We start from the raw sequence: 72,089 nt of genomic DNA on the forward strand, positions 1-72,089 counted from the left end.
TAGGATTATGTCTAGTGTTAGAGTTAGGGTTAGGGTTATTATTGGGGCCTAGGGTTATGGTTAGGGTTAGGGTAAGTGTTATGGTTTGAGCTATATTGAGGGCTAGAGTGAGGATTAGGGTTAGAGAAGGTTTAGGGTAAACTTTAGGGTTAGGGATATGTTTAGCATTAGGGTTAGGTTTAGAGTTATGGTAATGGATATAATTAGAGCCAGGGTTTGGTCAATGGTTACACTTAAAATTAGGGTTAGGGATAGGTTTAAATGTAGTGTTAGTGTGAGAGTTAGTTTTGTTCAAATTTCTTTGATACTTGGACGGAGTGATCTTGTACCTAGCCTTAATCTGCTCCCCAGGTTTGGACTTTCTCATTTCAATGTTCGCTATCAGGTAAATTCTGTATTTTAAGATTTCACTTCATATTGAGCTATATAGGTAAATAAAAACGCAGCTTGAAATAAAACCATGTTGGTGCTATCTGCTTGAAAATTTAAACACTGAATCAGTTATCTGTTGTAACTCTCTGATTTGTTCCTTGTGAAAGTAGTCCTAAGATAAAGATGGCAAAAACAACTTTATTCAAGAGCCCTTTAGCAGAAAACAGAGAAATACACATGAACTGAAATACTACCCAAATGTTTTGGTGTTATTTCTTGAATATTGCATAGAATTCATATGATAGCTTAGCTCACTATGCTTCCCAAGCTTGGGACTTCTAGGATAAATAATTTTTCAAACAGGTTAGGGTTTGTGTTAAGGTTAATGTTAGGGCTAGTGTTAGATCTAGTATTAGGGTTAGAGTTAGTTTTCTTCAGATTTCTTTGATACAGGGCAGGATTCACTTTTCTCCTATCCTTATTATAATTTGTATATTTTGGCCCCCTATATTCAATGGTTCACTGTAAAAAACAGTTTGTATTTTAAAGTTTTAGTTCATTTTGTCCTATTCAGGTAAATGGAATTGGAGCTGGAAATCAAACAGCATTGGTGCTAGCTGCTTGAAACTTCACACTCCATCAATTCACTGTGGGCAATCTCTGGTTTGTTCTTGTTACAGTAGGCCTAAGATGAAGCAGGTAAAAACAACATTATACAAGAGTTTTTTAGGAGATAACAGGTAAATATGCATGCACTGATATACTCCATGAAATATTTGGTCAGATTTCTTTAATACTGCACAGCATTCATCCCTTAGCTTTCCCCACTAGGCTGCCCAAGTTTGGAACATGTACAATCAAAGGTTCCATAAAACATTAAGGTTAGGAGAAGAGCTAGGGTTAGAACTAGTGTTAGGGTTAGAGTTAGTTTTATTAAAAATTCTGATACTTGGCAGGATTTATCTTTTAGCTGCATTTACTCTGTTCCACATGTTTAGGCCTTCTCTTTTCATAGGTTTGCTGTCAGGAACATTTTGTGTTTTAAGATTTCACTTCATTTTGACGTATACGGGAAAGTTAATGGAGCTGAAAATCAAACAGGCTTTGTGCTAGCTGCTTGAAACTTCACACACTCAATCAGTTCTCCGTGGGCACTCTGGTATGTTTTTTTGTGAAAACAGACCTAAGCTTTAGCATGCAAAAACAACTTTATCTAAGAGCCATTTAGGAGAAAACAGGAAAATATGCATGTACTGAAATACCTCCCATAATTATTTTGTCAGATTTGTTTGATGTTGCATAGAAATCATCACTTAGCTTATCCCACAAGGCTTCCCAAGTTCGGTTATTCTAGGATCACTGGTTCTCTAATCACGTTAGGGTTAGTGTTAAGTTAAGGGTTAGGCCTAGGGGTAGAGTTAGAGGTAATTTTAGTGTGAAAGTTAGTTTTGTTAAAATCTTTGATATTGGGCAGGAGTCATCTTTAATCTAACCTTAGTATTCTCCCAAGGTATTCTCTTCTCAATTCAATGGTTCACTATCATGAACCTTTTGTATTTTAAGGTTTCACTTCCTTTTGGCCCCTATGGGTAAATCAAAATGGAGGTGGAAATCAAACAGGCATCCGTTTTCCAAAAACTAAACCTAAACCTAACCATATACATAGCCCTAATCCTAGTCCTAAGCCTAACACCAACCCTAGACATATTTCTAGGCCTAATTCAGCCCTAAACCTAACCCTTAACCTAGCCCCAAGACTAATTCTAACTCTTACCCTAGCCCTATTTCTAGTTCTAACACTCTCCCTTACCATAAGCCAAACACTAGCTCTAACCTTAGCTCTAACCCTAACCATAGCACTAATTTTAATATTAACCATAATTTAAATCTACCCTTAAGCCTAAACTCACCCTATCATTAGCAATAACACTAACACTAATCATAAAACTACCCTTAACTTTAGCCATAGCCCTAAAACAAAACCGAGCCACAGAACTAACCTTAAACCTTAACCTAAACCAAATCCTAACCCTATATCTAGCCAAAGCCTATTCTTAATTTGAGTCTTATCCCTAACACTAAAATTAACTCTGACCCTGACTCTGACCCTAACACTCACCCTAGTTCAAAACATCACCCTAAAACTAAACCTAAACCTAATTTTAAAACTAGACTTAGCCATAAATGTAGCCCTAAAACTAGGCCTAATCATAACCCTAGTTCTTACATTAGCCATAATCTTAAAAAGTACCTTAATATAATCCAAAACCTAGCCCTAATCTAAGACCCAACCATATCTTTAACCCTAACTCTAACCCTAAACCCAGCCCTAACCCTTACTCTAAACCTAACCCTAAATTTAATCCTTGCAGTAACCCTAACCCTAGCAAAAACCTTAACCATAACCATAGCCCTAACCCTAGCTCTAACCCTATCCATTACCCTAACCCTAACCCTAACCCTAATGCTAACCCTCAGCCTGAACCTAGCATTATCCTTAAACCTAATCTATCCATTACCCTAAACCTAACCTGAACCGTAACCCTAAATATATCATTACTCTAACTCTAACCTTAAACCTAATGCTAACTCAAGTCCTAATCTTTAACCTTAACCTAAACCAAACCCTAATGCTGACCCTGACCGTAATAATATCCCTCCCTCTAAACCTGATCCTAACACTCATCCTAACCCTTATACTATTCCTAGCCATAAAACTATTCCCAAAACTATCCCTAACCATAACCCTATACCTGATATTAGCCCTAGCCCTAATGCTAGCCTAAATCTAACACAATCCCTAGCCCTAATCCTAGGCCTAACACTAGCTTTAATGCTAACCTTAAACAACCCTATCCCTAATCCTAATTTTGCCCTCACCCTAACACTAAACATAGCTGTAACATCATACCTTACCCTTACTCTAACCCTACCCCTAACACTAACTCTAAGACATCCCTAACTTTAAGCAAAACCCTAACCCTAATGGTAATCCAAGACTTATCCCTAATCCTTAGGCTAATCAAAAACCTAACCTTATTAATAGTGCTAACCTTAGCCCTCATTCTAGCTCTATCCCTATCCCAAACCCTACCCTAGCCCTTACCCTTGTTTTGACAATAACAGTAATCCTAGGAATAAACCTGACCCTAAGTCAAGACAAAAACCTATCACCAGTAACCTTATACCTAAACCTGGCCCTACCACTAGCCCTAGACCTAAACCTAATCCGAAATCTAGCCATAACTCTAGCACTAGACCTAAACAAAAACCTAGCACTAGCCCTAACAATAACCCTTAACCTAATGCAAAGACTAACCCTACACCTAGGCATAAACCTAGTCCTAATTCTGGTTTTAACCTAAACTCTAACTCTAACCTGAACACTGACTGTGCATTTAACACTAAGCTATCTCTAAAACTGATCCTAACCGAAAACCTAAACCAAACACTAGACCTAGCCATAACCCTTACCTTACAACTAGCCCTAATCCTAATCCTAGCTCTTACATTACCCATATAACACTAACCCTATGCCTTAACCTAACACAAAACCTAGAGAGAATCCTAGGCCTAAACCAATCCCTATGTGTAACCCTAACCCCCAGCCCTAATCTTAACCCTAACCCTAGCCTTAGTCCTAAACCTTACACAAAGCCTAACTCTTACCTTAAATATAAACTTAGATCTATCTCTAACTATAACCCTAACCCTAACCCTAAACTTAACCCTATCCCTAAAACTAGCTCTAAACCTACACATTACCCAAACTCTAAACCTAACCCTATTGATAACTCTTGCCATAACTCTAACCTTAGACCTAACCCTAAACCTAACACTCGCCATAACCCTAACCTTAGCTCAAACTGAATCCTGTAAAATAAACCTAAACATAACCATAGCGTTCACACTAATCCTAAAACTAAATCTAACCCTAACCCTAAAACTAAGCCTACATCTAACCATATCCATTACCCTAACCCTTATCCTAACCCTAATGATAACCCTAGGCCTAATAAGAACCCTAAACCTAAACCTACCATAGTCCTATCGCTAGACCTACTGCTGAATCTAACCCTTGACCTAGCATTAGCCCTAACTTTAGCTCAAAACTTAACCCTTAACCCACATGTAACAGTAGGCCAAACCCTAACTCTAATCTTAGCCCTTATCCTAACCATAACTATAGCCCAAACCCTAGATAAAACTCTATCCATTACCCTAACCATTACCCTAAACCTAATACTAAACCTAGCCATAACCCTAAACCTAACTGTATCCCTAGACCTGATTCTCACCTGAAGCCTCAACCAAGCCCTAACACTTACTCAATCCTTGACCCTTACCCTTAACCTAATCCTAGATCAAAACCTGAACCCTAACCTAAAACCTAATCCTAGCCCTAATCCTAAACTTAACTCTAGTTTTAACCCTAGATCTAACCCCACCCATTACCCTAACCCTAACCATAAACCTCATGATAACCATAGCCCTGACCCTAAACATACTCTAACCCTAACCAAATACCTAAATCTAGACCTAAGCATAAAACTAACCCTTACCATAGCCCTAACCCTAGCTCAAATCCTAACAGTTATACTAAACCTGACAGTAACCCTGGTCCTAAACCTAAACCTATCCCTAACCTGAATCCGACATCTAACCCTGTTCACTACCCTTACTCTAATGATAACCTTAGCCCTAACCCTAATATTCACTCTAATTCTAGATGTAACGGTAAAACTAACACAAGCCTTAGCACTAACCCTAGCTTAAACCCTAATTCATACCCTAAACATAACCCTACCCTAAACCCTAACACTAACCCTAACTCTAGCCCTAATCCTTAACATAACCCTAGACTTAGTTAATGCTAACTCTATCCATTACACTAACGATAGCCATAAATCTAATGCTAACCCTAGTCCTAACTCTAAACCTGTTCATTAACCTAAACATAAGCTGAAACCTAAAACTAACTTGAAGCTTAAACCTAACCCTATTTATTACCCTAACCCTAACTCTAAACCTAACGCTAATTTGAGCCCTAACCCTTAACCTCGACCTAACCCAAACCCAAAACCTTACGCTGACCATTATAATATCTCTAGCTCTAAACATGAACCTTACCCGAAACCTAACGCTGACACTAGACCTAGCCATAAATCGTACCCTAAAACTATCCCTAACCATAGCCCTAGACCTCATATTAGCCCTAGCCCTAATTATTGCCATAAACCTAACACAATCCCACATCTTACCCTAAACCTAGCCTCATCCTAACCCGAACCCTAGCTCTGCCCTATCCTTAATTTTATCCCTTGCCCTAGTTCTGAACCTTGCTATTACCCCATCCTTTCCCCTAAATCTAACCCTAACTCTAAACCTAGACTTAATCATTACACTAATCCTGGACCTGATCCTAGCCCTAATTTAGCCTTAACCCTAACCATAGCTCTAATCCTAAATCTAACTGTTGCCCTAGTCCTATTCCTAGATCTTACCCTACTCCTTACCATAACCCTAACACTTTCCCTAACCTTAGCCCTAATACTAGACCTAGCCCTAATCCTACATCAAACCATAAATCTAAATCTAACCCTAACCCTATGCCTAAACCTCACACTACCACTAGCCCTAACACTAATGTTAATCCTAAAACTAGCCCTAAACTAGGCCTAGCCCCCCCAAAAGAGCCAAAGCCCTAAACCTAACCCTTAACCTAAAAAAAACCTAACTAATTTTATCCCTAATTCCAGTCTTACCCTAACCCTAAAACTAACCTTGACACTGACTCTAACCTTAACATTAACCCTAGCTATAACATCACCCTAAAAGTATACCTAACCCTAAAACTAGACCTAGCCCTAACCCTAAAAGTAGCCCTAATCATAACTCTAGTTCTTAAATTAGCCATAGCCCTAATCCTAGCTCAAACTTAACACAAAACCTAGCTCTAAACCTAGCCCTACACCTCGTTTTAACCCTAACCCTAACCATAGCCCTAACCATGACCCTAAACCTAACACTAACCCTGAAACTTGCCCCAAACCTAGACTTAAAACCTATCCTTAAATTCTAACCATAATTCTAGCCCTAACCCTAGCTCTAACCTTATCCATTACCCTAACCTTAATTCTTACCCTAATGCTAACCCTAGCATAACCCTAACCCTATCTCTAACCCTAACTTTATACATTACTCTAAACCTAACCTGAACCCTAAACCTAAAAGAAAAGATTAGGGGGCTGGGGTTATGGCTTAGCAATAGAGCACTCACTGCACACATGGAAGATCCTGGATTCAATCCTCAACACCACATAAATAAATAAATAAATAAATAAATAAATAAATAAATAAATAAATAAATAAATAAAATGAAGTTAAAAAAGGAAACAAAAGATTAGTACACAGGTACACTGAAAGGGAAAACCCATGTGAAAACATGGGAGATTCTTACAGCACCTGTAAGCCAAGATGAGAGGCCTCAGGAGAAACCCACACTGCTTACCCCTTGGTCTTGTAATTCTGGCTTCCAGAACAGTGAGAAAATAAATTCTCCTTGTGTAGATCTCCCTGTCTCTAGTCCTTTATTATGACAGCCCAGACAATGAATGCACAATCTAACATCCTTTCTTCACAAGTGATGACTTTAGGTCCATAGATAGAAGTGACTTAGCTAAAGACTCTGAGAAAACTGAAAGTAGAAACACAAAGAACCAATATTTTCTAGCTCAAGGGTTGTTCCTCCACTACGTGAGCCCAAGGCCCTAAAGGTGGAGAAGATATCTCAGGAAGCATTGTCAGCACCAATTGAGCTCCTCAATTCCTAATCTTGATGGCAAAAATGGCCTTTGCCCACAGCCTCCACTGTCTCTTCTGTCTCACATGCTTGTTTTTTGAGAATCAGCCCTTGTTGGACATTTTTTCCTGGATGATATTCCAGAAGAACAGTAACCAGTTCATGGAATTGTACTATTTTTCAGGTAGCAACAATAAACATGCACTATGGAAGGTGGTGGACAATAGCCCATGAACTTCCAGAACTTTCAAAGGTACACAAAAAAAGTGTCACAATTTACCACCTATGGAGTGACAGAAATATGCTACATGAATCACCAATAAAATTCAACCACACAAAGTGAGGATTAACATTGTGCCTCTGTACATGAGGACACTCAGGTTCCAAACCATGCCATGATCACAGATCTTGTAACTGGCAAAGCTAGGACACAAACACCAAGTGTGCCTCTGACTCCAAGGCAAACTGGTAGCTCACTGGCTACATCTGTTCTGCAGACTGGTTTTCTTTAGTCTCATAATGAATTTAGTGATTTTTTTCTATTGTTTTTTTAAAAACTCCTAATTATTTGCTAACATTAAAAAGTAAGAAAAGTTCCCATAAAGAGCCAGGTTTCTGGAGTCTCCAAGAAAAAAAAAAAAAAAAAAAAATATATATATATATATATATATATATATATATATATATATATATAGAGAGAGAGAGAGAGAGAGAGAGAGAGAGAGAGACAGAGAGAGAGAGACAGAGAGAGAGACAGAGAGAGAGAAATGATATAGCAGTGTACCTTACAAGACAATCAACATCTAAGGTCTCAGTAAAAATAAAAAAGAGAACAGTTGTTACTAAATTCTAGGTAATTTTTTAGGATGTGAAAGGGGCTGGGCCAGAGTATCAGAAAATGGTAATCATCCTAGTCTGTTTTATGCTGATATAACAGAATACTTGAGAATGAGTAACTTATAAAGAAAAGAATTTATTTGACTTAGAGTTCTGGAGGCTAGGATGTTCAAGATTGAGGGGCCACTTCTTGCCAGGGCCTTCTTGCTGCCTCATCTCATGGCAGAAGGGCATAAGTGCACAAGATCATGAGTAGCCAGAGGGAAAGGGAAGAAACCAAACTCATTCTGTTATTAGGATCCCACTCCCTTGATTACTAACCCACTCCCCTTATAATGGCACTAATCCATCCATAAGGGCAGAGCCCTCAGAACCTAATCCCTTCACACAGGTCCTTGCTCTCAATACTGCTGTGTTGGGAATTAAATTTCCAACAGATGAATTTTGGGAATATATTCAAACATCAAACATAGCGTTTACTGTACAATCATCATGGGTCAAAAGAATATGTGGTAGAGCTGGGAGGCTTTCCTAGGTTAGATGATAAAACTCAAGGATGCTTAAAGCCGTAGGCAGCCCAGATACCTGTTCCTGGTGGATAGATAGTTCCTAAGAGAACAGATTGTGAGAATAGCATTCAAAGCTCACTCATTTCTTTGGATTCCCGGGAGCCATTTATTAAGTCACATTGAATAGGAATTGGCTGGGCAAGACTAATTTAAAGCTTGGTTTCTTTTCCACTCACTAATGAGAGAGGCAAAATATCATGGTTAAAAATAACAGAAATAGGACTTAGAGAACAGTCCATTCTTCTGAGTACTTGAAGAAGAAAGTATTCAGTTTGATACTAATGTGTCTTTAACATCTTTTTGACAACAGTACAAATGGAAAGCAGCCTGCAGGCACAGAGCCTTAGAAGGCAATAATATATGTATCGGTTACCTATTCCTGTGTAACAAATCACCCTCAAACTCTAAGTCCTAAAAATGTCATCTTCATTTTGTGACAGTTTCTAGGGTCAGAAACTTGAGAGTGACTTAGGTGGGTGTTTCTGATTCATGGTCTCTCATGAGGTTGCAGTCATCTGAAGGCTTGACTGGTACTTGTGCATCCACCTCTAAGGTGGCTCAAGGTGATGCTGGCAGTTGGCAGGAGCCCTCAATTCCTTACTTTCCAGGCCTCTACACATCATGCATGAGTATCTTCACAGCATGGTGGCTGACTTCCTTTAGAATTAGCAATGGGGAAAACCAGAGAGCAAGGAGGAAGTAGCATCTCTTATATTTAGCCTTGGAAGCCACTTTTATAGAACCCTATTAGGGGTCTGTGGAATAAATGGGATACATCTGAGCCCTATTCATTGTAGAAGGATCTTCACAAAGGCATAAGTATCAGGGATCACTAGGAGCATCTCAAGACTGGTACACTAGAAATTCATAAGTTTTATCTTCTGATTAAATATTTTGTCTGTCATCTCATTTATATTCCTATACACAAAAAAATGCTTATTAGTATTTTGTACTCTTTTGAGTGGCATGCTGTCTATGTTATTTTATAAACTCATTTTTCTTCACTCAATAATATGTTTTTGAGTTCTACGTTGGTATAGATCTGATTCCTTTATTAATTTCTTCATGTAAGCCATTTTTCTTTATCCTTTCCCTTATTAATTGTCACTTAGATTGTTTCCAACTTTTGCCCTTATAATAATGAAAATCATTGTACCTGCCCTAGGATAAATAATGAGAAGAGAAATTGCTGGGTTGTAGAATCTGTGTATCTAATTGCCAATTGCCCCTTAGTCTAGTCACATTTATTTCACTGCTATCAACAGAGTAGCAATGTTTCCATTTCTCTTCAATATAACCAAATCTCTCTGGTACCAGGCATTTTAAATTTTGCCAATCTAAAAGATTAAATAAATATTTTCATTATTTTTAATTGTGGTTAAAACCCACATCCAATTTCCCAACGTAGCCATTTTTAAAGTGACCCGTTCAGTAGTGTTAACTATATTCACATTGTTGTGGAATAGACCTCTAGAACTTCTTCCTCTTGCAAAACTGAAACCCACATTCAATCAACAGCTTTACATTTGCCTTCTCCTCCAGGCTCTGGCTGCTGCAATCCCTTCTCTTGTCGGAATTTGACTACTTAAGATACATGAAGAGGTCTATGTAGTACATATAGGTATTTTTGCATCTTGCTTTTTTCTCTCAGCATAGTGACCTCTGTGTACATCTAAATTGTGGTATGTGACATGACCTTCTCCTTTCTTAGGTTGCATAATGTGTCATTGTATGTATATACCACAATTTCTTATTTCTGTATAGGATAGGTGGAAATTAGTGTTGTTTCCATACCTTGACTACTGTGGAAAATGATGATATAAACACTGGTGTACAGGTTTCTTTCAATTATTCCAAACATATATCCAGAAATAGGATTGCTGGATAACATGGAAGTTCTGTTACTAATCCTTTGATGAACCTCTATGTTGTTTTCAGATGCATTCACCTTTCTACATTACTACCAAGAGGGAACAAAGGTTACAATTTCTTCACACTTGTCATTGTTGTGCTCACAGTACCACTCAACTATTTGGTTTTTTACATTTCTAAACACAAGTGGAGTTGGGCATTATACCCAATCCCTCTTGAACAATGGGAAATTATACTTCTGGGAAATTGAATCACTTGTCCCAGAGTACAAGACTAATCAGGGATAGAGCTAAGGTAGAAGTCAGGATCGTGGCCCACAAAGCTATATGCATCAATATGTCACCCTGCCCTCAAATTTGCAGTGATTCTTTAAGAAAAATAAACAGCAGAAAGGAAAGAGCTTCTCCATGCTTCTGAATTCCTGCCTTTTTCACTCCAGACGAGTGGAGAATCTGCCAAGCATTGTTGTTCTTGGACACACAGGCTAAGTTGCCTTTGCCTCCACCTAGAAGGAATCAGCTTCCAAGCTAATACCCTGGATGGTAAATGTGTGCCCAGAATATTAGCTCCATTGAATGGGGCTGGATGCCTTTCACCAGCTTTCTTTATGGGACAGATTGTTTTTGCAAAGATATTTGCTCTGGTAAATCTCCAAGCTCTTGAGGCCTCCTTGCCATGGAGAGGGTCAGATTTACAGGTAGCAGGGAGTGTGGGCAAGAAAGGTCTACCAAAGAACAGATGCCCTGTGAGACTTCTGAAGCTTCCTCAAAAAGCAATATTGTGATTCAAGCAGAATCTGCTTGAATCAAATGTATGAAATATGACATGTCAAGAGCTTTGTAATGTTTTGAACAACTAATAATAAAAAAAAATTAAAAAAGCAAGATTGTGACGCTATTTTGTTTTATTTTTGAAACTGGATGTGCCACATGGGGTGTTGAACTTTTCTTTCCTCTTGGTTGTGGGTGTTGATGTTTTTTTGTTTTTTTTTTTTTTTTTTTTTTTTTTTTTGTTAAAGTGTATATTCCAAATCAGCTCACCTCTGCATATTTCCATGTGTGTTGCTGGGGTTTTGGGATATTTTCTTAGTTTTGTTATCCCTGGTCTTCCTGCCAGAAATGTCATGCACCTAACAGCACATTTATGTATGCATTTATTCTGAATCCACTAGCAGATAGTTTCTGTAGTGCCCAAGGTGAACACTCCCCATTCAGAGGCCATCTGTGTGGCACTTCTACTGGGATGGTCTCAGTGCTGTGGTTCTGTGATGGAGAATGCATTATGTCTGACATGTGGCATGGTTGCCAGCTGCTAACATGTGCTGTCTCTTCATTGTTCTCTCTTTCTATCCACCCATCCAGCCAGCCAGTCAGACTGCCTCATCACTGGAAGTTTCATACTGTTCTAAAATCTCAAGAATTAGCATAGGCTGTCTGGTAGAGAAGAATGCAGAAAGCTTGAAGAAACATTAGGCTTCTTAACTCTTCTGAACCTCAGTGTTCTTACTGCACAATGGCATGATAATGTCACACTGGCACCCGATATTCAGGTAGTCAAGCATATTCATAGGTAAAGCATTTAGCACAATGCCTGGTACCTGGAAAATATTCAATAAATGGATCTTGTTGTTTTTTGGTCCACACCCTGTGCTAGGGATGCAGAAAGATTAAAAGAGATGAAATCTTGTCTCTAAGAATTCAAGGTCAACTGAAAACCACAATGAACTCTCTAGTATATGGGGGTTTTGTAGAGAAGAGCACAGAGTGGGCACTTAAACCTGACGAGGGTATCAGCGGAGTACTCCCACAGAAAGTCACATTCAAAATGAGACTGAAAAATGACTGCCTTTGCTACTAAGGCAATCCCAACAAAACCAAATCAGAGCCTTGCTTCACATCACTGATGTCCATGACTCCCTTAGTCCCTGACTTAGTCATTCATTCATTCACTCAGTCAACTAAGTATTCATAAACACCTTCTGGTGACATGACATAACTTGAGCATTAAAATGAGGCTTGTCAATCTCTTTGCAGTCCATGAGTTCCCACCTTGGTCCCAGCTGGCTCCAGGTATGACTGTGAGAGTGTCCAAGGGAAACCAAAAGTATAGAAGGGAAGATGAGCATAGAGGTTCTTTGTCTAGCCTGTGACATTGGCCAACCCAATTCATGGCTCTGCCCCTCATCCATCCAGTTAACACAGGGAGGTGACCTTTGTTCTCATTGGAAAAGTGAGTATGCTGAGGCCCAGAGACAGTGTGTATTTCCATGGTGCCTTACACTTTGTTTGTCCCGGAGACCTGGAGGAAGGCAGTATTTGCCACAGCAGAACCCACCATAAGTGCTCTCTCTCTCTCTCTCTCTCTCTCTCTCTCTCTCTCTCTCTCTCTCCAGCTTGGGTGTGTGCAGCTAAGCTGCTTCTGGAAGTCTGTGACTCCCCAGTATTTCTCCCAGGTTTACGTTTAGAGCAACTAGAACTTGCCTGTGAATGGCTACTCCATGACCCAGGTTCCCTTGGTTTGAGAGGTATTTTCACTGCAAAACTCCATTGTTTCTGAATTCCTTCCTCTCTGTTTCACCAAGGTGGTGTGGGGCTGTGGAAAGGAATCCAATGCCTTAAGCTACTTCTCTGTAAGCCCTCACCAGCCTCTGGGAAAGTGGCCTCCTTGCCCTCTGTCACTGACTCAGCAGGCTACAGTTGCAGGGCCTACAACTGCTGAACTCCTGGACAATGGTTGTCCACTCAGTCCACTCCAGATATCTCCCAGTTGACGAGCCCTACTTTTCTGGTAATGATTTTTTGCTAGGAAACTTGTTGCCCCACCCATTTACCCTTGGTCACCTTGTAGCTCTCCAGTCTCAGAGCCACTTAACCACTCCCACAGCAACTTGCTTTCGTCTCACTACCACAATCAGTTCCTCTCTGTATTCCTCTTCAAGACACATGTAACTTTGTAGAAGCTTCTACATGCAAACTCCAAACACTCCTTCTGCCTAACCATATTGTATGCTGATTTTATTTTGACATTGTTCCTACTTAGAATTTTACATAGGAAATTATATAAAAACTTCTCTGTTTCTGACTTTTCCATGCCCTCTATCTGCAATCTTTTTCTGGGAGTTCTGCCTAGATGGAAATCTAAAAACTGACTACTTCCCAACCTGTCTCTTCTTTTTTCACACTATTGGCTCCACTGGGATTAAAAGGGGCTAGCCTTTGAAGCTGGAAGTGGTGACCCAGGGAAGATGCCAGATGATCAGAGAATATATGGTGGCAGGTATCAGAAAATTGTAACTGTTACCCTGCCCATCAAGGTTTTTGAGAGGAATAAATGGCATTGTGCATATATGTGCTATTTGTTCAAATAATAATAGACCAAAATAACAGATTGCTTGGATTCACATCTGACCTGCACCAGCAGGAAACTGTATGACCTTTGATATTTTATTTCAACTCTCTAAACCTCAAGGTGCTCAGCTGTAAAATGAGAATAACATTAACCCCAACCTCACTGACTCCTGAGGTGAAATAATGTCTCTGAGTCCCACTCAAACATGTGTTTGGATGCTAGTGACAAAGTTTTAGTGCATGTTTTGGACAGATATGTGTTCTTTGGTGCCACCCTGAATTAAAGTGAGTTTTTCTTCTAGTAAGGAAGAAGGAAAGAGATGAAGGTTATGTTCCTAGCAAGTGGCCCTGACCACGGTTGGTGAAATGGTCTCAGCATAGTGCCTAGTACAGAGGAAGTACTGGAACTATTAGTTAGTGGCAGTAATACTTGATATGAACCAAGCCACATAGGATCTAAAATTTTTGATTAGTCTCTACTTGGTGGCAAGGCTATTATGAAAGAAATACTGTGAAGTCTGGGAATCCCTGTGAGAATCCACTTATTTTGTCTCTGCCAGACCCCTCTCTACAACAGACACAGTAGTTGCTTAATATTCTGTTGAGTGAATGAATAAATATACCCCTTGGGTTTAGATGGGTTTCAGCCTTCCCCAGTACATGTTTGAATCTCTGTCCCTATAGCCTTCACTTGACATCTGACAGGCTTTCATAGGGCACTTTTTGGCAGAGCTGGGTTCTACCTTTCCCACAGTGTGCAACAGCAAAATCACATATTGAATTTTATTTCCAGCACTTCCTGGCCTGGGCTTTATGCACCCTCTCCTTTTGTGGGCAATGTTTGTTCCTTTTTCACCCCCAGCAGGTGTTAATACAGCAGCTCACAGTAAGAGATGCAAATTTCTCCTCACTATATGCTCATGTTGTTAATCAGTAGCCTGACTTCTCAGCACAAAGTAAAAATAGCTTCGATTTGAATAGAAAAAGAGAGCCAAAAGTCATGGCTGCAAAAACAAGCAGAGAAAGAACTCTTTCTTTCATACATTAATTATTCCATTAATTCAAAAAATACAAAAAAATTATTTGAGCAATGTTTGCATGCCAGGTGCTGCTCTAAGTGCTATATGCAGATTAACTCAATCAATCCTCACAATATTTCAAAGTGCTGTAAAGATTCTTATTTTATAAAAAGGTGAATTAGAGGACAGATAGATCGGTAACTGTGGAAATTTATCCTGAGTTAGTTCTGTGCTCAGGGGCCAAATATGCAGTGGTGAATAGGTAAGACAGGCCTTCCTCATCCTGCCTAGAGACAAGATATTGGAAAAAGCCAAACAACTGGGGTAATGAAGGAGAAAAGATAATTAATGGGTACAGGCTTGCAAGATAGGAACAGTCACTTCTAATATTTTAGAACATGATGGGGTAACTATGCTTTGTCCCATTCTATTGTATATTTCAAAATAGCCACTAGAGAAAATTTGTAATGCTACTAACACACACACACACAAAATGATAAATGTTTGAGGTGATGAGTATGCCAATTGCCCTGACCTGATCACCACACATTTTATATGTGCATCAAAATGTCACACTAGGCCTCATAAACATGGACAATTATGTGCCAATTAAAATTCATATATACATTTTTATTAAATGCATACAAACATATTAAAGCATGCAACAAAATTCACACTAATTTCAAATAGTATTTTACTTAGGCATGCTTTTAGAGGCAAGTACCAGATTACCTGATTACCATGGCTCACACACCAGGCCTTTGATTTTCTCCTGGAGCCGAAGATAGGAGAATGCTTGTAATAGATTCGTGGCTCTGATATTTGAATCCTCCCTGGGGTCCTGCAATGATCAAACACCTCCCCTCCTGCCTTTATTTCTGTAGTTCAGCAGAAGGTAAAGAGGCAGAGACAGTGTCTGTATCAGACAGGGACCTTGGATTTCTGAATCTCTCATGGGCCAAATCTTGGTCATATGGCCACATCTGCCCAGCTGGCCACAAAGAAGGGCAGGGACAATGGAGGTCAGGTCCACTGACCAACAGTGCCTGCTGCTAAAAGTACCATGGAAGAAATTTACATAGGGTAATGGGATAGAGGACTCCAGTGCAGAAGGTAGTCAGGGGAAGTGACATTTGAACCTCTGTGACCAGGAGCCAGCCATGTAAATACTTGGGACAGTTTTCCACATAGAGAACATCACAATGCAAATACTTTTATTTGGAAATGATCATGGGGAGATCATAGGAGAGAGAGGTCCAGTGTAGTTACAGTCCAAGAGCAAAAGAGAGCAAACAAAATTCAGGCCAAATGTGAGACAGGAGCTAGATGATGCAGGTCTCACAAGGAGTTTGAATGTTATTTGGATATAAGTGTAGTGCAAAGTTGGAAGATTTTCATCAGAGGACTGGCATGATCTGATTCATATTTTAAAAATAATTACTGAGGAAGAAGTGCTGTTTTGAGAATCATGAAGCTTAATAAGGAGACCTAATTCAAGGTTAGGGTATAGTTTATCACAGTTCTTCCTCTTGGTTTATTTTTTCTGCCTCTTGCACACCCCCTGCCTCCTGCTTAATTCAGTGAAGCTCCAGAAAAACTGGCCTGTGTCCTGCCCATCTGTTTCTCCAGGGCTTCTCATAGGGCCACACATGTGGCCAGTGCTTGATCAACATGGCTTGAACTGAACTGGAAAGAAGCAAGAACTTTTCTCCAAGATCCATGAGCTGCTTCCACTCACCCTCTGCTCACAGCTTTTGTCTAGGTCAATGGCTTGATGAGTTTGCCTCCAGAGATACTTGGCAATATCTGTAGGCATATTTGTCTGTCATAACTAAAGTGATACTACAACTATGTTGGAGGATGCTACTGGAGGATGCTACTTGCCTCTAGAAGGTAGTGGCCAGAGATCCTGCAGAACATTCTACAATGTAAAGGTCATCCCATGACACAGAATTATGTGGCCTCAAATGCTAATAGTGCTGAGGCTGAGAAAATGTGGCTGATTTACATGCCTGCTTTTTTATTTCTCTAGTATTTCCTTTAAATTAATTTACTTTTAAAATGAAATTTTCAAAGATACCATATGTTACTCCCCCATATAAGAAACTCATGTCACTTGCTATAAATAGATGATAATTTGAAGATAAACACTCATAAAACTAAAATCTATGGCTTTCTAGCTGGATATTGTGATGAGTTAAAGACTCCAAACATGAAGTTTGCTTTCTCTTTGTTAAAAGCAGACTGTCATCAAGGTCCTAAGGAATAAGCAAGATTGAAGAACTATCCCAGATTAAATGAAAAAAAAAAAAATATATATATATATATATATATATATATATATATATATATAGTCTGATTTCTAATTGATTGTGCATCAGAAAAAAAAATAAAATTATTTAAATAACTTCATTGGGACAATCATCAGACTTTAAATATAGATTGTATATTGGATAATGACATGGTGGCCATATTACATTTGCTGAAGTTGGTAACTATATTGTGGTTATACAAAGGAATGTCCCCGGTCTTAGTGAATACAAGAAATATTTATAACTAAAGATCCTAATATTGGAAACTCAAATGATTTTTTAAAAGTGTGTGTTCGTTATATGCATGTGTGTAAACACACACCTATACACATATAATTATGCACAGAAAGACAGGCATGCGCACACAAGAGCTTACAAGGTAAATCGGGCAGAAATATAAGCTGTCAAATCTAGTGTATAAGAGATTATTGTGCTGTTCTAGTAACTCTTCCATAGCCTTAAATATTTCCTAAATAAAAATTAAACAAACAGAAACTCACTTGAATTTACTTATCTTTGCATGAATCTCATGCCTAGCATGTGTGAGGTACTGGGTTTAATTCTAAGCACCAAATACAAATTAAATTTAAAAAAAGGTATTGTGTCCATCTACAACTAAAAATAATAGTTTTTTTTAAGATTTTTTAGAAGCTCAGGAGGCCTTCAGATGTTAAATGGTTTCTAATGAATTGAATGCTTCATGTTTTATTCCCAAAATTATTAACAAAATTAAAATGTCTCCTAAATGGAAAAATAAATATTATCTCTCCTGTCATTAAGTTTATGTACATAAGACAGCCACGTTATCTAAGATTCCAACCAGAGGGTGTTTTTTTGTTTGTTTGTTTGTTTGTTTGTTTGTTTTTTGGGGGGGGCTGTGTGGCAGTAGGGTTTGGTGTCATTTTGACATCACATATCTGCAGAGCTGTCAATTTGCCTATTCATGGGAGAATAAGAAGTTTGGTTGTATCATGAGATTCTGATGTTCCTAACATGTGTTGACTGATAATAAAGAGACACTAGCAGTGAGAGAGAGGTGTTTCAGATTGAGTATGCCCAAGAGACTTTCTCATAAGAAACAGTGAAAGCAAACAGATAGGTTTCTCACTGCAGTCCACTGTGTTCAGTTCACCCAGAGGCCTCTGCTGGATCAGCAGCTGGCTGTTTCTCTTCAGTCTCATCAAAGTGCTGCTGTGAGACTCAGTTTCCCCAGCTGCAAAATGGAAATAACACAGCACACGCTGACTTGGGGGTGAAGTGGCACCCACTTTCTCCACAGAAAAGTCTTAACTGGACTTATCCAGAAATCTTCACCATGGCTGATTTCAGGAATGCCAGCAAAAGTGTCTCTGCAAAAGAGTTCCATGTAGATAAACATCCTAGTTATATCACCCTGTTTTACTTGACCACTGGCCAGAAAGATACCATATTCCAGGGGCTGACACCCCTTACTAGTTTTGACAAACATACCCAGCATAGTAGTTTGTAGATATGAGCAAACTAGCCTTCTGGCTTCACAGAGATATCTACATTTTTAATATAAGTTACCAACTTGGCTCCATGGTAACAGCTGGCAGGGAGAGAAATGAAAGAGGAGAAGAAGCTCTCCCCTTCTCAGGTGTGGCCCTTGAAGAGTTAACTTGCCCAAAACAGTGAAAGAAAAAGCTGCTTTTATGTGAAATTCTTCAGACTGTGAACTTCTGAGCCCCTTCTCTTACATGCTGGGTATAAAACTCTGAAAATCCCTGAACTCGGGGTCAGGTGATTAATTGGTTACAGCAAAAGCTGTGCCCTCTGAACCTGGCTGCAGCCAAATAAAATTGTTTCCTGCTATCTTTGGTGTCTTCTCATTTGTCCTTACACAGGGGCTAGGGTCTTCCTGCCTTCTGACGTCTTTAGCTACTACTGACTTGAAACTCCATCCCCACAAGTATTCCATGTGCCTGGGGAAATTTCAATGTCTGTGCAAAGATATCATGGAATTCCTAGGATCTTACATTCTTATGACACTTAGGGCTCAACTTGCTCCTGTCTTGGCTAACATCTTGTTGGTCCTCTGAGTCTTGTGGCTTTTTATGTGAATTCACTGTCACAAGAAATCAGTCCTCTGCTGGGATTTCAAACACACACCAACAGAAGACATACAGGCTCAGCAAACATATACACACAGAGATGCACTCTTATGGATGGACCCAAACAAATAGAAATAAGCACACACAAATGCACACACACAGAGACATGGACTGCCTCACAGACACACAGAAACATAGAAATATAGACATACAAACTTATAGACACTCATAGACATACACACACACACATACAAATTGATAGACACACATAGAGCCATGGACACACACACACCAGGCCTGTGATCACAGCAGACTTTACAAGGGTCTGGGGATCTGGAAATAGTTTTCAATGCAGGCAACTTATACATAAATGTTAGGAATCTTCCTTTAAATCTTCTTGAACATCTGTCCCTGTCCACCTTTTGTATTCCCTGTGCCACCCCAATATTCTCCTCCTTATTAGAACAATCTATTTCTTTTTAACTCCCTAATTTCAAAGTCTGCTCTGGACTTCCCTTTGCAGCTCTCTCTTCTGATGATTTAGCTCTTCTGAGAAATACCATCTGATTTGGTCTCCTGCCCACATATCAGGTTTTGCAAGGGAAAAATAGCAGCTGAGATATTTATTTGCCCACTGATGTGAATTATGCCTTATGCCTTCATACTGACCTAACCTAAAATGCTGTCTTGGAGCTTATCACTTGGTTACTTCAATTATTAACTAAGGATTTTGTCTTGGTGCTATTGGAAGTTTCCTTCCCCCTATACAAAACCCATAGAATATTCCCACAGTCCCTTCACAGTTTGCTTCACCCAGTTTGCTCTAATATTGACTCTTAAAAAAAAATAAATAGGCTGAGAACAATGGTGCATGCCTGTAATCCCAGAAACAAAGGAGGCTGAGGCAGGAGGATTGCAAGCTTGAGGCCAGCCTCAGTAAGTAAGCAAGGCCCTAGCAAAATCCTGTATCAAAATAAAAGAAAAATAAAAAAGGCTGGGGATGTCTCTCATTGGCTAAGCACCCCTGGCTTTAATCTCCAATATAAATACATAAATAAACAACTATAGTACAATAATCAAAACAAAGACATCAACCTGGGTACAAAACTATCAACTAAAATATAAACTTTATTTGAATTTTACCAATTTTCCTTTAAAGTCCTGTTTCTCTCTGGGTTCTGGTGTTGCATTTAGTCATAATTACTCCTTAATCTCTTCAAATCTGTGGCAATGCTTCAGTCTCTCCTAGTCTTTTATGGCCATGACCATTTTTGAAAGATGCTGGTCAGATGTCTTGCACAAAGTCTCTATTCTTGGGTTTGGTGTTTACTAATGACTGGGTCAGGTTATGGTTTTGTAGATAGATGCCACAAATTTGAACAGTCCTTATGGGATTATTTGGTGAGAAGGGGGATACAATGACATGACTGGTTAGGAGGGATATTAATTTCAATCATTTGATTTATGTGATGTTTCTTGGATTTCTTAATATAGTAAACTTACTATTTTCCCTTTGTGATTAATAAATATCTTTGGGGAGATAACTTGACAATATGTTATTTCTCCCTTAATTTTTTCTCACTTACAGGATGTGGCTCCGTGGTAGAACACTGGCCTCTCATGGGTGAGGCCCTGGGTTAAATTCCCAGTACTAGATTAAAAAAAAATCTTTGTTTTTGCTCACTTAAATTTTGGCATCCTTTCATAGATCTTACACATAATGATTATTATTATGGTCTTCTAAAGGTGATTTAGTTTTAATTTCCCTCATCCTTTCTTTATTTATACACTGTAATTCTCTTTAAGGAATGAACTGTCTCTTTCTGTATTACTTCAGTTTTTATTTTTTTTTCCTATTTATTTGGGCTCATGGGTATCTATTTAATCCTATGACTTATAATCCAATACTATCAATATTTATTTGCTCAAACTTTTCCAACTTTGGATGTTGGGAACTCTTTCAAATTGGTTCCTGAATCCTTTTAAAGGCTCCTATAAAATCAACCAAGTTATGCTGCACGCATCACAAATATGTAACAATGAATTCTCCTGATATATGTAATTATAATGTACCAATTTATAAAAAAAATAAGTTCCTATTCCTTATAAAGCAGCTTTTTATTTTCTGGCTCCACAAAATGTTCCAGGATTATTTTACCTTTTCCCTGCTCCAGCTCAAGGAGTAACCATTTCATCAAGAGTCCTAGTCTCTTTTATTGAAAAATGGTATTTAGAAGCCAGATATGGGTGGAGATCTGTCCTACTCATTGCTATGGAAGAAGAGTTCTAAGTCCTCTTAGTGTTCAGAATTTGGAACTATGTTATGTCTATAAACGCATGCATACACATACATGTCTTTTTCTTTTTCCTTTCATCAAAAATCTTTAGTTCATAATGATGCTACAGATTTCAATTCATCACCACAGTGTTCACAGTGTTCAGTCTAATGCCACCCTTATTCTTTTCTTCTTTTTTTTTTTTTAGACTGTGGATTAAACTCAGGGGTACGCTGCCACCCCAATCCTTTTTATTTTATTTTGGTCAGGGTCTCACTAAGTTGCTGAAACTGGCCTCAAACATTTGATCCTACTACCTTGTTGGGGAAGCAAATCAAGTCAAGATGGCACCTGGGAGTTTGCCAGGAGGAGTGGTTTGTGAAGCAATGCCAGGGAGCCATTAAGATGATGAGGATTCCTTATTGGCTGACTGCTCTATCTAGATGATGTTAATTGAGTCAAGCTGTGTGTAATTAGTTAGGTATATATACCTCTGCTATCCAGCAGAGAAGTGGCTCCCACTACCTTGGGTGCCCACTACTTTGAGTTCTCACTCAGTTCCCGCTGAGTTCACTTGCAATAAAGTAGTTCCCGTTTCAACCTTCAATTTGCTTGTCACCTCCAGGTTATTTTTCCATCCAGACTACGGCATATGGTGGATATGGAGGCCGATAAGGGGAATGCCTGAAGCTTGGGGGTAAGTGACAAGGTAAACTGCTTGCCCCTGAGGGCAGGGCGAGAGAGTTGGTGACCATTTCAAGAAATTGTGTATTCTTCTTTGGTTTTGTTTCATTTTTGTTTCAAGCTGCCTGTCCCTAGAAATAAATAGGATGGGAGAAAAGTTGTTCACCCCTGAGGAACAGATAGAGATAGACCATGGATGCACATGTAAAGAAAATGGAAGAATTGATACAATGAATTTTTGTTCCGTTTTTGTTTCGTTTTGTTTCATTTTTGTTTTGTGTTATCTTGTTGGGTTGCATTATCTTTGTAGCAGAAATATGGGATCAGAAGTTAGTAAAAAACAAACAAAAGAGTATTAAGTACATTGCTAGAGGAAGGAGGCACCCCAGTAAAACCAAGAACAGTTAGGTCATACATTGATACAATACAAAAATATAGCCCATGGCTCCTCAAGGAGGAGTTGTTGAATATATCACAATGGAAATATCATGGTGAATATTTAAGGAAGATGGAAAAGAAAAACCTAGGAACTCTGCCCTTTGGCACATTGACATTGTGGACATTGATAAGATCTTATTTGCTTAGACCAAAGCCTACAGTTCAGACTATGGTAGAGGAAGGAGAAAACATATTAGATCAAGTAAAAGAGAAGGTCTCTCAAGCTAGTCAGATAGAGGAAGAAAGTTTAGAGGAGAAAGGGCTATCAGGGGAAAAGTTGCAACAGGAGGCTGCTATTAACACTTTTCCATCACCAGAGGGCATAAGTATTCAACCAACAGCTCCACCTTTGGAGACAACTTATGCTGGGTGGCCCCCAACCCTCATAGTTGATAGATGGGATCCTGAGACAGAACCTCGAAGATTAGCATACCCTGTATTTGAGGAGGCAGGAGGGCAGCAAATTCATCATTCTTTAGATTTTAAAACTGTGAAGCAGCTGAAAGAGGCTGTAACAACCTGTGGTCCTCAAGTGCCTTTTACTGTAAGTATGGTTGAATCCATTACAAATTTAAACATGACACCAGCAGATTGGGCTAGCATGTGCAAAGCTGTGCTAAATGGAGGAAAATATTTGCTATGGAAGGTTGCCAATCAGGAATTTTGTATGGAGACAGCTAAGCAAAATGCAGCAGCCTATTATCCTCAGAGAAATCTAGATATGTTGCTAGGAGAGGGACCTTATGAGGGTCAGGAGCAACAAGTTGGATATGATCCTGCCATATACTCACAAATCACTTCAGCTGCAGTTAAGGCATAAAAAACTTTACAAGGACATGGAGATTTACATGGTCAATTATCTAAGGTAATACAAGGAAATAATGAACCTTATGCTGAATTTGTAGATAAGCTTATACAAACAGCTACCAGGGTCTTTGGGGATGTAGAACAAATGATACCATTAGTGAAACAGCTAGCCTATGAAAGAGCCAATAGATGGTGTAGAGAGGCCATTAGACCATGAAAACAAAGAGATTTAAATACATATATTAAATTATGTAGAGACATTAATGAACAGGGGCAAGTCTTGGCAGCTGCAGTACAACAGACTTTAGATGCCAGGCCAAATTGTGGACAAACAGGACATTTTAGAAGGAGTTGCCCCATAGAAGGAGGGTTTAACAACACGGGATATGATCAAAGGGGGAGAATACCAGGTATTTTCCCATGATGTCATAGAGGGAGATATTAGGCTTATGAATGCCATTCTCAGACTACTGTAGAGGGTACACAATTGTCAAAAAATGGACAAGGACGAGGTGTTTACCCACGATATCATGGAAGAAAACATTGGACTCCATTGCCAAAAAACAGACAGGGGGGCCCAATGCACCAGGGACCACAACCACAAATATATGGGGCATTGGAGGAACCCAGCAACATCATCAGGGTAGTTCCCAGGACACATTATCCATTAGATCCCTTATCAGACAAGCCAGAGGGAGTGCAGGGTTGGACATATGCGCCTCCACCAGAGCAGTACTAACTCCAGAGATGGGAGTTCAAATCATTCCCACAGGGGTAAGAGGACCTCTTCCCCAAGGAACAGTAGGCTTATTATTAGGATCCAGTTCTTCTACTCTAAAGGGACTTATGATAAGTTCTGGGGTAATTGATCCTGATTTTAAAGGTGAAATAAAAATTATAGCCAGTTCTCCAAGGGGTGTATCAGTAATTTCACAAGGAGACAGGATTGCACAGTTATTCATAATACCCAGCCTACATGATAAATTTTCCAGTCATACTGTAGAAAGAGGTTCCAGGGGATTAGGCTCCAAAAGTATAGATTGGGCTATGCTTTCTTTAAATTAAGATTCTTGCCCTATGCTAAAGTTAAATATTCAAGGACATGAATTTAATGGGCTACTGGATACAGGTGCAGACCTTAGCATCATCTCTCTGATGCCTAGGAGTGGCGACTAATCCCCATAGAAGTGTGATGGTATTAGATTGGAAGTATCCTGAAGGATGTGAAGGAACTATACAGCCATATGCATTGGATCATCTTCCTATAAATTTATGGAGAAAAGATGTTCTAGAACAATTGGGATTAACATTAACAAATAACATCAATTCAAATGCACCCAATATTGTGGCTAGACAAGGTTTTAGGAAAGGAAAAGGATTAGGATAACAAGGACAATGTATAGTGGCACCAATACAAATAGATCAAAAAGCAGATAGACATGGTTTGGGTTTTCAGGAAGGGTCACCGAGACAATAAAAATTACTTGGAAATCAGAAAGGTCAGTATGGGTTCCTCCATAGCCCCTGACTAAAGAAAAAATACAAGCAGCCCATGACCTGGTCAAACAACAATTAGTGGAGGGACATATACAACCTTCTGTATCTCCCCATAATACTCCCATTTTTGTCATCAAAAAGAAATCTGGTAAATGGAGATTATTGCAAGATTTAAGAGCTATTAATAACGAGATGGTTATCATGGGACCTGCTCAAGTGTGGATTTCTCAATTGTCTGCTTTGCCAAAACCTGGTATGTTTTAGTTATAGATATTAAAGATTGTTTTTTTTTTTCAATTCCAATTCATCCTGAGGATTGTCCAGGTTTTGCATTTACTGTCCCTGAACTGAATCATAAATGTCCTGATAAGAAATATTAATGGAAAGTACTCTCTCAAGGGATGGCTAACAGCCCAACTATGAATCAAATTTATGTTAACAAAGCAATCCAGCCACTTAGAAATCAAATTCCTGAACTACAAATATTTCACTATATGGATGATGTATTATTAACACACAAAGATAAAAACACATTGCTAGAATGCTATGCCACACTTACAAACTTATTAAAATTATAATCTAGAGATAGCAATAGATAAAGTACAATTAAATTTTCTGATTAATTATTTAGGAGTTCTATTATCCTCAACCATGGTCTGTCCACTAAAAATTCAAATACGAATAGATCAACTTAAATCATTTAACGACTTTCAAAAGTAGTTAGGAGACATAAATTGGATTAGGCCTTATCTAGGCATACCAAGAGGAGAGTTGGGACCTTTATTTGATATCCTAAAAAGTCCATTGGATCCCAATTTACCCCTCATGTTAACACCTGAAGCAAGAAAGACATTAAAACTCATTGAAACATACATGGAAAATATGCATTTGGATAGAATTGATATGTTTGCCTTTATTATTTATTGTACTACCAACAAAAATATTTCTACAGGAGTATTTTAGCAAGAAGGTCCATTATTATGGATACATTTATCTTATTCTACTAACACTATTCTTTCTTACTAGGTATCCTGAGGCTGTAGGACAATTAATGTTCAAAGGAATAAAAGCAGCAAAGGGAGCATTTGGAATTTCTCCCAATAAAATTATTATTTCCTATACTATGGATCAAATTGATGAGTTAGCTAATGAGTTAAATACTTGGGCAATAATCATGTGCAAATCTAATGTTTCATTTGATAGCCACTTACCATCTAATCCTTTATTGTATTTTTGGTCATTGCATCCTGTAGTTTTTCCAAGAATGACAAGAAAAACACCTATCATGAATTCTCCAAATATATTGATTGAGGGTCAAATAATGATACAGCAGCAGTAGTTACCCCGATCAAACTTTTACATTTTTAGTACCTGAACAATCAGCTCAAAAGGTAGAGCTTAATGCAGTATTACAAGCTTCTGTGATGTTTAAAAATTCTGTATTTAATTTATTTTCTGACAGTTTATATACAGTTAATGCTATAAACTGCCTTGAAGTTGCTGGTAAGATTTCCCCTTCCTCTACTGTTTTGTCTTTGTTCTCGGCTATACAAATGTTAATCTGGGACAGAAAAGATCCATTCTTTATATGACATATCAGGGCACATACAGGATTGCCTGGAACCCTTAGTTTGGGCAACGATTTAGCAGATAAAAACCACACATGACATACATATTTTTTCTATACTGGAAGAAGCTACAAATTTTTACAAATACTTCCATGTCAATGCTAATGCCTTGCAAAAGCATTTTAGAATAACCATTGAACAAGCTAGACATTTAATAAAACAATGTCAAAATTCTGTGACCATTTTACCACAAGTTAATCCTGGAATTAAACCTAGAGGACTAATATCTAATCATATCTGGCAGGTGGACTTAAGATATTTTCCAGAATTTGGAAAATTAAAATATTTGCATGTTACAGTTGATATTTCTTCTGGATATTTAATGGGCTTCCTTCATACCAGAGGAAAAAAACTAAAGATATTATATCTCATTGTTTACAAAATTTTGCCACTGTGGAAATTCCAAAACAGTTAAAAACAGATAATTGCCCTGGCTATACTTCTGCTTATTTCAAGCAATTTTGCTCATTATTTGTCATTACTCACATAGCAGGAATCCCATATAATCCACAGGGATGAGGCATAGTTGAAAGAGCTCATCAAACTATTAAAATGTACTTATTAAAACAAAAAGAGGGAATTGGGAAGGGATATAAATCCCCCATAGATAAACTTAACATAACCCTTTTTATGTTAAACTTTTAAAATTTGGATTCATCAAGACTTAGTACTGCGGAAAGGCATATGTGTCCAAAAAAATATAAATAAGCCTAAGGTACTTTGGAAGGATATTTTAACTGGACAATGGAAAGGTCCTGACCCAGTGATTGTCTGGAGTTGGGGGTCTGTTTTTGTGTTTCCACATGGAGAACAGCAGCTAATTTGGATTCCAGAGAGACTAACTAAGGTGATTTCTACAGACCAAAAAGAAGATGATTTGGCTCAAATCCATAACAGCTGATATCCAGAACCCCAGTTTAACTATTATTACATTTGTGATAATGGTTCTCCTACACCTGGAGGCTAGTGAGCACCATTAAGGCCTATTTCAAATGTCAAAAACCTTGAGGCTTACTTGTGGGAATACCTTCAAACCCATATGCAAGTTACAAAAAGAATTTTTCTATTTTATTTTTTGAGCTCACACAGATCTATGTTAATATTTTTTTCTGATCAGTTCTATTTTTTATTAACTAAAGAGGTTTTAAACATTGTAATGAAGATTTTACCTGTGAAAAACTACAAGGCCTTTACTTTGTGTTATGTGTTTTATGTTGTGTATGCACACTTGTATTGTGTGTTATGTGTCTGTATGTGCTTATGTCCATGTGTCATGTATGAGGATCACTCATGAAAAAATGGATCCAAATATCTTTTATTCACGTGATTTAAACAGTTTAATTTAAATTGGGTATTGCTTTAAAACTTGAACAAAAAAGGAGGTTAATAGATCTGTTTGTTAACTTTCACCTTTCCTTTTCATTATATCTAATAATTCTGTTCAGGATAATGTAAATTGTTCAGAAAATTGTATTCTTAGTGCCTGATGGAATGCTACACAATTTTATTTAGCCATCATTGCCAGAATTCCTACCTTAAGACAAAAATAGAAGAATTTCCAGTATTAATTAAAACTAAATGATTCCTCCCCCTTGTACTGTTTTTCCCTTTCCCCTCACTTCCTCTTGTATGTAATTTTGTATAACCTGAGGGGAGGGGAGGGGGGATAGTAGAGGATAGGAAAGGCAGCAGAATACAACAGACATGAGTATATCAATATGTAAAGCAATGAAGTGTAACTGATGTGATTCTGCAAGCTGTATACGCTGTAAAATGGGAGTTCATAACCTGCTTGAATCAAAATGTGAAATATGATATATCAAGAACTATGTAATGTTTTGAACAACCAACATTAAAAAAAATAATTAATTAATTAATTTAAAAAAAATAAAAAAAAAACTAAATGAGACTTCAGAATTACAGCTACCATCATCATAGCTGTTGCTGTTTCTGCTGCTGCCACTACAGCTTCTGCCATAGCTATCACACAAACTGTATAAACTGATGCATCAATGAATAATGTAACTCAACAAGTAATGCTCAATCAAAGAGTTGATTGGCTTTGAGAAGAAATAGATATATTAATGGATTTCTCTGCTTTGAGCTGTTGCAGAACTTACTTGGACTGTGTATCACTTATATGCATTATGAACTGACACAACAAATTGTAATAGTACCAGGGTATCTTTGCTGACAGTGTCATCGGTGGTACAGTTTTTCCAGGGGTTTCTCACTTGCAGCCATCAATGGCTTCATATCATGGCATTTTTTATCCTCCTCCTTCTGCCTGTACCAGGTTGTTTATGATGTTTGTGTAAAAACCACTATGGTTGTTATCCACAAGTATGGCTAAGTATGTTGGCACAGTAGTCAAAGACAGGTAAGATCCAATTACAATGGTACCAACCTAAGACAGGAGGCTGATGATTTGAGGTCAGACCATCCAATGACGGGTAAGCACCATATATAAAACTGGACAACCTAAAACAGACACGGTCCCTAAGCCACATACTTGTTGTTTAAAAAAACAAAAGAAAGGAGATATTGGGGATGCAAATAAAGTCAAGATGGTGCCTGAGAGTTTGCCAGGAGGAGTGGTTTGTGAAGCAACACCAGCGAGCCATTAAGATGATGAGAATTCCTTATTGGCTGACTGCTGTATCAAGATGATGTTAATTGAGTCAAGCTGTGTGTAATTAGTTAGGTATAAGTACCTCTGCTGTCCAGCAGAGAAGTGGCTCCCACTACATTGGGTGCCACTACTTTGAGTTTTCTCACAGTTCCCGCTGAGTTCTCTTGCAATAAAGTAGTTCCCATTTCAACCTTCAAGTTGCTTGTCACTTCCTGGTTATTTGCAGAGCCAGACTGCAGAATTTACCTCAGCTTTCTGAGTAGTTGAAATCACAGACATGAACTACCACACCCAGCTAATGTCCTCTTTCCTTATTTTAACTGTGGAATTCATTCTTCCTTTTTTTTAGAGTTGAAAGGCTGTTGCTTACATATTGATAAATTGTGAAAAAATATCCTCAATCATGCCTCTCCAACTATTTTTCTCCCATGAAAATGGCTGACATGAGATCATAGGATAGGTTGCTAGATATTGCTGTCAGAAGGTACACAAAGAGAAGCCAGATGATTTCATGGTCCTTCTTTATGCAAAAAGCAGTAAGCACATTCTTTATGGTTTATCAGTAGTGGGTGATAAACATAGTCTAATTCCTTCTTTAGATCAGGAGCCATCTTGTCACAAGTTATAAAGGATTAATTTATGGTTTCTATAAAAATATTAAGATTTCTGTATACCCTGGCCATAATTTGATGTTGTAAACCTGCTTGGAATGCCTGCCCATGTCTAAACTCACCCATGCCTGGGTTTCCCTGGCCAGATAACAATGCTCTCTGAAACTCTAGTGGTGCCTCATAAATCTTGGCCTTCCCTGGCTATATAATGACCTTCTCTGAGGCTCGAATGATCTCCCTAAGTTCTGATGTTGGGGCAAGCAAAATATGAAATAACTGTTGTGTTAGGCTTGTCAAAATTTTGTTATCTGTCAGCTCTCACATCCCTTTGTGTAACTTTATGTGCTATAAAGCTGGGCTTCTGGAGAGCTGGGGCTGCTGTCTTTTACTCCTGCAGGATTTTGCTGGGAGAGGCAGCATGGCGGATGGAAATAATAAGCTTGCTTTCATTTTAATTGGAGTCAGTGATATTTTCATTGTGTCCTTTCATCTAACAGTGGGATGCAGAAAGGTCAGCCCAGGCTGTGGAATGTAAGCTTCTTGCTCCAGCCAAATGAGTCAGATGAGGTGGGAATGAAAATTTATTTAAGCAGTTATGTGTTAACATGTTTTCTAAAAAAAAAAAAAAAAAAAAAAAAAAAAAGGCTATTTCTTTCTCCAGCCCTCTAGGGAATATTCCCACTCTGAGGCCCTCTCACTTTGGCCACTGGCCTCCCTGGAGGCAACTTTCCTCTTGGGACACTTCTTTATCTCTTCATTGATTTCTGATTTCTGGTCCCTTCTCATTCCAACATTTCCAACATACCTGCTGCTTCCTTTTCTTCCTAAAAGTGGGGGTCTGTTTTCTTTTCTTTTCCACAGACCCCCTGAGTGTTCAACTCAGTATGGGGTCTCAGAAAACACCAATCAATGCTTGGGTCTTCAGAATAATTAAAATCTGAAAAGCCAAGCTTCCATTTTTTCTTTATTTTGTGGATTGAGCATTGGTTTCCCTCATAGGTTGCCTGTTTTGATAACATTTTGAGTGTGGACGAAATGATCTGTTTTCCTGTCCTTTTATAACAGTCCAGACTCATTCAACAGGCAACCTCAACTGGAATGCCTCACCCAAACCCCAATTTTGCCTACTGTGCTTCAGATATGTGAAAGATGAGAAAGAAAGGGGGACAAGGTTAGATCAGTCTGAGGGCCTATGGGGAATTATTATTACCAATTAAATCCCCATTATGTGAGCTCCTTTTAGTAAGAAAGAAAGTGAGATTTGTGCAAGTTTTATTCCTTTTAGAATTTTCAATCATTCTAGAAGCCCACAGGCCTGATTGATTGCCATCCTGACCCTCACAAAGGAAGAGGTGGGGGCCACCTCCACAGTGGCCTGGGCTGACCATAAATGAGTTGGAAACACCTGTAGTGGGGAGAAGGTCATTGAAAGTGGGAGCCTAAGGAGAATCTATGTTTTTTTTAGGCATATCCACAAAGGATGAATGGAACTTTCTGGCATCCACAGACCTCCTAAGGATGCACTGGTCAGTTTCTTGGGGGTATCAGTGTGATAATTCATGATTGGGATGCTGAACCATCACAAGACTGTAAGAAGTCATTTTGAGGATTCTTAGAATACTATGCATTAATGGAAGTAATGTTTGGCACAGTCAATTCGACTTGGTATGATGTATGAGTGATAATATTGATGATGGCATCTATGGGGGCATGTTGAGAAGGTATTATAGCAGTGTTGAATGAGAAGGTATTCATAACAATCAAAGTGGTTGGGATTTAGTTCATGTTTCTCTTATGAACCAGGCATGGCACTTAAGTTTACATGTTAAGAAATTCTCACAACCATGAGGCAGGTACTCCCATTAGTCAATTTTACATCTGACAAACTGAGATTCACAGAGGTGGAGAATTGGAAAGCGGTTGCAAAATGACACACACACAGAAAGGCCTTTCATAAATATTTCACTGTGTGTGTGGTCTTGTTGAAAGGATCTGTCTTGTGAGTGGTGGGGATTTGATTTAGCTAAATTAAGTGTTCCTAGGGCCTGGATGCTGCTTTAGCAAAGTGTCCACAATGCTAGTTACATGACTCAGAGAAAGAAACTGAGACCCAACTGTACATGGCTGCAATGTAATGATGGAGGTACTCAGTCAGCCAGTAAAGAAATGTGCTGTCAGTGGCAGTCATAGCACTAAGGATGGGGCCACCCAACCAAGTATTCTGAACCTGGCTGAGGTTCAGAAACAAGGTGGTGGGGATGGAGGAAAGGTGCACCAGACAGACACAGCAGCAGAAGCCAAAGCACTGAAGTGTGAAGTAAGTAGCATGGTGTGGGCTCGCAGTGACAGGCAGTTTGATGCAGCCAGAAGATAGGGTTCTAGCTAAATGAGGAAACAAAAGAGAAAACTGGAAGAGAAGCAGGGGACTTTGGGGAACCAGCCAAGGCTTTGGGCTCCAGATAGATAGAAGCCTGGATCTGGAGTACAATTGAGCCATGTGCTAGCTATTTTGACCCTGGGCCACAAATTTAGATCTTTTCTAAGATATGTCTTTCATAACTGGAAAGCATAGTGACAGATAATAGTCTACATGTTAAGCTGACAGCTTGGGTACCTGGTCTGGTGTCACAGAGTTGATGAATGGATATTCAAGAAGCACATCTACTTTCCATTACAGGTAAAGCTTTATTGTTTATAAAGTGCTTATACATTCTTATTACTTTTGTATATTTCAGATTATTTACCCTGTTGGTAGTGTAATGTTTCTGTCTCTGGGCTTGTTCCTCCTGTCTAGGTAGCCCTCAAGAGTAGACACCGTATTTTAATATACCATCACAAGATGAAGCCATGCAGGAATCTCAGGCTTGCTAGAGCATCAGAATCGCCTGGAGTACCAGACAGCTGCACAGGTTTGTACCCATCCCAGATCTCTTAAACTAGGACCTTCTGGACTGTGACTTCAGTTTTCATTCTTGACCAGCTGGGAAGAAAATGTTTGAATCAATGAGTAAACAATCATCCTCTATGTAAAGTTTTCCCTCAATATTATTGACAGACGGGTTCCAGGACCTCTCCTGGGCCCAAAATCCATGAACGTTCAACTCTTTATACAAAGAGGCATAGAATTTATATATATATATAGTACATGTTAAATCACCTCTAAATTGCTTATAAACTTAGTACAATTTAAACTCTATGAGAATAGTTTTTATACTGTATTGTTTAGAAAATAATGACAAGAAGAAATGTCAATACATATTCAGTATAAAAGCAGTTTAAAAAATAATTTTAGTCACATATACCATAACATCTTTATTTTATTGATTTTATTTATTTATTAATTTTTTTATGTTGAACTGAAGATGAAACCCAGTGCCTCATATATGTTAGACAAATGCTCTACCACTGAGTCACCATCCCATCCCATAAATGCAGATTAAAAAAAATCTTTATTTTTTTTTATTTTTGTAGTTATCAATGGACAGCATGCCTTTATTTTATTTGCTCATTTTAGTGCAGTATAAGAATCAAACCCTGTGCCTCACACATGCTAGCAAGTGCTCTGTCACTGAACTATAGCCTTGAAGCAGTTTTTTTTTTTTCTTTTTGTTACGGAAGTTGTTGATATTCAGCTCATTGTACTATGGATATGGAAGTCTAGCTAAACCAATAAGGATAGGCTAAAGCATACTATGATAGTTATTAACCCCCAAATTCCAATGGCTTAAAAACAAAAACATCTGTATTTTGCTCACATTATGTGACCATGATAGATTGGTTGAGGGCTCTGCTCAAAGGAAAAAGTCCCATCACGGGCATTATTGTTTGTCCTATCAGAGAGACAGAATCCAGGCTTGTCTCTCAGTAACATTAAGTGCTCTGCCAAGCATTGGCACAAACTTTTTCCCTCTACACTCTTTTGTCAGGGCTAGTCATGTGACCAGGAAGTGCAATCCTGCAGGTGCCCAGAAGATGAAGAGTCACAAATCATTGGTGAGCAATCTACGGAATTGGCATCATCAACTTTATTTCACAGCAATACTCACATGTGATCAAGGCCAGATAGAAAATTGGGAGTGGAATTTTAGAGTATTTTTTAATTTTGGTTTGGATTAGGGCCCTATTTTTTTTTTTAATTTAATGAGGTAGATGATATATGGCTTTAAACTCGGTGGTTAAAAGCCTGGAATTTAGATAGTGCCCAGAGATTCAGCTCTGCCATTTTTGAGATGTGTGAGCTGGGCAAGTAAAAGACCACTTTATACACATCAAGGAAATAATCAAAAAATGAGAGGCCAAGGTAAAAGGTTATTTCTCAAATGGAGTTCTTAGAACAAATCCAGGCTTACCTGAGAAGGACTGATGGGGAGAGGGCTACTTTAGGAGGTTGCACAAGAATTGGGGTGGCTCCAGGTGGCAAGGATGATGCATGTTTATCCCCCATAAATTGCTGCCTCTCTGCCTATCCCAGGGTGTATGTTTGGGCTTTAGTGAACAGAGAAGCCAAATGGAGTTGGTTTAGCCACATGTATTAGCTAAGGAAAGGGGATGTCCAGGGCCTTGTGGGTCTGAAGATAGTTGAGCAACATGGTGATGTCATCAATAACCCAGAATCTTTTAGATTCTCTGCTCTGTTCTCCACCATGCAAACTTGATTTAAGTCCAACTCCCATGGACAAAGCCACTGATAAAAACTGAGGTTCCCTGTAATTTAGGAGAGTATGCTTTTTCCTGCAGAGTCTCTCTCTCTCTCTCTCTCTCTCTCTCTCTCTCTCTCTCTCTCTCTCTCTCTCTCTCTCTCTATCTCTCCATTTTGCAGTATAGGAATTGAACCAGAAACTTGCATGTGCACACTATAACTTAGCTACATCCCCAGCTCTTAAAAATGTTTATATTGTGATATGGTCTCACTAAGTTTCATAGGTAGTTTAAATTTGCCATCCTCCTAGCCCAGCCTTCCAAGTAATTGGGAGTACAGGCATGTGCCACCTCATCTGCCTGGGGCTCTCTCTTAAAGTAGAAAAAGTTTTTCTTACCACTGTCTCTAGCAAATTTCCCCAAATATCCTGGGCTGTAATGGGCTTTGGCTTATGAGAGGTCAGTATTTTTAGGAAGAAATATTAGCTGCTTTAAGTACAAACGGTAATACAATAAAGGATGTCAGGCATCAAAGAGAATCATTGATAGCACTGGAAAAAAGAACTTCAGGCTAAGCTTCAAGGAAAAATGTCTCAAGCCACACTGGTGTCTTGGCCTGATGAACTAACCACCAGTCCTCCCTTGCTTCCCTGGAGCTCCATGAGTGCCATGAGTCTGCCCTTGCTTCAACTGCCACTGCTGCCAGTTCAGTGCGGCTTCTCCTTCAAGACCTCCTCCCTGCAACCTCCATACCTGATGCTGGCTGCCTCTGCTCCCCATGCTTATTATTTCTTGCTGATCTATGCCATCCTCATCACTAGAATGCAGTCCTCTCTTTCCCATGCCTACATTGCTCCTATGCATTTTCCAGAACTCATTCCAATCAAAGTTCTCTCTGACTCTTTCATGCAAGCCATTAGTGAAGGGATTATACTCTCTTTTTTCACCCTATTTATCACATTGTATTTCAACAGCTTTTGGTTACAGGACTGTCAGACTAAATGAGTTAGTGACTAAATGAGTTAGTTTGTTGGTTCAATTATTTCACTACTACCTCTCTCCCTCTAGATCATACATGTGATTAGACCATGAATTCTGATTGCCTCCTTTGCAGCCACTAACAGAGTAACTAGCTCTTAAGTGCTTAATATGTTTTTATTCAATTAATGAGCAGTAATCAAACACAATTAGAGGCATTTATGAAATCTCTCTTGGAACAAACGATGTGTCAATACCTTATACCTTTAAACTACACCACACCACATACTATGTAGTATACCTCTAACTCTTAGGGGTTTGCAGCTTACAATCACCCCAGTTTTGGTGAGATCATAATATCTCTGTGCATCTTACTATGCCCACTTCTCCCTGATCAGCACCTGTCCCACAGAACATTTTTGCCATTCACAAAAGCATGTGGCAGGCTTTGGGTCAGGATAGAAACCTGAATCTGGAGTACCAATGCCAGAGGGTGCTGGCAGGATTGTTCCTATACAATAGCTTCCCTCTAATCATGATGTCACTGTGGTATTCCTCCCCAAACTTGCCAAAATTCTATTAAAAAACTGCATTTTGGGGTTTCTGTTTGTTTGTTTGCCTTTGGAGTGACTTCCAGAGTAAGGTCTTCAAAAATATTTGGGTGGGTTTTCCTATATAAGAGGAGCTCTGTATAAAACAGGCTGACACTCCCCCCAGGAAACTGAGAAGAGAGAGCTGTGGAAAAGTGGTCACCTTGCATAATTAGAAGGAAGGGCTAGAGTCACTTGGTTCATTTATCATTGTTTTCAGTGCACTAGAAACTATTTTTATCCCAACATCTGAGCACATCCTCCAACATGATTTGGAGTTTATATTGGAAGATAAAGAGTAAGTAAAATATCACAGAAACTCACCCATGGTCATAATAGCTATAATTTACTGAGTGCCTAACAGCTGTAATTTATTGTGCATATATTTTGCATATATTAACTCAGTTAATCTTCCCAAATATCTATTCATATTCTTATTTTAGATGAGACCCAAAGCACAATCTGAAGCACAATCTACCTTACAGAGAAAATACAGTAACTCAAACTGGAATTTTGACTGGAGATGATTTTTAGGCATTCCATTTCCTAAAACTATAGGCTTTCCTGGTAGAGAAGAACCTGATGGTCATGAGGCCAAATTTGTAGGTTTGGAACTGTACTAACTTTGATTTACTCCAACTCTGCCTCTAAATCACTGTGTGCCTTTAGGCAAGTGCTCTCACGTTTTAGGTCTTTGGTTTTCTCATCTGTAATATGGGGGAAATGATAACTTCCATATATGATGGTTAATTTTAGGTATCAACTTGACTGGACTACTCAGATAGCTGGTAACACATTATTTCTGGGCATGTCTGTGAAGGGGTTTCTAAAATGGCTGCAGCTTGTATCAGTGGCCTTCAACTCAATTGGTTAAAGACCTAGATGAAATGGAAAGGCAGAAGAAAGGTTAATTTGTTCTCACTTCTGGAGCCAGGACACCCATCTTGTTCTGCCCTTCAACATCAGAACTTCAGATTCTCTCATCTACAGACCTTGGTACTTGCACCTGCAGATTCCGCAGATTATCAGGCCTTCATTCTTGAACTGAAAGTTACATTATTAGCTCCCCTGTTTCTCAGGTGTTTGTACTGGGACTGAGCTATGTCACAGACATCCCTGGTTCTCCAGCTTGCAGGCAGCATATTGTGGGATTTCCCAGATTGCACAATGAATTCCTTCTAAAATATCTATATCTATATCCTATTGGTTTTGTTTCTCTGGGGAACACTAAATGATGCAGGACTGTCAGGCTAAATGAGTTAGTGAATGGACAGCACTTGGAGCTGTGCTAGGCACCTGGTAGCTGCACAAGTATGGACAGAGCCCTAGGGGTTGTCATGGAGGGTGCTAGTTTGGGCACCAGAGGACCCTATATTCCAACGTGGGCTCTTACCACTTCCTAGCTCTGTGACTTGGAGCCCATTGCTTAACCGTGCCACGCCAATTCATGCCACACCAATTTTTCCTCTGAGGAATAGGGAGAATGGTAATGCCCTCTTCTTAAGGAAAATCATTAAAATTCTCCCTGCTATGATCTCTGACTGTGGCCCAGATGATCTAGGGGCCAAGGCCCCGGCAGGCACAAGCCCACAAACACCCAGCTGGCCAGGTGAGACCAATGCAGCCGCCTAGCACCTGGGTTTTAATCCTTCATGGTCACGGGTGGGTGGAGTGGATACAGGGGTGGGATACAAATAGAAGGTCGAGAATGGCTAGGCCTAACCGCTGGGCGGGGTGGTTGTTGTGAAGGGGAGCATCCCAAGCTGGTCTGTGCTCAGCAGTGAGGGCAAGGGAGTGCAGGGAGGAGCAAAATCTCCTGAGATCTCACTGATGTGATAGTAGCAGCTTTTGTCTCCAAGAGGTATTACCTGCAACAGCTCTAAATGGGCGGGGCAGGACTGTGGGCCTCCTGGGTTTGTGGCTCAGAGGCAAGTGGGGGGGACTGGAGTGGGGGTGGACGGGCGGCAGGGGTGGGGGTGGGGTGGGGACTTGAGGTGGATGCTGGGGTGGTGTATGGCTGCAGTGGGGTGTTGTGGCAACATGGCGGGGGTGAGGGTGGTGTGTTGTGGCTCAGCAGGAGGGGGGGCCTTTGGTGGCGATGGAATGGGGAGCATGTGGTCGCTTAGGGGAGGGGGCTGGGTTCTAGCAGGGGCGGTGGTGGCTGGGGGGGAGGCATGGAAGGGTCCAGTGCGGGGGAGGTGGGCTGGTCTGGGTAGGGCTGAAACTGGATGCAGAATGATTGGTGATTTCCTTGGGACAGACATTTTTTTTTTTTTTTTTTGTCTTTTGTCCCATTCCTGTAAGGTCTTCCTCTTCTAAACTATCCTTTGGCCCTGTGTGAGAGGGCAGAGGTGGGCTTAGAGTGATCTTTTTATGCCAGAGGGTGGGGGTCACTAGTCCAATGAAAGTGGAATTCTGGAACCCAAGGCTAGCCTCAGGCAAAGAAAAGTTTGATTCCTGTTGAAGCACCTGATTCTAGTCTGGAACAGTTGTTTGTCAACAATAGAACCAAGGCTCCTTTCCTTGGTGTTGAATGTTTTTCAAGCCCACTTCCCTACTGAGCAGTGAGGTTCATAAATAACAGAACCTACCTACATACATACGTGAAAGTGGGTATGATACTTTCACTTACATGTAGAAGAGAAATAAAAGGAGAACAATATATGACATGTGTTGCTGTCTCACTTATAACCAGAACTTTCAGCTGTTGTGGAAGACAGCATGCATTGAGTGCTTGCACCTGCTGCTAATGAAGAAGGTTGAGTTGTTTAAAAAGAAAAGAAAAAGTATTAGGTTCTAGTTCAAACAAGAACATCAAAGAGGGAGAAAACACTTAGTGTTGGGATAACCTTATTTATGCTAATGAAAAGGAGAGGCTAGATTGAAATAGGGATGACATGCCAAGGTCAATTACAGGCTGCCTCCTACTATGACCCTTGCATGGATTCTCTTTTTTTCCTCACAATGTGGGAGCACATTCTTTGTGTCTTGTGCTTTGAGTTACTGCTATGTGAAGGAATAGAAATGAACTCCTTCAGTTGCTATTAATAACAAGTAAAATAGTAATAAGATTAAAATGTTTGAATTCATTAGTGAGATTTATGTGCCATCTCATACTGTTAACATATATACTAGTCTGTTTATACTCATTATTATAATTTAAATTTGGTGAGTTAATGTGTAGTGTGAAGAAATGAACAATTATTTTCATACAGTTCTTTTATTCTCCTGAAGCATCCCTTACTACTTTGTCTTACATAATCAGAGGCAAGAGGTAGGGGGTTGGGTTTTCTATAAAAACTTTTAAATATTGTGTCTTAAAGTAATGCTCATTTAAAGTGGGCTTGATTTAACTATTTTAAGACCAAAATTCTTGTGACCAGGATGAATCTTGATGATACAGATCTATCCCACCCAAGCATTGTGTGAAGCCTAGATCCTGGCCCCCAAACACTAAAGGCCCCCAAACACTAATTTGAAGATCGTGATTTGAATTGTTTGCTCCCTGAGACATATAAAGATATTGAGGCACAGAGAAGTTAAAACAGACAACTAGTTAAGATGCATAGCCTATGTTCTTTTTCTTCCAGTTTAATAAATGTAATAGAGGAAGTAAAGGTCATGGCAAATATAGAGAGTGAGTGCTTAGCTTGTGAGGAGTGGAATTAAGAAGACCTAGGAAAGGTTGGGGATGTAGCTCAGTGATGGAGTGCTTGCCTCACACATATGAGGCACTAGGTTCTATCCTCAGTACCACATAACAATAAATAAATAAATATTTTAAAAAAAGAGGACCCAGGATAAATGGATGTCTGAGGTACCCTACCTTGTTGAAGTCTGTGGAATAATCTTTGAGAGAAAATTCTAAATGTTACTTTTTTTCTCATTTTCTTTTGCTTTTTACAGTGACAGGTATTAAAGTCAGGGATGCTCGGCCACTGAGCTATATCCCCAGCTCTTTTTATTTTTTTATTTTGGGGCAGAGTCTCAGTAGCTGATTTGGCCTCTGTCTCCTGAGAACCTGAGATTATAGGCATGCACCTGTTTGCCCAGTTTTCAGGTGTTAGTTATTTTAATTTTATTTTTTTAGTTGTAGATGGACACAATATCTTTATTTATTTATTTTTTATGTGGTGCTGAGGATCAAACCAAATGCCTCCACAAATGCTAGGCAGGTACTCTACTCTTGAGGTATTACAGCAGTGACTGGTGTTAGCTTTTAAAGTTTTTTGTTTGTTTGTTTGTTTAGCATTGGTCTCATATACCTCTCTCTCTATTGCTGTGTGGTGAGAAATGAAATAGAATAGCCAGGAGTAATTTTGAACACAGCTAATGTTTCTTTGGACTTAATGAACAAATCTACTTCTTGTATCTCTTAACTTTTTTTAAAATTTCTATTCATGTCTACTTTTATTTCTATTTGTGGTGGTAATGGTAAGTATATCTAACAGTGTTGGCTGGTGTCTCAACCAAGATATGGAATAGGAGAAAAATTAAGGGGGTGGAAAAAAAAAAGACTTACAAAGACTTATATCAGTATCTCACTGAAAACAGTCTCACTGATAGGTATGTATCTAACAAGCTATCCCTCGTTTAGTACAGGTTATAAGTTTGAAAAATTTGTTTAGTTTTATCATTAAAAAGGCTTAATTTTGACTATTTTGTAGATGAATTGAAGCCAAAATAATGCAATTACGTTTTCTCTTGACCATGTTAGACAGTTGAATTTCTCTTAGATCTTAATCAAGGTGATATATTTAGGGATTTTTTAAAAAATATATAACAGCTGTTTGCTGAGAGGTACTCCTGTGGCCAGTGGTCAATTGTAGGCAAGAAACTAAAGAAAAATTGGAGGTGTAATTTTCCTTGGCCATGAGAGAAATGAGTAGTGCTTATTATGCTATGTTTTCATTAAAAAAAATGTGGTTGCCAAAACATCTACTCCTTTGAAAGCTTAATTCTCAATATTAAGAAAATTCAATCCCTGAACTTGTAGAGAAAAAAAAGACAATGGGGAGTAGCAAGCAACTAGTTTGTGGTCAGGGCAGGGCCAGGACCCAGTCTTGAGTTAGGAAACTGATTCTGATGACCTGCCTCAACCACAGACTTACCCTTGTATCACTGATCTGTAAAAGGAGATGGTAATGGTACTTTTCTTCTGGTTATAGTTTAAATGAGAAACTATGAGTTATTATTCAGTATATATTTGAAAATATTTTGCATAGGGAATAATTTTCTCCATTTCAAGGACTCAAGGAAATGATTAAGGGTCATATGTAGATGAGAATTTACTTGAAGTTTTTGCATTTTGTAAAGTGAATCTAACTTGCACACTCTATCTACTTTGAGGATTATAAATAGTTATTTTTCTCATTAGACATATTAAAGTGAATTTCTCTGCATTCATAATTCATTTAAAGGTGTTAGCTTTTCAGTGCTAAACATTGGCTCTTCAGTTTTATTTGGTCTTAAAGTTTCTAATAATGTGTTTAGTAAACAATATATGAATAAATATTATTAACTCTTGTTAAATGCTTTGAAATTTTCACAGTGTTTTTATGGTGTGTGCACACACTTTTCTCTGTTATGACAGGTACTGTGGAATGTGCAGTTTGCTCTTGGTGGAGGCTTCTTGTTGCTTTAGCTTTAAGGTTACAGAAGGATTGTGAGGTGTGGAATGTTGAGTGGTATAAATTTCTGCAGTAGTGACCACTGGTATATCAGCTTCCTCTTACTGGAGTACCCTCTTTTCCCACCAGCCTCTGCATCCTCTATCCCTATTACTCGTTAGGACTTTGCTCTAGCATTTATGTCCTATGGAATCCATCATTGTTGTCCTTGCCCAGTGTAACCTCCATCTCTCAAAAAACTCCAGACCATATTCCAAACATAGAAAACCCTGCATGCTTGGAATGGGTCAAATAAATTTGTTAATTAAAAATCAGGAAAGACCAGGAGAGGGACTTTATTGTGAATAGGGAAGAGCAGCACATAACTCCAGGCTGACTTGGTGCCTCAAGGAGGATACCGCCGTGGGTTTCCAGGTCCCTGTTCTGAGGACTGCATCATGGTCAGGCATGCAACGCATCCTCCAGGCCTGGACTTGGCTCTGTTGTATGGATTTGAAACCTTGCACAGCTGATTCCTCTAAGCCTTTGTTCCCTCCTTGGTAATTGAATAAGGAAATATGTAAACTTCCTTTTCAGGGCTCTGGGAGCTGGGTGAGAGTTCAGTGGTCATGTTAACCAGGGGCATCATTGACATCATTATAACATATTCAGGTAGCTATAGACAGAAGTTTCCAGATTTGATGTTCAGGGAAATGTTGGTCTTGGAATTATATTCTAGGTTGAAGTTACACTGGAATGACTGTCTCCATTTATGATTATGTCTACTTTTGCCAACACTAGTCCAGGGCAGTTTATGATAAGTTGAGGGAAAGGAAAGAAAATCAAGAAGGCATTGAGGGGAATAGGAAGGGGGCCTTTCCTTAAGGAACAGGAGTGCTAATGATTCCCTTGAGGGGGGAAACAGCATCTAGTGGGCTAATACCTCTGGGGCCCTGAGAATCTTACCTTGCCTGTCTTGCCCTCTTGGTAGGAGAACTTAAGCAGCAGTGGAACTTTAGTTTTGTCTCTGGTGTCTTTAAAGTTTCAAAGGAGTAAGTCCTTATCCATGCACTGAATAGGAATTTCCAGGCTGGCACCAGAACATTTTTTTCTTACTCATATTTTAAACACTCCTTTTATTCCTAAGTCACACTGTTAGTCTCTTTTCTAATATTGGAATGTCCTACCTAACACACTAACTTATACTTCAGACTTTTTAGAAGAGAGCCTTCTTCCTCTTCCTCCATGTGATCCACAGTAGAGGGTTGCTGATCTTCTGGAAAGAGGAAAATAGATACCATCTTTCCTAACATGTGCACATGGAAGCTGGAAGTGGGGAGAGGTAGGATTCATGATAGTTAATCCATGGTACTCAGGCACCATGTGGGTCAATAAATGGGCATGGTGGGTGGCTGGGCTTATGTCTCGGAGGTTAAGTGCTCACAAGCATGTGTGAGGCCCTGGGTTTGATCCTTAGCACCACATACAAATAAATAAAATAAAGGTATTATGTCCATCTACCAATAAATATTATTATTATTATTATTATTATTATTATTATTTATTATTATTATTTATTAATAAGGAACAGAAGGAGCCACCAACTCTGAGGCAGCTGCAGCTCTGGCCACCTTAAGAAACCCTTCTTTCTTTGCAGGCTCTGGTGGTCCACCTTCCCATGTGTCTGATGGGGATTCATGCCCTCTAGATTATCCCAGGAGACCATATCTAAAATGGTCCACATAACAAGACTGTCTGCAGGAAAAATATCTCTTGGATGATCTGTTTTGGGCTTCTTGTCAGTCTCTTTGTGCTGTCTACATTTTATTCGATATGACATACTCTATGTGTGTTGTCTGATATCTTATCTTCAAAGTGTTCTCCTCTGCTAGTGACACTCTCATTTGAGTTAATAATTTGGTTTATGATTTCCATCTCAGAAACTTATATAGATAAATTCCTCTGATTTATTGGTGTTGATTTCATATCCTGATACTTAGCTGAATTCATTTGCTAGTTCTACAAGTTTTCAGGTCAATTATTCTGGGTCTTCTAGGTATAGAAACACATCATTAGAAATAGTGCTAATTGATGCTCTTCTTCTCCTATACATATCCCTTTGATTCTCTTTGTCTCCCTAATTGCTCTGGCCTGTGGTTCAAGAAGTATGTTGAATACAAGTGTTGAAAGAGAGCATTCCTGTCTTGTTGCAATTTTTTGTGGGAATGCCTTCATTATTCAGTGATTAGAATGCTGTTGGCCTGCACTTAGCATAGATAGCCTTTATGATGTGGATGAGTTCATGTTATCCCTAGTTTTTCCAGTGTTTTCAACTTAAAAGGGGGCTATATTTTGTCAAATGCTATTTCTACATCTTTTGAGATGGTTATGTGGTTCGTATCTTGAAGTCTATTGATGTGCTGAATTATAGTGATTGATGTCCATATGTTGAAACAACTGTGCAGAGCTGGGATGAAACCCACCTGATCATGGTGCACAATCTTTTTGATAAGTCTTGGGGTTTATTTTACCAGAACTTATTTCAGGAATTTACTAGAGATATTGATCTGAAGTTTCCTTTCCTTGAGGAGTCTTTGTCTGGTTTTGGAATCATGGTGATATTGGCCTCAGAGAATGAAGTTGGGAATACTCCCTCTATTCTATTTCTGGAAAAAGATTGAAGAGTATTGGTGATTAGTTCTTCTGGAGAGGTCTTATAAAACTTGGCTGTATCTCCATCTGGTCCTGGGCTTTTCTTGGTTGGTAATCTTTTGATGGCTTCTTCTGTGTCTTCACTTGCTATTGGTCTCTTTAATTCGTGTATATCTTCCTGCTGGTCTCTGGTCAGGTCATATGATTTTAGGAATTTATCGAGGCCTACACTATCTTCTTTATTATTAGAGTTATGGTTTGAAAATAATTTTATCTTTGATATTTCTGTAGTGTCTGTTTTGATATTGCCTTTTTCATCACGTATGCTAATAATTTGGGTTCTCCGTCTTCTTCTCTTCATTAGCATGGCTAAGGTTCTATCAATCTTATGTAATTTTTAATAAGAACCAACTCTGTGTTTTGTCATTTTTTTTCAAATGTGTCTTTTCTTTTGATACCATGAATTTCAACTCTGATTTTAATGATTGCTTGCCTTCTACTGCTTTTACTGTTCATTTGTTCTTCTTTTTCCTGGACTTTTAAATGTAGGGTGTTGTCATTTACTTGTTGACTCTTGCTTTTTGAAGGAATAAACTCCATGCAATGCATTTTCCTCTTCGTATTGCTTTCTTAGAGTTCCAGGGATGTCAATATTTTGTTTCTGTTATCATTTACATGCAAAAAATATTTAGTCTCCTCCTTGATGTCTTGTGTAACACATTGTTCATTCAGAAGCATTTTTTTCATTCTCTATTTAAGGAAGGAATTTTTCTCCCTTCTTTTATCATTGATTTACTATTTCATTCCATTATGATGAGATAAAATGCATGGTTGTCAATCTACTCCTTTGTATCCACTAAGAGGTGCCCTGTGGCATAATATAGGGTTTATGTTTGAGAAGGATCCATGTGCTACTAAGAACACATGGTTTCCACTTTGTTGTTGGATATGTTATATACGACTATTAATTCTAAGTTACAAACTGTGTTATTGAGTTCTATACTTTCTTTATTCAAAATAGTTTGGACCATCTTTCCCTCGGAGATAGAGGTGGGTTAAAATCACTCTTGATCATTGTGCTGGTGTCTATTTGACCCTTGAACTTGAGAAGAGACATTTCGATGAACATAGATTCAGCATGGTTTGGGGCATATATATTAATGATTATTATGTCTTCTTAGTGTATGGTTCCCCTGACCAGCAAGTAGGTCCTTCTTTGTGCCACTCGATAAACATTGGTTAGAAGTCTACTTTATTTGATATGAGTCTGGACACCCCTGCATCCTTCCAAGTTCCATGTGAGCAGTCTGATTTTTCCCACCTTTTCACCTTCGGTCTCTGTATGTCTTTTCCTATCAAATGAGTGTGCTATATGCAGCATATTGTTGGATCATGTTTGGTAAACCCAGTGTACCTATGCCTTTGGAATGTTGAGTTTAAGCCATTAACACTTAGGGTTACTAATGGATATGTTTTGTATATCCAGCTATATTGGTTTGTTTTGTTATATTAATGGACTTGATTTTTCTGTTTGATTAGATTTTAATTTGGTATACTAAATTATCTTTAAGAATTATAAATTTATTGTTCCAGGATCTTCTAGCTTTCAGGGTCTGTGTGGAAAGATCAGCCTTTAACCTAATTGATATACGCCTATATGTGTCTTCTTCCATTCTCTTGTGGCTTTTAAATTTTTCTTCTTTTTCTGTACGTTGGGCATTTTCAATGCAATGTGTCTTGGTGTGGATCTTTTTAATATCGGCAACTTGTATGATTCTAGGATTAGTGTTTCTGTTTCATTCTTCCTTTCTGGAAAGTTTTCCAATATTATTGCATTGAACATATTCCACATTCCATTGGTTTGGACCACAATACGTTCCTCCATCCCAATACTCTCAAATTTGTCTCTTTATGCTATCCCAAATCTCTTGGATGATCTGTTTTTTTGCTTTTTGTCAGTCTCTTCATGCTTTCTAAATTTTATTCAATATGACATACTCTGTGTTTGTCTTATGTCCTATATTTTACGGGTTCTCCTCTGCTGGTGACACTCTCATTTGAGTTTTTTATTTGGGTTATCATATCCATCTCAAAGGATTCTATAGAGAAATTCCTTTGATTAATTGATGTTGATTTTATATCAAGTGACTATGCTGAATTCTTATGCTACTTCTAGAAAATTTCTGCTGCACTATTCTGGGTCTTCTAGGTGTGGAAACATATCAGTAGCAAATGTGCATATCCTCCTGCCTGTCTCTATGCGGGTCATATGACTTTAGGAATTTACTGATTCCTCAACTATCTTCTATACTATTAGAGTATGGTTTGAAAATAATTTCTCATTATCTTTTGTATTTTTGTAGTGTCTGTTTTGATATTGCCTTTTTCATCACATATGCTAATAATTTGGGTTCTGTCTCTTTTTCTCTTCATTAGCATGGCTAAGGGTCTGTCAATCTTATATATTTTTAAAAAATAACCAACTGTGAGTTTTGGCAAGTTTTCCAAATGTTTCTTTGGTTTTGATACCACGGATTTCATCTCTGATTTTAATGATTGCTTGCCTTCTACTGCTTTTGCTGCTGGTTTGTTTTTCTTTTTCTGGGGCTTTTAAGTGTAGTGTGTGGTTATTTGCATGTTGACTCTTTCTTCGTTAAAGGAATAAACTTCATGCAATCAATTTTCCTCTTAGTACTGTTTTCCTGGTGTCCCATGGATTTAAATATGTCGTGTCTGTGTTCTCATGTACCTCATTTTTTTTTTTTTAAATTTCTTCCTGGATGTCTTCTGTAACCCCTTGTTCACTCAGTATCAAATTGTTCTTTCTCTGTTTGATGAAGCAAATTTTCTTCCTTATTTTTTCATTGGTTTTCCAAATGCTTTCCATTATGATGGGATAAAATGCATGGTAGTATCTCTCCTACTTTGTATTTGCTAAGAGGTGACCTGTGGCATAATATAGGATTTCTTTGTGAGAAGGATCCATGTGCTACTAAGAACACATGGTATCCATTTGATGTTGTTGGATATTTTATATATGTCAGTTAATTCTATGTTACGAATTGTGTTATTGAGTTCTATAATTTCTTTATTCAAAATAGTTTGGACGATCTTTCCCGTGGAGAGAGAAGTGGGTTAAAATCACCCATGATTATTGTGCTGTGGTCTATTTGACTCTTGAACTTGAGAAGACACATTTCCATGAACATAGATTCAGCATGGTTTGGGGCATGTATATTAATGATTGTTATGTCTTCTTAGTGTATGGTTCCCTTGAGCAGCATGTAGGTCCTTCTTTGTCCCTCTGGATCAACTTTGGTTAGAAGTCTACTTTATTTGATATGAGTCTGGACACTCCTGTATCCTTCCAAGTTCCATGTGAGTAGTCTGACTTTTCCCACCTTTTCACCTTCGGTCTCTGTATGTCTTTTCCTACCCAATGAGTCTCCTGTATGCAGTATATTGTAGGATCTTTTATTGTAAATCAAGTCTACTAGGCTCTGTCTTTGTAATGTTGAGTTTAAGCCATTACCATTTAGGGGTACTACTGAGATATGGTTTGTATATCAAACAATATTCGTTTCTGTTATTTTAATGGACTTGATTTTTCTCTTTGATTTGATTTTAATTTAGTGTACTCTCTCCCACTCTTGGTTTTCATTTTTTGTTTTTCATTTCCTTTTGAAATATTTGCCAAGGATGTATTGAACTGCCTCATTTTACCTGGGTTCAGGAGACTCCCCCATCTAGAGGTGAAAACTCTTGAACCAGATGCTGGGGTAGATCAGTAACGGCCACACCCAGGGTCCAGAGGACACCTTTCTCTAGGGATGAGACCCCATGAACCAGGATGCCAGTGGAGATCAGGTACGGTGGCAGCAATGGTCCAGGGGACCCCCCCCCAGAGAAGAGACCCCTCTAACGCGGATGCTGAGGGGAGATCAGATACCACCGCACCTAGGGAAAAGGGGGTGTCCACTTATAGGGGTGAGGTCCAGCGAAACCGGGTGCCGTGGGGAAATCACCTACGGCCATAGCCAAGGTCCAGGTAAATCGCCCCTCTAGGCGCGAGATCCCTCAAACCCGGGTGCCTGGAAGAGTTCAGGTACGGCCTCACCCAGGGTTCATGGAACTCCCCCTTCTAGGGACGAGACCCCTCGAACCTGGGTGTCGGGGGAGATCAGGTACAGCCGCATCCATGGTACAGAGATGTGCCCGTCTAGTGGCAAGACCCCTCTAACCCGGATGCTGGGGGAAGATCAGGTACTATCACACTCAGGGTCCAGGAGTCCCCCTCTTTTGGGGTCGAGTCCCATGGAACCCTGGTGACAGGGGGAGATCAGGAATGGCTGCACACAGGATCCACGGGACTCTTCCCTCTAGGTGTGAGAACCCTTTTACCGGGGGATAGATCAAGTACCACCGCACACAAAGTGAGGGCCTCCTCGCTCCAGGGGCAATCCCTGGAACATGAATGCAGGGGGAGATAATGTAAGGCCACACCCAGGGTCCAGGTAACCCCCCTCTAGGGGAGAGAGCCCTCGAACCCGGTGTCGGGAGCTCCCAATGAAGCCAGGGTCGAGGAGCCTCCCCACACTAGGGGCGAGATCCCTCGAACCATGGTGGCAGGAGAGATCAGGTAAGGCCGCACCCTGCTTCCAGGAGACTTACCCCTATAGAGTAGAGACACCTCGAACCAGATGCCAGGGGAGATCAGGTATGGCAGCACCCAGAATTCAGGGACGCCCACCTCTAGGGCCAGTCTCCTTGAACCCATATGCCGAGGAGTGATCAGGTACGGCTGCACCCAGGGTCCAGTGGACTCCCCCATTTAGGGGAGAGACCCCTTGAACCTGGGTGCCAAAGAAAGATCATGTACCACCGCATCCAGGATCCAGTGGACTCCCCCCTCTAGAGGCTAGACCCCTCTAGATGGGGGAGTCTCCTGAACCCTTGGACCCTGGTTGCGCCTTACCTAATATCCCCCATGGCATCGGGGTTGAGGGTCTCGCCACTAGACGGGTGAGGCCCTCAACCCATTGTGAGGAGGTAATAGATCTCCCACCGGGTTCGTGGGGTCTCACCCCTAGAGGGGGGAGTCCTCTGGACTCTGGGTATGGCAAAACCTTATCTCACCCTGACATCCAGGTTGGAGGGCTCTCGCCCCTAGAGCAGGGCGTCCCATGGACAGTGGGTGCTGCCATACCTATTCTTCCCCTGGCACCCGGGTTCTAGGGGTGTCTCCCCTAGATTGCGGAGTTCCCTACACCCTGAATGCTGCTGTACCTGATCTCCCCTCAGCACCAGGTTTGAGCTGTCCCTAGTGTGGGGAGTCCCCTCAACGCTGATTGCAGCGGGAGCTCACCCTAACACTCAGGTTCAGAAGATCTCTACAGTAGAGAGGGGGTCCCCTGAACCCTGAGTTTGGGGGTAAGTGATCTATCCCTGGCATCCAGGTTCAAGATGTCTTGCCCCTAGAGGCTGGAGTCCCTCAACCCTGTGTGTGGTGGTACCTGATCTCCCACGGGATCAAGGAATCTGACTTCTAGAGAGGGGAGTTTTCTGGACACTGGGTGCAGCCGTACTTGATCTCCTTCCCGGCACCTGGGTTTGACTGGTCTCATCCCAAGAAGGGGAATTCCCCTGGACCCTGGGCACGGCCATAGCTCATCTCCACGTGGCACCTAGGTTCAAGGGGTCTTGTCCCTAGAGGGGTACGTTCCCTGGATCCTGGGTGTGGCCGAACCTGATCCCCCCCCCCAAGCACCTGGGTATGAGAGGTCCCATCCTTAGAGGGGAGAGTCCTCTGAACACTGGGTGCGGCCATACCTGTTCTTCCCTCGGGTTCGAGGGGTCTTGCCCCTAGAGTGGAGTATCCCCTTGTCCCTGGCTTCAGTGGGAGCTCCCCCCAACACCTGGGTTAGAGGAGTCTCTCTCCTAGAAGGGGGAGTCCCCTGGACCCTGGGTGCTACGGTACCTTATCTGCCCCTGGCATCCGCTTATGAAGGTCTCTCCCCTAGAGGGGGGAGTCCTCTCGACTCTGTGTGCGGCAGTACTTGATCTTCACCCAGGTTTGAGGGTTCTCACCCCTAGTGGGGAATGTATCCTGGTCCCTGGGTCCGGCCATACCTGATCTCACTATACTATGGCTCATGGTTCTAGGTGTCTCGGCCCTAGAAGGGGGAAGTCTCCTGGATCCTGGGTGCGGCCTTACCTGATCTCCCCCTAGCATCAGGTCCGAGGGGTCTCTCCCCTCGATGGGGGAGTCCACTGGATCCTGGGTGCGTCCTTACCCGACCTCCTTCAGCACCCGGGATCCAGGTGTCTCATCCCTAGATAGGGGAGTCCTCTGTACCCTGGGTGCCACCATACCTAATCTCCCCCCTGGTACTCCTCTTTGAGGGGTCTCACCCCTGGAGCGGGGGTTCCGCTGGACCCTGAGTGCGGCCATATCTGATCTCATCATGATAACTGGTTCCAGGGGTCTTGCCCCTTCAGGGGGGAGTCCCCTGGATCTTGGGTGCAGCTAAACCTGATCTCCCCCCAGCATCCTTTTACAAGGGCCTCGCCTGTTAAGGAGGGACTCCTGGACCCTGGTTGCTGCCATACCTGATCTTCCCCAGGCATCAGGTTCAAGGGGTCTCTCCTCTAGAGGGGGGATTACACTGGACCCTGGGTGTTGCTGTACCTGAACTCCCCCCGCACCCACATTCCTGGTTCTCATCCCAAAGGAGGGGTCCCCTGGACTATGGGTGCAACCGCACCCAATCTCCCCCCCCCCCGCACCCCTGGTTGAGGGGTCTCTCCCCTAGAGGGGGGCGTTTCCTAGCACATAGGTGCGACCGTACCTGATCTCGCTCTGGCACCAGGTTCGAGATTTCTGGCCCCTGGGTGCGGCCCTAACTGATCTCCCCCAAGCATCCATTTTGGAGGATGCCCTTAAGTGGAGGATGGCTGGACCCTGGTTACTGGCATACTTGATATAGCCCCGACAACAGGTTCGAGGGGTCTCTCCCCTAGAGGTGGGAGTCTTCTGGACCCTGGGTTTCAGGGATCTCATACATGGAGGAGGGAGTCCCCTGCATCCTGGCTGCCACCATACCTAATCTCCCTCTGGCACCTGGTTTCGAGGGGTCTCGGTCCTAGAGGGGGGCATCCCCTAGTTCCTTGATGTGGTCATACATGATCTCCCCCTGGGCACCAGATTCAAGGGGTCTCACTCCTAGAAGGGGGGAGTCCCCTCGATCTTGTGTGTAGTGGTACTTGATCTCCCCCCAGGATCGAGATGTCTCGCCCCCAGTGGGAGAAGTCCCCTGGACCGTGGGTGCGGCAGTACCTGATCTTCCCTAGCACCCGGGTTCCGAGGGTCTTGCCCCCAGAGGAGGGTGTCCCCTGGTCCCTGGATACGACCATACCTGATGTCCCACTGGCACCCAGGTTCGTGGGTTCTCGTCCCTAGAGGAGACCATCCCCTGGTCCCTGTGTGCACCTGTACCTGATCTCCCCCTGAACCGGGTTTGAGGGGTCTTGCCCCTAGAGTGGGGCATGCCTGGACCCTGGGTGTGACTGTACCTGATTTACCCCCAGCATCTAGGTTGGAGGAATCTCACCGCAAGAGGTGTGCATCTCTGGACCCTGGGTGCTGCCGTACCTGACCTCCCCCCAGCATCTGATTCAAGGGTTCTCTACCCTAGAATGAGGAGTCCCCTGAACCCTTGGTGTGGCCATACTTGATCTCTCCTGTCCCCTGGACACTGGGTGCGGCCGTACCTCATCTCCCCCAGCATCCAGGTTCGAGGGTCTCACCTCTAGATTGGGGAGTCCCATTGACCCTATGTGTGGCAGTACTTGGTCTGCCCCCAGGGTTTTGAGGTGTCTCACCCCTAGAGGGGTTACTCCCCTGGACCCTTGGTAGGACCGTCCCTGATCTCCCCTTGGCACCCGGGTTTGAGGTGTCTCCACCCTAAAGAGGACCCTGGGTACTGCCGTACCTGATCTCCACATGGCACCTGGTTTGAGGTGTCTTGCGCCTAGATGGGGGAGACTCCTGAACCCTGAGTGAGGCTGTACCTTATCTCCCACCAACACCCGGGTCCAAATGGTCTCGTCCCTAGAGAGGGGAGTCCCCTGGATCCTGGGTGTGGCCAAACCTGATCTCAGCATAGCACCCAGGTTCGAGGAGTCTCGCCACTAGGTGGGGGAGTCCCCTGAACCCTTGGTGTGGCCATACCTGATCTCTTCTGGCACCCAGGAATCGAGGGGTCTCATACCTAGAGTGGGGCATCCCCTTGACCCTGGCTGCAGCAGGAGCTTCCCCACCACCTTGGTTCAAGGGGTCTCTTCCCTGAGGGGGGAGTCCCCTGGACCCTGGGTGCATCCATACCTGATCTCCCCCGGGCACCTAGTTCAAGATGTTTTGCCCCTAAAGGGGGGAGTTTTCTGGACCTTGTGTACTGCTGTACCTGATCTCTCCTTGGCATCTGGTACGAGGGGTCTCTACCCTAGAGGGGAGTGTCACCTGGACCCTGGGTGTGGCCATAAATGATCTCTCATGGCACCCGAGTTTGAGGGGTTTGCCCCTAGAAGGGGGAGCCCCTGGACCCTGGGTGCGACTGTTCCTGATCTCCCCCCTGGACCTGGGTTCGTGGGGTCTCGCCCCTAGAGGAGGGCATCCCCTGGACCATGGATGCAGTCCTACCTTATCTCCCCCGCACATCAGTGTTCGAGCGGCCTTGCCCCTAGATGGAGGAATTTCCTGGACCCTGGGTGCGGCCATACCTGATCTCCCCACTTCACTCAGGTAAGCGGGGTGTCATGCCTAAAGATTGGGACCCTAGGACCCTAGGGGTGGCCATTCCTAATCTCACACCGACCCCTGGATTTGAGCGGACTCGTCCCTAGAAGGGGGAGTCCCCTGGATCCTGGATGCAGCTGTACCATATATGTACTACCCCCGAAACCTGGGTTCCAGGGATCTCTCCCATAGAGGAGGGTGTCCCTTGGGCCTGGGTGCGGCGGTACCTGATCTCCCCCAGCACCCAGGTTCAAGGGATCTCATCCCTAGAAAGGGGCTTCCTCTGGACCCTGCATGCAGCCGTAGCTGATCTCTCCCCAACACTTGGTTTGAGAGGTTTTGCCCCTAATGTGGGGAGTCCCCTAGACCTTGGGTGCTGCCATACCTGATCTCCTCCCGGCATCTGATTCAAGTTGTTTCTACCATAAATGGGAGGATTTCCCTGGACCCTGCGTGCGGCCGAAGCTGATCTCTCCCCAGCTCCTGGCTTCGAGGGGTCTCGCCCCTAGGGTCGGCAGTCCCCTTGACCCTGGCTGAAGCGGGAGCTCCCCAAAACACTCAGGTTCAAGGGGTCTCTCCCCTAGAGTGGAAAGGCCTCTGGACCATGGGTGCGGCAGTACCTGATTCCCCAGGCACCCAGGTTCGAGGGGTCTCACACCTAGACGGTGGAGTACCCTGGAACCTGGGTGCAGCAGTGCCTGATATTCTGTAGCTCCCGAGTTCCAGGGATCTCGCCCTGTGAGGGGGATGTCCCCTGGTCCCTGGTTGCGGCCGACCTTATGTCCACCCAGCACCCAGTTTTGAGGGTCTCTCCCATAGAGGGGGGTGTCCCCTGGTTCCTAGTTGCAGCTGTAACTGATCTCCCTCCTGATCCGAGTTTGAGTGGTCTCGCCCCTAGAGGGTGGCATCCCCTGGTACCTGGGTGTGGCTATCCAGTGATCTCCCCACGCACCAGGTTCGAGGGGTGTCGCACCTAGAAGGGAGAGTCCACTGGACCCTGGGTGCAGAGGTACCAGATATCCCACCGGCAACTGGGTTGGAGGGGTCTCACCACTAGAGGGGGAATCCCCTCGACTTGTGTGAAGTGGAAACTAATCTCCCTCCGGGTTCGAGGGATCTCAACCCTGGGTCTTGCAGTACCTGATCTTCAACAGCACCCATGTTCCAGGGGTCTCCTCCCTAGAGGGGGGCGTTCCCTGGTCCCTGGGTGTGGCCATACCTGATCTCCCCCCTGCATTGTGTTTGAAGGGACTCGAAACCAGAGGGGGATGTCCCTGGATCCTGGGTGCTTCCTTACCTGATACCCCCCTATATCTGTTTCAAGGGGTCTCTACTAGATGGGGGGAATCCCCTGGACACTGGGTGCAGCCGTACCTCATCTCCCATCGTGACCCTTTTTTGTGGGGTCTCTCCCCTAGAGTAGAGAGTAGGCTCCCCTGACAACCTGGTTGGAGGGGTCTCTCCCCTAGAGCGGGTTGTCCCTTGAACCCTGGGAGTGGCCGTCCATGATCTTTCTCTGGCATCCAAGTTCGAAGGTGTTGCCCATAGAGGGAGGAGTCCCCTCGAGCCTGTGTGCAGCAGTACTTGATCTTAAATCAGGTTCGAGGGATCTCGCCACTAAAGAGGGGATTACCCTGGACTCAGGTTGTGGCCATACCAGATCTCCCGCCTGCACATGTTTGCCGGTCTTGCCCCTAATGGGGGAGTCCCCTGGATCATGGGTGCGGCGTTACTTGATCTTCCCCCGGCATCCTGTTTGAGCGGTCTTACCCCGACAGGGGAGAGTCCCCTGGACCCTGGGTGCAGCCATACCTGATCTTCCTGCAGCATCCATTTCGAAGAGTCTCGCCCCTAGGGGGTGCGTCCCTAGACCCTGGGTGCTGCCATACCTGAAATTCCCCTGACATCTGGTTAGAGGCATCTCGCCCCTAGAAGGGGGGTGTTCCTGGTCTCTGGGTGCGGCCATACCTGATCTTCCCTGGCTCCTGGGTTTCAGGGGTCTCACCACTAGAGGGGTGATTCCTGTCATCCTTGTGTGCTATGGAACCTAATCTCCTCCCGGGTTCGAGGGGTCTGGAACCTAGCTGGAGGCGTCCCCTGAACCCTGGGTGCGGCAGCACGTGATCTTCCCCAGCATCCGGCTTCCAAATGTCTCCTCCCTAGAGAAGGTGTCCCCTGGTACCTGGGTGCTTCCATACCTGATCTACCCCCTGCATCTGGTTCTAGTGGTCTCTACCCTAGAGGTGGGAGTCCCCTGTACACTTGGTGCAGCCGTACCTGATCTCCCCCCAGGACCAAGGTTTGAGGGGGCTCTCCCCTAGATTAGAGAGACCCCTCGACAATGGCTTCAGGGAGACCTCCCCACGACAACCAGGTTTGAGGGGTCTCTCCCTTTGAAGGGGGAGTCCCCTGGACCCTGGGTGTGGCCGGACCGGATCTTCCCCCGGCATCCAGTTTCGAAGGCCTCACATATAGAGGGGGGGGAGTCACCTCAACGCTGTGTGATTTTTTTCCCTCAGGTTCGTGTGGTCTCCCCCTAGATGAGGGAGTCCTCTGGACCCCGGGTGCCGCTGGATATGATCTCCCCCCTGCAGCCGGGTTCGAAGGTCTCGCCCGTAGAAGGGGGAGTCCTCTCGACCCTGTGTGTGGCCGTACCTGATCTCCCCCGGCACCGTGTTTGACGATCGAGCCCCTAAATGTGGGAGTTCCCTGGACCATGGGTGCAGCAGTACCTGATATTGCCCCCTCACCCGGGTTCAAGAAGTCTCCTTACTAGAGGAGAGTCCTCTGGACCATGGTTGTGGCGGTACCATACCTGATCTCCCTCCAGCACTGAGGTTCGAGGTTTTTCGCCACTAGAGGGGGGGAGTTCCTTGGACCCTGCGTGCAGCCTTACGTGATCTACCCCTGGCACCTGGTTTGAGAGGTTTTGCCCCTAAAGTGGGGAGTCCCCTGGACCTTGGGTTCGGCCATATCTATTCTACCCCCGGCATCCATGTTAGAGGAGATTCGCCCATAGAGGGGGGCATACCTGGACCCTGGGTGCTGCCCAACCTGATCTCCTCCTGGCATCAGTTTCGAGGGGTCTCTAACCAACAGAGGGGAGTCCCCGGGAACCTGGGTGTGGTCGTAATTGATCTCCCCTGGCTCTCTGGTTTGAGTGATCTCGCCCATAAATTGGGAAGTCTCCTTGACCCTGGCTGCGGCAGGAGCTCCCCCTGACACGCGTGTTCGAGGGGTCTCTCCTATGGAGGGGGTTGATCCCTGGACGCTGGTGCGGGAGTACCCGATCTTCCCTGGCACCCGTGTTCCAGAGGTCTCACCCCTAGAGAGGGCGTCTCCGGGTCCCTGTGTGCGGCCGTACCTGATGTACTTCTGGCACCCGGTTTTAAGGGGTCTCATCCCTAGAGGGGGAAGTCCCCTGGACCCTGGTTGTGGCCCTTCCTGATCTCCCCTGAGCATCTGTGTTCGAGGGGTCTCACCCCTAGAGGGAGGAATTCCCTGGACACTGGGTGCGACCATACTACATCTCCCCACTTCACCTGGGTAGGAGGTGTCTCACTCCTAAATAGGGGGAACCCTGGACACTGGGTGCGGCCGTACCTAATCACCCACCAACCCCCGGGTTGGAGGGGTCTCATCCCTAGAGGCGGGGAGTCCCCTGGAACCTGGTTGCAGCCGTACTGTACATGATCTTCCTCTGGCATCTGGGTTTGAGGGGACTCTCCCCTGGAAGGGGGAGTCTCCTCTACCCTGTGTGAGGCGCTACTTGATCTTCCTCTGGGTTCGAGGGGTCTCGCACTTAGATGGGGAAATCCCCAGACCCTGGGTCCAGGCCTATCTGATCTGCCCTTGGCACCCGGGTTCCAAGTGTCTCGACATTAAATAGGGGGAGCCCTGAACACTGGGTGCTGCTGTACCTGAAATTCCCCTGGCATCTGGTTATAGGCGTCTCGCCCCTAGAGGGGGTGTCCCCTGGTCTCTGGGTGCAGCTGTACCTGATCTCCCCTGGCACCCAGGTTCGAAGGGTCTCACTCCTTGACGTGGCATCCCCTGGTACCTGTGTGAGGCTGGACCTGATGTCCCCTGGCACCTAGTTTTGAGGAGTCTCGCCCCTAGAGGGGGACATCCACTGGACCCTGGGTGCAGCCCTACCTGATCTCCCCACGCACCAGGTTGGAGGGGTGTCGCCCCTAGAGGGGAGTCTACTGGACCTTGGGTGCTGTGGTACCTGATCTCCCACCAGAACCCGAGTTCAAGTGGTCTCACCTGTAGAGGGGTGAGTCCCCTTTTCCTTGTGTGCAGTGGAACCTAATCTCCCCCCCCCCCGTTCCTGGGGTCTCGCCCCTAGATGGAGGAGTTCCCTGGACCTTGGTTTGGCAGTACCTGATATTCCCATCACCAGGGTGCCAGTGTCTCCTCCCTAGAGGAGGGCGTCCTCTGGTCCCTGGGTGTGGCTGTAAACCTGATCTCCCCCCTGGACGGGGTTTACGGGGTCTCACCCCTAGTGGGGGGTGTCCCTGGACCCTGGGTGCTTCCATACCTGATCTCCCCCCTGAATCTGGTTCGAGTGGTCTCTACCCTAGAGGGGGCAGTCCCCTGGACACTGCGTGCGGCTGTACCTGATCTCCCCCCGGGACCCTGGTTCGAGGGTTCTCGCCCCTAGAGTAGAGAGTCCCCTCGACAATGGCTGCCGTGGGAGCTTTCCCAGACACCCGGGTTCCAGGGGTCTCATCCCTAGAGTGGGGAGTCAACTCGGCCCTGTGTGCGGCAGTATATGATTTTCCCTCAGGTTCGTGGGTCTCGCCCCTAGAGGGGGGAGTAACCTGGACCCAGGGTGTGGCTGTATCTGATCTCTCCCCAGCACCCAGGTTCGAAGGTCACACCCCTAGAGGAGGAAATCACCTCGACCTTGTGTGCTGTGGAAATTATGTCCCCCCAGTTCGAGGGGTCTCTCCTCTAGAGGGGGCAGTCCCTTGGACCCTGGGTGTGGCAGTACTTGATTTTCCCCAGCACCTGGGTTTCAGAGGTCTCCTCCCTACAGCGGGGCGTACCCTGGTCCCTGGGTGCGGCCATACCTGATCTTCCCCCGGACTGGGTTTGAGGGGTCTATCCCCTAGAGGGGAGCATCCCTGGACCGTGGATGCTACCATACCTGATCTCCCCCCTGCATCTAGTTCAAGGGTCTCTAAGCTAGAGGGAGAGTTCCCTGGACACTGGGTGTGGGCATATCTAATCTTCCTCACTAGACCCGGGTTCCAGGGGTCTTTCGCCTAGAGTAAAGTGTCCCCTCAACAGTGGCTGTGGTGGGAGGTCCCCTGGACAACTGGATTCAAGGGGTCTCTCCACTAGACTGGGGAGTCCCCTTAACCCTGGGTTTGTCCATAAATGATCTCCTCCGAACAAGCGGGTTCCAAGTTCTCTCCTCTAGAGGGGCAAGTCCCCTGGATCATGGGTGCAGTCTCCTGGGTGCCCAGGTTGGAGGGATCTCACTCCTTGAGGGGGCGTTCCCTGGTCTTTGCGTGTGGCTGTACCTGATGTTGCCCTGGCAAGCAGTTTTGAGGGGTCTCGCCCTCAGACAGAGGCATACCCTGGACCCTGGGTGAGGCCCTCCATGATCTCCCCCGAGTATCTGTGTTTGAAGATTCTTGTCCCTAGATGGAGGAATACCCTGGACTCTGGGTGCGGCCATACCTGGTATCACCCTTTCATATGGGTACACGGGCTCTCACCCCTAAAGAGGGAGACCCCTGGACACTGGGTGCTTCTGTACCTAATCTCACACAGAACACCAAGTTCGAGGGGTCTCGCCACTAGAGGGGGGAGTTCCCTGGATCCTGGGTGCAGCCGTCCCGTAAATGATCACCCCTTGGACCCAGGATCCGGGGATCTCTCTCCAAGGGGCGGGGGTCCTTTGAACCTTGGGTGCAGCCAGACCCTTCATGATCTCCCCCAGATCAAGGGGTCTAGTCACTAAAGTGGGCTTTCACCTAAACCCTGGGTGTGGCCATATCTGATCTATCCCTGGCATCCGGTTTCGAGGAGCCTCGCCCATAGAGAGGGGCATCCCTGGACACCTGATTTTCTCCCAGCATCTGTTTCGAGGGGCCTCGAACCTAGCGGGGGAGACGCTGGACCCTGATTGTGACTTTAACTGATCTCCCCCAGCTCCCAGGTTCTAGGGGTCTTGCCCCTAATGTGGGGAGTCCCCTCAACCCTGGCTGCAGTGAGAGCTCCCACCGACAACCGGGTTCGAGGGGTCTGGTCCCTGGACGGGGGAGTCATCTGGATGCTGAGTGCAACCTTACCGTATCTGATCTCCCCCTGGTACCCAGGATTGAGGGCTTTTGCCCCTAGAGGGGGGAGTTCCCTGGTCCCTGGTGCAGCAGTACTTGATCTTCTCAGGTACCCGGGTTCGAGTTTTCTCTTCCCTAGAGGGGGGAGTTCCCTGGACCCTGGGTGCGGCCATACCTGATCTCACCCTTGGCACCTGGTTTGAGACATTTTGCCCTAATGTGGGGAGTCACCTGGACCCTGTTTGTGGTGGTATCTGATCTACCCCCAGCATCATTGATAGAGGAGACTAGTGCATTGAGGGGGGAGTCCCTGGACCCTGGGTGCTGCTGTACCTGATCTCCTCCTGGCATCTCTTTCAAGAGGTCTGACCCTACAGGGGGGAGTCCCCTTTACCCTGGGTATGGCCATAACTGTTCTCCCCCGACTCCTGGGTTTGAGGGGTCTCGCCCCAAGGGTCGAAATTCAACTCGATCCTGGCTGGGGAAGGAGCTCCCCCTACACGTGGATTCAATGGGTCTCTCCCCTAGAGTGGGAGTCCCCTGGATCATGTGTGGGGCCGTACCTGATCTCCGCCAGCAGTGTGTTGCCCATATAGAGGAAAGTCCCCTGGATCCTCGTTGCAGCCATACTTGATCTCCCCTGGCATCTATTTTGAGGAGTCTCGGCCCTAGGGGGTGCATCCCTGGACTCTGGGTGCTGCTGTACCTGAAATTCCCCTGGCATCTGGTTAGAGGCATCTCGCCCCTAGAGGGGTGTTTCCCCTGGTTCCAGGGTGTGGCCATACCTGATCTCCCCTGGCACCCGGGATCCAGTGTTCTCGCCAGTATAGTGGGGAGTCCCCTCGAATCTGCCTGGGGCGAAAGCTCCCTCCCGGCACCCGGGTTCGAGGGGTCTCTCCCCTTGAGGGAGAAGTCCCTTGGACCTTGTGCCCAGCTGTACCATATCTGCCCCCCGGTATCTGGGTTCGAAAGTCTCGCCCCTAGAAGGGGAAGTCCCCTTCGACTCTGTGTGTGGTGCTACTTGATCTCCCCCTGGGTTTGAGGTGTCTCGCCCCTAGAGCGGGGAGTCCCTTGGACCCTGGGTGCCACTGTGCCTGATATTCCCTTGGTACCTGTTCTAGCGGTCTTGACCCTAAAGAGGGGGACCCCCTGGAACCTGGGTGCGGCTGTACCTTATCACCCAATGGCACGCGGGTTAGAGGAGTCTCGCCCCAAGAGGGGGCGTTCCCTGGACTCTGGGTGCGGTCGTACCTCATCTCCCCTGGGCAGTGGGTTCCAGGGGTCTAACCCCTAGAGGGGGGAGTTCCCTGGACACTGGGAGTGGCACTACCTGATCTCTCCCGGGCACCCAGGTTCGAGGTGTCTCGCCCGAAGAGGTGGGCTTCCCCTTGACCCTAGGTGCAGCCCTAAACCTGATATCCCCCCTCAACCGGGTTTGAGGGGTCTCGCCATTAGAGTGGGGTTTCCCTGGACCCTGGGTGCTTCCGTACCTTATCTCTCCCCTGCACATGGTTCGAGTGGTCTCTACCTTAGAGGGGGGAGGCCCCTGGACCCTGGGTGCGTCTGTACCTGATCACCCCACTGCATTCGCTTTCCAGTGGTCTAACGTTTACAGGGGATACCCCTTGACCCTGGTTCCTGCCATACCTGATCTCCCCCAGGCATTAGATTCGAGTATCTCTCCCCTAGAGAGGGGAGTCCCCTGGACCTCGGGTGCAGACGTACCTGATCTACTCCGGCACCCCGTTCCAGGGATATCGTCCCCCTGGACACTTGGTGCCACCATACATAATCTTCCCCCGGCACCCAGGTTCCAGGGGTCTCACCTCTATAGGGGCACATCCTCTGGACCCTGTGTGCTGCAGTTTGAGGGGTCTCTCCCCTTGAGGGAGAAGTCCCTTGGACCCTGCACACAGCCATACCATATCTGCCCCCATATCTGGGTTCCAGTGTCTCGCCCCTAGAAGGGGAATTCTCCTCGACCCTGAATGCGGTGGTACTTGATCTCCCCCTGAGTTTGAGGTATCTTGCCCCTAGAGTGGGGAGTCCTTCGGACCCTGGGTGCCGCTGTGCCTGATATTCCCTTGGTCCCTGTTCTAGGGGTCTCGACCCTAAAGACGGGGACCCCTGGACCCTGGGTGTGGCCTTAACTTATTTCTCACTGGCACACCTGTTATAGGGGTCTGGTCCCTAGAAGGGGGTGTCCCCTGGAACTTGGGTGCACCCGTACCAGATCTCCCCCAAACAACAGGTTTGAGGGGTTTCATCCCTAGAGGGTGTTGTCCTCTTCTCCCTGGGTGCGGCCATACCTAATCTCCCCACGTACCCGGTTCAAGGGGTGTCACCCCTAAAGGGGAGAGTCCACTGGCCCCTGGGTATGGTGGTACCTGAATCCCTCCCCCTGCATCTGGATTCATAGGGTCTCTCCCTAAGAGGTGGGAGTCCCGTCGATCTTGTGTGCAGTGGTACCTGATCTCCCCCCTGGTTCTAAGGGTCTCGCCTCTAGAGGGGGAAGGACCCTGGACCCTGGTTGTGGTCGTACCTGGTCTCATCCTGGCAACTGGGTTCGAGTAGTCTCATCCCTAGAGGGGGATTCCCCTGGACCCTAGGTGCAGCAGTACCAGATGTCCCACAGGCACCGTGTTTGAGGGGACTCGCCCCTAGAGAGGGGAGCTCCCTGGACCCTGGTTGTGGTGGTACCTGATCTTCCCTGGCACCTGAATTCCAGGAGTCACGCCCCTAGAGGGGGTTATCCCCTGGACCCTGGGTGTAGCTGAACCTTATCTCCCACTGACACTCAGGTTCAAGGGGTCTCTCCCCTATAGGGGGAAGTCTTCTGGAACCTGGGTGCGGCCATACCATACATGATGCTCCCCTGCCACCCAATTTTGAAGGGTTTTGCCCCTAGAGGAGAGAGTTCACTGGACCCTGGATGCAGCATTACCTGATCTTCCCCAGCACCCGGGTTCCAGGGGTCTCGCCCAGAGAGGGGGACGTCCCATGGTCCCTGGGTGTGGCCGTACCTGATGTACCCCCAGCACCCAGTTTCGAGGAGTCTTGCCCATAGAGAAGGGCAACCTCTCATCTCTGGTTGCGGCCATACCTGATCTCCACCCCGTACTGGGTATGAGGGTTCTCGCACCTAGAGGGGGGCGTCTCAGGAATCTGGGTGCTACCATACCTGATCATACCCCAGTACCCAGGTTAGAGGGGTCTTGCCCCTAGAATGGGGAGTCCCCTGTTACCTGGGTTTAGCCATACCTGATCTACCCACTCACCAGGTTCAAGGGGTGTTGCCCCTAGAGGAGAGAGTCCACTGAAACCTTGGTGCGATGGTAACAGATCTCCCCCCCGGCACCCGGGTTCGAGGGGGTCTTACCCCTAGAGGGGGATGTCCGCTCGACCTTTTGTGCAGTGGAACCTAATCTCTCCCTGGGTTTGAGGTGTCTTGCCCCTAGAGGGAGGAGTCCCCTGGTCCTCGGGTGTGTCAGTACCTGATCTTCCCCAGCACCCTGGTTTCAGGGGTCTCCTCCCTACAGCGGGGCATCCCATGGTCCCTGGGTGCGGCCATACCTGTTCTTCCTCCAGACCGGGTTTGAGGGGTCTGCTCCTAGAGGGGAGCGTCCCAGGACGCTGGGTGCTGCCGTACCTGATCTCCCCCTTGCATCTGGTTTAAGGGGTCTCTATCTTAGAGGGAGGAGTCCCCTAGACATTGGGTATGGCCTTACCTAATCTCCTGGGACCCAGGTTCAGGGGCTCTTGGGCCTGGAATAGAGTCCCCTCGACAATGGCTGCGGCAGGAATTCCCCCAGACACCTGGGTTTGAGGGTCTCTCCCTTAGATGGGGGAGTCCCCTGAACCCTGTGGACGTACATGATCTCAGCCCGACATCCGGGTTCGAAGGTCTCGCCCCTAGAGGAGAGAGTACCCCAAACCCTGGTTGTGGCCTTTCCTGATCTCCCCCGGCACAGAGTTTGAAGGTGTCGCTCCTCGATTGGGTGGTTCCCTGGACCATGGGTGCAGCCCTAGAGGACGGAGCCCCCTGGACCATGCTTACGGCTATACGATACCTGATTTCCCCCTGGCACGCAGGTTCGAGGGGTTTTGCCCCTAGAGCGGGGAGTTCTATGGACCCTGGTTGCAGCAGTAGCTGATCTTCCCCAGCAACCGTGTTCCAGGTGGCTCACATCTAATTGGGGGCATCCCTTGGTCCCTGGGTATGGCTGTACCTGATGTCCCCACACACACCGGGTTTGAGGGATCTCGCCCCTAGAGGGGGACATCCCCTGTTCCCTGGGTGTGTCCGTACCTGATCTCCTCCCACAAACCGGGTTTGAGGGGTCTTGCCCATACAGGGGGGCGTCCTTGGATCCTGGGTGCTCTTGTACCTGATCTCCTCACAGCATATGTTTCAAGGGGGCTCTATCCTAGAGCGGGGAGCCCCTGGACTCTGGGGGTGTCCGTACATGTTCTCACCCCGGGACCGGGTTCCAGAGGTCTCGGCCCTAGAGGAGGGTGTGCCCTGGACCCTGAGTGCCGCTGTACCTGATCTCCCCGTGGCACCCAGGTTCGAGGACTTTAGCACCTTGAGGGGGGAGTTTCCTGGATTCTGGGTGTGGCACTACCTGATCATCTTTGGCTCCCAGGTTCTATTAGTCTCGATACCAATGGGGTCGTCCACTGGTCCCTGGGTGCGGTCGTACCTGATCTCCCCCAGGCACCGTGTTTAAGGGGTCTTTCCCTAGTTACGAGAGTCCCCTGAATCCTGGGTGCAGTGGTACCTTATCTCCCCACAGCATCTGATTCAAGGAGTCTCGCCCCTAGGGGGTATGTCCCTGGTCCCTGGGTGCTGCCATACCTGAAATTCCCTCTGCATCTGGTTAGAGACATCTTGCTCCTAGAGGGGGTTGTCCCCTGTTCCCTGGGTCCAGCCATACCTAATCTCCCCTGGCACCCGTGTTTGAGGGTTCTCACCAGTATAATGGAGAGTCCCTTCGAACCTGCCTGGGGCGGGAACTCCATCCTGGCACCCGAGTTCGAGGGGTCTCTCCCATAGAGGGAGAAGTCCCTCGGACCCTGCGTGAGGCCGTACCTTATCTCCCCCAGGTATCTGGGTTTGAGGGTCTCGCCAGTAGAAGGGGAAGTCCCCTCGACCCTATTTGTGGCGGTATTTGATCTCCCCCAGGATTTGAGGTGTCTGGACTCTATAGGGGTGAGTCCCTCGGACCCTGGGTGCCACTGTGCCTGATCTTCCCTTGGTCCCGGTTCTAGGGTTCTGGACCCTAAAAAGTGGGCTTGACCTTGGGTAGAGCCATACCTGATCTCCCAATGGCACGTGGGTTAGAGGAGTCTCGCCCCAAGAGGGGGTCGTCCCCTGGAATCTGGGTGCGTTGTATCTTATCTCTCCTGGGCAGCCGGTTCCAGGGTTCTAGCCCCTAAAGTGTGGAATTCCCTGGACACTGGGAGCGGCACTACCTGATCTCCCCCTGGCTCCCAAGTTCCAGGTGCCTTGCACTTAGACAAGGGCATCCCCTGGACCCTGGGTGCGGCCGTAAACCTGATATTCCCCCCTGCACCGGGTTTCAGGGGTCTCGCCCCTAGAGGGGGTTGTCCCTGGACCCTGGGGGCTTCCGTACCTGATCTCTCCTCTGCATCTCGTTCGAGTGGTCTCTACCCTAGAGGGGGGAGTCCCCTGGACAGTGGATACAGCAATACCTGATCTCCCCCGCACCCAGTTCCAGGGATATCTTTCCCCTGGACCCTTGGTGCCACCATAACTAATCTTCCCCCAGGCACCCGGGTTCCAGGGGTCTTGCCTCTATAGGAGGGCATCCCCTGTTCCCTGGGTGCTACAGTACCTGATCTCCTTTGGCACTGAGTTTAAGGGGTCTAGTCCCTAGAGGGGGGCTTCCTCTGTACACTGGGTGTAGCCATACCTGATCTCCTCCCAGAATCTGTTTCGAGAGGTCTCTACCCTAAAGGGGGGGGGGGTCCCCTTTACCCTGGGTGCGGCTGTTAACTGATCTCCGGAGTCTCACCCCTAAAGTGGGGTGTCCCCTCGACCCTGGCTGTGGCGGGACTCCCCCAGAAATGCATGTTCGAGGGGTCTCTCCCCTGGAGAGGGGAGATCCCCGGACCTTGGTGCAGCAGTACCTGATCTTTCCTGGCACCCAGGTTCCAGGGGTCTCTAGAGGGGGCATCACCTGGTCGCTGTGTGCGGCCGTACCTGATGTCCCCCTGGCACCCGGTTTAGAGGGGTCTCACCCCTAGAGGGGGGGCGTCTACTGGTCCCTGGCTAGGCCGTACCTAATCTCACCCATGCACTGGTTGCGAGGGGGATCTCCCCTAGAGGATGGAGTCCACTGTATTCTACAGTGGTACCTGATCTCACCTCAGCACCCGGGTTTGAGGGGTGTCTCCCTTAGAGAGGGGAATCCTTTGGACACCGGGTGTGACCATACCTGATCTCCCCTGGCACCTGGGTTCAAGGGGTCTTGTTACTAGACAGCAGTGTCCCCTGTAATTTTGGTGGAGCCGTACCTGATCTTCCCCCTGGACGTTATTCGAGAGTTTTCACCCCTAAATGGGGGAGTCCCCTGGACCCTGGTGCGGCCTTACCTGATTTCCTCCCAGCACTTGGTTCTAGGGGTCACGCCCCTATTGTGGGCTGACCCCCGAACCCTGGTGCGGCTATACTTGATCTTTCCCAGGCATCCGTGGTCGAAGGGTCTCACCCATTAAGAGGGGGACCCCTGGACCCTGGTGCTGCCATACCTGAATTCCCCACCCCCCCCCCGCATCAGGTTCGAGGGGTCTCTGCTCCAGACAGGAGAGTCCCCTGGACCTGGATGCGGCAGTACCTGATCTCCCCCGGCGCAAATTCCAGGGGTATCGTTCCCCTGGACCTTTGGTGCAACCATACCTAATCTCCCACCGACACCAGGGTTCAAGGGGTCTTGTCCCTAGATGGGGGAGTCATCTGGACCCTGGGTGCGCCCGTACAGTACCTGATCTCCCCCTGGCACCCAGGATTGCGGGGTTTCACCCCTGGAGGGGGGAGTTTCCTGGTCCGTGGTGTGGCACTACCTGATCTTCCCCATCACTGGATACCAGGGGTCTCACTCCCAGAGGAGGCATCCCTGGTCCCTGTGTGCGGCAGTACCTGTTGTCCCCCTGGCATCCGGTTTTGAGTGGTCTCTCCCCTGGGAGGGGGGCGTCCACGCGTCTCTGGGTGCAGCCGCACCTGACCTCCCACCAGCACTTGGTTTGAGGGGTCTTGCCACTTAAGGGGGAGTCCCCTGGGCCCTGGTTGCTGCCATACCTCATCTCCCCCTGGCATCAGGTTGGAGGGTTCTCTCTCCTAGAGGGGGTGTCCTTGGAACTGGATGCGGCAGTACCTGACCTCCCCCAGCATCAGTTCCAGGGGTATCGCCCCCGTCCCCCTGGACTTTTTGTGCCACCATACCTAATCTCCCCCGGCTCCCGGGTTCGAGGGGTCTCGATCCTATAGGGGGGCATCCCCTGATCCCTGGGTACAGCCGTACCTGATCTCCTCCCGGCTACTGGTTCAAGATGATTCCCCGTAGAGGGGAGAGTCCCTGGAGCCTGGGTGCGGCCTTAACTGATCTCCCCATGGCAACTAGTTCGAGTGGTTCCACCCCTAGATGGGGGAGTCCCCTGAACCCTGTTCACTGCTGTAGCTTATCTCCTCCTGACATCCAGGTTCATGGGGTCTCGTCCCTACATGCAGGAATCCCCTTGACCTTGTGTGTGGTGGTACCTGATCTCCCCCCAGGTTCAAGGTGTCTCGCCCCTAGAGGGACAGTCCCCTGGATCTACCTGATCTCCCCCAAGGATCCATGTTCAAGGGGTGTCACTCATAGAGGAAGAAATTCCCAGGACACTGGGTGTGTCCGTACCTTATCTCCCCCCATTCACTTGGGTAAGAGGTGTCTCACCCCAAAGTAGGGGGACCCTAGATTCTGGGTGCAGCCATACCTAATCTCACACAAAACCCCGGGTTGGAAGGGCCTTGTCCCTAGAGGGGGGAGTCACCTTGATCCTGGGTGCATCCTTAACATACATGATCTTCCTCCGGCATCTGGGTTCGAGGGGTCTCTCCCCTAGAAGGGGGAGTATCCTCGACCTTATTTGCGGCGGTACTTGATCTCCCCCGGGTTCGAGGGGTCTCAACCCTAGAAGGGGGAATCCCCAGACCCTCAGTCCAGCCATATCTGATCTTCCCTGGCTCCCGGGTTCAAGGAGTCTCATCTATAAATAGGGGGAACCCTGGACACTGGGTTCCACCAAACCTTATCTCCCACCAATACTCTGGTTTAAGGGGTCTCATCCCTAGAGTGGGGAGTCTCCTGGACCTTGATTGTGGACAAACCTTATCTCTCCCCCACACCCGGGTTTGAGGGGTCTCTTGCCTTGAGGGGGCTTCCCTTGGAGCTTGGCTGTGCCCGAACTTTATCTCCCACTGACACCTGGCTTCAAGGGGCCTCATCCCTTGAGCGGGCAGTCATCTTGACCCTGAGTGCGGCCATACCATATCTGATCTCCCCCTGGGACACAGGTTTGATGATTTTTGCCCCTAGAGTGGGGAGTTCCCTGGACCCTGGATGCAGTAATACCTGATGTTCCCCAGCACCCAGGTTCCAAGGGTCTCGCCTCAAAGAGGGGACATCCCCTGGCCTTGGGTGCGGCCATACTTGATTTCACCCCAGCATTCAGGTTCGAGGGGTCTCTTCCCTAGAGGGGGCGTCCCTTGGTCCCTGGGTGAGGCATACCTGATCTCCCACACACCGATTCCAGGGTTGTCGCCCATAGAAGGGAGAGTCCACTGGACCCTTGGTGCGGTGGTACCTGATCTCCCCCTGGAACCTGGGTTCAAGGAGTCTCACCCCTAGAGGGGGGAGTCCCCTCATCCTTGTGTGCAGTGGAACCTAATCTCCCCTGGGTTCCAGGAGTCTCACCCCTAGATGGAGGAGTCCCCTGGACCCTGGGTGCAGCAGTACCTGATTTTCCCCAGCACCTACCGGGTTCCAGGTGTCTCCTTCCTAGAGGTGGGCATCCTGAGGTCTCTGCATGAGGCGGTAAACCTGGTCTCCCCCTGCACCGGGTTTGAGGGATCCGGCCCCTTGTGTGGGGTGTCCCTGGACCCTGGGTGCTTCCATACCTGATCTCCCCCCTCCATTTGGTTCGAGTGGTCTCTACCCTAGATGGGGGAGTCCCCTCAACACTGAGTGCAACCGACCCTGATCTTCCCCCAGGATCCTGGTTCGAGAGTTCTCGCCCCTAATTTAGAGAGTTCCCTTGGCAATGGCTGCGGCGGGAGCTCCCCAAGACAACCGGGTTTGAGGGGTCTCTCCCCTAGTGGAGGGAGGCAACTCGAACCTGTGTGCGGTGGTACATGATTTCCCCTCAGCTTCGTGGACTCTAAGAATCTCAACCCTACATCCAGGTTCGAAGGTCTTGCCCCTAGATGGGGTAGTTCCCTGGACCATTGGTGCAGCAGTACCTGATATCCCCCCAATTACCCGGGTTCGAGAGGTCTCGTCCCTAGAGGTCGGAGTCCCCTGGACCATGGTTGTGGCTGTTCCCTACCTGATCTCCATTTGGCACCCAGGGTCCAGGGGTTTTGCCCCTGGACCCTGGGCGAGGCCATACCTGATCTCACCCCTGGAACCTGGTTTGAGACGTTTTGCCCTAACGTGAGGAGTCACCTGGACCCTGTTTGCGGTGGTATCTGATCTACCCCCAGCATCCGTGTTAGAGGATGCTCATCAATAGAGGGGGGCATCCCTGGATTCTGGGTACTGCCGTACTTGATCTACTCCCGGCATCTGTTTCGAGGGGCCTCGAACCTAGAGGGGGGAGCCGCTGGACCCTGATTGTGACCTTAACTGATCTCCCCCAGCTCCCAGGTTCTAGGGGTCTCGCCCCTAATGTGGGGAGTCCCCTCAACCCTGGCTGTGGTAAGAGCTCCCACCGACACCCAGGTTTGAGGGGTCTCGTCCGTAGAGGGGGGAGTTCCCTGGTCCTTGGAGCGGCAGTATCTCATCTTCCCCAGCACCATGTTCCAAGGTGTCTCACCCCAAAGAGGAAACGTCCCCTGGTCCCTGGGTGCGGCTGTACCTGATGTCGCCCCAGCACTCTCGTTTAAGGGGTCTGTCCCTTAGAGCGGGGAGTCCCCTGAACCCTGGCTGCAGCCATACCTGATCTACTCCGGCACCCCGTTCCAGGGGTATCGTTCCCCTGGACCTTGGTGCCACCATACCTAATCTTCCCCTGGCACCCGGGTTCCAGGGGTCTCGTCTCTATAGGGGGGCATCCTCCCGGCCCAGTGTACAGCAGTACCTGATCTCCCCTGGCACCGGGTTCAAGGGTTCTCATTCTTAGAGGGGGCGTCCTCTATACACTGGGTGCAGCCGTACCTGATCTCCTCTCGGCATCTGTTTCAAGTGGTCTGTACCCTAGAGTGTGGAGTCCACTTTAACCTGGGTGTTAATTGATCTCCCCTGGCTCCTGGGTTCAAGAGGTCTCTCCCCTAGCGAGGGAGTCCCTTCGACCCTGGCTGCGGTGGGAGCTCCACCCGTCTCGTGGGTTCGAGTGGTCTCTCCCCTAGTGGGAGGAGTCCCCTGGACCCTGGGTTGGGCCTTACCTGATCTCTTCCCGCACCACGTTCCAGGGGTCTTACCCGTTGAGGGAGCGTCCCCTTGTCGCTGTGTGCGGCAGTACCTGAAGTCCACCTGGCACCTGCTTTTGAGGGTTCTAGAAGGGGGGCGTCCCCTGGACCCTGGGTGCGGCCCTACATGATCTCCCCTGAGCATCCATGTGGGAGGGTTCTTGCCCCTAGAGGGAGGAATTCCCTGGACCCTGGGTTCGGCCCTACTTGATCTTCCACACTCACTCGGGTAGGAGGAGTCTCACCCATAAAGAGGGGAATCCCTGGACCCTGGGTACGGCCATACATGTTCTCCCGCGGCACCCAGGTTCAAGGGGTATCATACCTAGAGAGGGGTTTCCCCTGGATCCTGGGTGGGGCCCTATCTGATCTAAACCGGGCATCTGGGTTCTAGCACCCTCGCACTGTTCCTTGGGTGCTGCCTTACCTGATCTCCTCCCGGCATCTGTTTCGAGGGTTCTGTAACCTAGAGGGCGGAGTCCCCGGGATTCTGGGTTTGGCCATAACTGATCTCCCTCGGCTCCTGAGTTTGAGGGGGTCTTGCCCCTAAATTGAGGTGTCCCCTCTACCCTGGCTGCGACGGGAGCTTCCCCCAACACCTGTGTTCCAAGGTTCTCTCCCCTGGAGGGAGGAGATCCCTGGACCCTGGTGCGGCACTACCTGATCTTTCCTGGCACCTGGGTTCCAGGGGTCTCACCCCTAGAGGGAGCGTCCCCTGGTCCCTGTATGCAGCCGTACCTGATGTCCCCCTGGCACCTGGTTTTGAGGGGACTCTCCCCTATAAGGGAGGCATCTACTGGTCCCTGGTTTTGGCTGTACCTGATCTTCCCCACGCACGGGTTGCACATGAGCTCGCCCCTAGTGGAGGGAGTCCACTGGATTCTGGGTACAATAGTACTTGATCTCCCCTCAACACCCGGGTTCGAGGGGTTTTCCCCTAGATGAAGGAATCCCTTGGACGCTGGGTGTGGTTGTACCTGATCTCCCCTGGAACCTGAGTTCTAGGGGTCTTGTCACTAGGGACGGTTGTCCCCTGGACATTTGTTGCTGCCGTAACTGATCTCCCTGCGGCACCTGATTCGAGAGGTTTCACCCCTAAACGTGGGGGTCCCCTGGACCCTGAGTGTGGCCTTACCTGATTTCTCCCCAGAACTTGGTTCGAGGGGTCACGACCCTATAGGGGGGTGTCCCCTGAAACCTGGGTGTGGCTGTACCTGATCTTTCCCAGGCATCCGTGGTCGAGAGGTGTCGCCCCTTAAGAGGGGGACCCCTGTACCCTGGTTGCTGCCATAAATGATCTCCCCAGGCATCAGGTTCAAGGGGTCTCTCCCCTAGACAGGGGAGTCTCCTGGACCTGGGTGCAGCGGTACCTGATCTTCCCCGGGACAAATTCCAGGGGTATCGTAGCCCTGGATGTTTGGTGCCACCATATGTAATCTCCGACCAACACCCGGGTTCGAGGGGTCTCATCCCTAGAGGTAGGTGTGAACTGGACCCTGGGTGTGGCCAAACTTTATCTCCCACTGATACTGGGGTTCAAAAGGTCTTTTCCCTAGATCCCTGGACCCTGGGTGCGGCCATACCTAATCTCACACAAATCCCCGCGTTCGACAGGTCTCGTCCCTAGAGGGCAGAGTCCCTTGCATCCTGGGTGCATCCGTGCAGTCCATGATCTTCCTCAGGCATCTGGGTTCGCGAGGTCTCTCCCCTAGAAGGGGGAGTTTCCTCAATCCTATGTGCGGCGGTACTTGATCTCCCCCGGGTTCGAGGAGTCTCACACCTAGATGGGGCAATCCCCAGACCCTGGGTCCAGGCCTGTCTGATCTCGCCTGGCACCTGGGTTCGAGGGGTCTTGACACTAAAGAGAGGGAACCCTGGACACTGGGTGCGGACGAACTTGTCTCCCACGGACACCCGGGTTCAAAGTGTCTGGTCCCTAGAGGGGGGAATCCCCTGGACCCTGGTCGTGGCCAAACCTTATCTCTCACCGACACCTGGGTTTGAAGGGTTTGGTCCCTTGAGGGGGGCTTCCTCTGGAACCTGGGTAAGGCCGAACCTTATCTCCCA

The sequence above is a fragment of the Urocitellus parryii genome, chromosome 14, assembly GCF_045843805.1.
Source record: "Urocitellus parryii isolate mUroPar1 chromosome 14, mUroPar1.hap1, whole genome shotgun sequence".
Classification (NCBI taxonomy): Eukaryota; Metazoa; Chordata; class Mammalia; order Rodentia; family Sciuridae; genus Urocitellus; species Urocitellus parryii.